Below are 71192 nucleotides of genomic sequence, written 5' to 3'. Positions count from 1 at the left end.
TAAACGTACAGTTTTAGAAAACATTTAAAGGATGTGTTGTCTCTTTGTTAATACACCATAAAAGTATTGTTTGGTTAATAAAAAAGTAGTGTACTCCAGACAGCAATCGCCTAAGTATTTTAATGAAGGAAAAACTAATGCTTTATAGGTCATAACTCTCACGTAAAATCTACCGAGATATTACCCCTTCTCAGCAGGGTTGGCGTTGTTCCAAGGGATCTGTAATACAATGCCGGTACCCTTACCATTGTACGCTACCATCCATCTCATTAGTGGCACGACCGATTCCGACCTCAGGTGGCCCACACAAAAAATGATGTCCGTTCTATAATGACCATCTATTAGGGAATGGCTGCGCTTGGTCACGAAATCATTGGATCCAAAGCCCACACACACACACATTTAATTATAGAATAAAGTCTATATAGTGAGCTCATGACCATTATTCCGCACGTACCATTGCCCATGTCATACGATGCATCTTATCAACTAGTTATTAAAGCAGTTACCAAGTTATTACAAAAAGTAGGCATGCTCATATCATACGCGTAGTCAGTCAACTAACATATCTCACATTTTTAAGAAAGTGTTCGTAAGTGTTTACTTATCTCGTACGCTCGCTTGAATCCTCTGAAATTGTTAAATCCTACTATAACGAAATACATCACGCCATTCTACGCAGTTCTAGAGGACCCTTTACGAGTAAGATACTAAGCCTTATCTAATAAAAGGATTGCTAGACCCCCTAAATACACGAGAATGAGGCTTAAGGGAAGATGCTTGGTTTCCTAGTTATACGTTCGAGCTCGAGGGCGTACGTTCGGTCAGTGAGTTAGGCAATCCAGCAAAAAGCTCCAAACTGTGTTTTAAGGTTTCTATAAAATCTATAGGCTACTAAGTCACCTTCTAACCTCCTGAAGAAACACATGCATAGTATGAAAACTCAACATCATGCAATACAAGGAATCGAAGGGGCTCTTTAAACTCTTTTGAAAATATTTCTTGGTTTTGTAAGAAAGGGTGCAAGAACTTTAACATGGTACCTTTAAAGCTTATAATAGTAGAGAAGCAACAAGAACAACATCAAGGGTATAAAAAGGGGCAAGAGGTTACCTTAGAAAATTGCAAGAACACAAGCTTTCTTCCTCCTCTCTCTTAAATCAAAAAATTCTCAAAGAGCACCCACTTTGGTGGTTACAGAGAGCCTAAGGGCGGAAAATGAGTTCAAACGATGAAGAGGGGGTTGGTATTTATAGGCCAGAAAAGTTGAGGGCGCTACCAACTACTCTGAAAAGCAGCGTACATCCGGTAGTCCCCTGCGTACATCTAGTACTAAAGACTAGGGTGTACATCTGGTGGGCTCCTAGCGTACGTCCGATACTAGAGACAAGAGCGTACGTCCGATGGTCCTCTGGCATACATCCGGTACTAAAGACAAGAGCGTACATGTGGTATTGTTGGACGTACGTACGGTCAGTAAGGGTGGGGTTTGGTTTTGCTTCAAGGCTTTATGGTTATGTGTGAGGGCTTTGGGTTATGTTGAGATAACTTAGGGTTTTCTATTTAGGGCTGATTTAGAAGGCTATTAACTTATTGAATAAGGGTTTAAAACTCCTTTTAAAACGATTTTAAAAGTTGGGATATTACAAGTAGCCCCAACCCCGCCAGAACGACTCGAATCTCTTCGTGTCACTCATCGACAAGATCGCCTCAAACAAATGCACACGCTGGTAAAATTACCGGCAAATCGGATGAAGTTGTATTTTCACAACTATGACTAAAGCCCATGGGCCTAACAAAATGGTTAAGTGAGAACCCGAAATTGTTTAGCACAAAAATTTACTAGTTTGTGTAAAACTTCTAGGCAATCATGTCGGTAGGTGCCACGAAGTGATTCGAATTCATTTGCCTTCATATGTTCACTAATGAACGATAACTTTTTCGAGAAGTTTGGTAGTGTCGATCCCATCGGAACGACTTGAGTCTCTTTGTGTCACCCGTCGACAAGATCGTCTTGAACAACTGCACCCGTTCGTCAAATTGCTGACAAATTGGATGAAGTTCTATTTTCACAGCTTGGACTAAAGCCCTTGGGCCTAACAAAATGGTCAAGTACTCAAGTACGAACCCAAAATTGTTTGGCACGAAAATTTATGACTTTGTGCAAAACTTCGAGGCGATCATGTCAGCGGGTGCCATGAAGTGATTTGAGTTCCTCTAAGACCTCGATGGGGTATAATGCTGGATCAAGCTCTAAATAGGTCTGACCTTCCGCGCTCCACCTTGCTTTGCATCCATTACGCGCTAGAGTGGGCCAAGGATGACATTACGATCAATAAGTTTTGGACCTATGGGGACTGGTTGATTTGAAGTGAGCATCTGGAGGAGTCCCTTAGGTATGAGGGGTTATCCCTCCTTTCTAAAAATGCATGGAAAGTGTAAGCTAACACGGTTGCTGCCAGTCCAGATTCTTTCTTACCAGGTACCATCTCTGGCCATTTGGATAATGGTATGGTCCCTTCTCGTAGGCCAGATTTTCATCGGGAGCAAGTTTGCTCTGTGGTTTAAATTCTTGAAAAGGAGGCTGAGCCTGTCGAAGAAGAAGCGGGCCCTGTAGAAGAGGAAGCGGACCTCACAGTCGGGGAAGAGGCAGAGGTTGAGTCGTTTAGCAACTCTGCTTGCTCTAGAACTGCTGGTGCAGGTGTGCCGAAACTGTCTAGAAAAGCCATTCCAGAAGACCAAGCTAGGGATTTTAAGGATCCATCAGATAGTCTTACAGGTCTGATTTCTTTCGAGGAGTGTTCTTCTGTGAGGCCTGTGAAGCGAAGGCGGTTGCAAAAAAATCCCCAGCATCCTCTGGGTTCAACTCATGAAGATTCATCTTATCCTGCAATTGGTAGTTCTCTTGCTAATAGTTTTGTTGGTTCTTCAGCCGACAGTCCTAGTGGCCAACCTTTTTCTCCAAGGGGCCCTCATTCTCCTCCAAATAGCGCTGGGGTGGTGAAGATTGCTCCTTTGAGGTTGCATCTTGGTGGGCCTAAGATTTGTCTTGTCTTTTTGATGAGCTCATCATCTTCTTCTAAGGCCCGCCACGATCATTCAACAAGCAGAAGAGAAAGTGTTTGTACCCCTGAATTTATCAACATTTCTTTTGAGGAGGAGGACATATTGTCCCATGATTTGGGTGGTTCTAATGAGACCAACCATCCTGGTGGCGCAGTCGATGCGGCCAGGGAAGAGGTACATACTTTTCCCACTTTGTGTGACGTTCCTTAGGACACTATAGTGGGTTCGAAAGGCCTTTCCCCTCTGGGGGTTTCTAGGTGCGAGTCCTAAAGGACATTGGTGGCCTCTTTTGCTACTGGTGAGCAGGAGAGGATAGGAAGTCTTGCCAGGTCCATTCGTACCAAGGTGTTGGAAACTTCTATCTAAGACCCAGATGTTACTGTTGTGCTAAATACTACCTAAATTAATAGATAATATTTAGTACGTTTTAACTCGCAAGTGCACAAGATCAAAACAATAGTATAGTGCAGCAAGTACGAGGTCAAACCCACGGTGATTGTGATTTTATTTAGAATTAATTAAAATATCAAATTGTCACAGATTTGATATTGAGAAAAATAAAAAGATATAAAAATAAAGTAAAGGTAAAGGTAGGGCTTTGATATCCACCACTAATCATGCTTAGATAATATAACAATATGCCAATGATCCAATCATATTATGAGTACTTAATGTTTGTCAACCTAAGGGCATGAGTGTCTACTCCTTAAGCTATTGATCTCCCTACGTAACGAATTAGGCATGGGTGTCTACTCTAATTCTTTTCTTTCTTAAAGAATTTAGCATGGGTGTCTACTAAGTTGTTTTTTAAGAAAGCATCAATCTATGAAAATCGACAAACACATGAGACCTAGGGCATAGGTGTCTACTCCCGGTTCCCCATGTTAATTAACCCAAGAATCCGGTGTGGATATCTTTTGTTACTCTTATTAAACCCATGACTCGATCATCCAAATTGATTTAATTAACTAATCCATACCACATGCATATAATGGCCAATCACATACATATGACGAATTCAAGAAAACAGGAATTAATCAAGTTAAGCAACACAATATGATTATCACAAAGGCGCCAATATTGAAATATTAAATAAACATAACTAGAGCTTCAATCTAGCCCTACTAAGTAAATTAGCTACACATAGAATTTATGTTAAACATCTTTGTAAAATAAAAGCAAGGAAAAGAATAAACCCAAGACTTAAACTTGAGAGCTCCTATCCTTCTCTTCCTCCTAGCCTTCTATTCTAAAGGTTTAAGAGTCTATTTATAGGCTTTAGAAGTCCTTGAAAAAGTAGTAAAACCTAGGATTTTCGCAGGTTTCAATCCTATTACAAGTTGGAGTTCGAAAAACCCTATTATGAAAATAGGTACATTGTAGCTGCCACTTGGAATACCTCCTGCGCATGGGTGCGCTTGATCGCACGTCTGCGATCGATGCCTCTCCTGTCTGCGCTCGATCGCTTCTGGCTTGGCTTGTGCAGCATCTCCTCTGGTATTGTGCTCGATCGTAGATACTCTGAGATTGATCGCAGTACCAGGGAACTCCAATTTTCCTGTGTTCTCTTTTTAAGCCTAAATCACCCAGTTTTACTTCACTTTCTTCCAAAAGCCTGTAAAAACAACAAAAACACAAAAAGGAAGTAAAATGATCTAATTAACTAAAACCAAAGGATTAAAACATGTAAGATAAGGGCTGAAAATATGAATATTTTATCACTTATCAGTTACTGCATCACAACCTATTTCGTGTGATTTAGAAGGTGCTTCTCCTGATTCTCTTGCTGTTGATTAGGAATCTCTTTCTCCAATTGTTGATTCTCCTACTTGTGAAGATCGTGTCTTCCCAATAGGCACTTCTTCTATTGACGGGCGTTCCCCTTTTAAAAATGCTCCTTAAGTGCTTGATGATTCATTTGTTCTAGAAGGAGGTACTGTAGCAACCCAAATAATTAACTAAGCTTAGGTAGCTTAGTCAGAGGGTTAATTTGGGTTTTGGGTCACTAGGAACAGCTGGAAGGGCCCTTTAGGAATTTTGAACTTTCTGACCGGACGTACGCCCATCAGCATCAGATATACGTTCCTATTGTTAGTAGAGAACATACGCGGGGGGATTACCGTATGTACGCCTACAAAAAGTATAAGGACGTACGATGGGGGACCACCGAACATACGCTGCTTTTTGGAAAACTGTTGGATAATACATGGACGTATATTACAGCCTTTGGACTACTGTGTAAATAGTATCGGACGGACGCCCCAATAGTACCGGATGTCCACTACTTTTCAAAATAGTTGGTAGCGCTCTCTGCTTTTTCTCTCCTATAAATACCCCTATACCCTCGCCCTTTTCTCGTTCAAACTCGCCCCCAGGCTCCCAAAAACCCTTGTGAGTGTGTTCTTGTGAGATTGTGTGTTTTATAGAGATGGGGAAGTGATTCCGTGAAGGCTTGGCTTTAAGGAGGTAACCTTTTGAGCCATACTTGTTGTTAGGTCGTTATTACTCTTTTAATGCTTTCTTGAGTAGCTTAATCGTTGGTTTGAAACTTTAGCTAGGTTATGCCTTTGATCTTGTTTAAAGTTGAGTTTAGCATTTCGTTTTGATCAAAAATGTTTTTGTATGCATGGAGACCTTATTTTGAGATAGAAAGCCTTAGAAAGCCTTTTGGTAACCTTAGAAATTGGTTTGGAAGGATAGGAGGACGCATAGACAAAATGAGATAGGATGCATGGACAAAATGCATGGAGACCTCATTTTGAGATAGAAAGTCTTAGAAAGCCTTTTGGTAACCTTAGAAATTGGTTTAAGAGGATAGGATGATGCATGGACAAAATGAGGTTCCACCTGAAAACCTTTTGGACGGATGTATGGCCTCGAGCCCGGACATATGGTCAGAAGTATTCCAAGGAATGCAATTTTGGCTAGCCATCCAGTAGCTCATGTTTTCATGCTCTAGGGTTGTTTTAGTCAGACTTAGGACTAATAGAAAGTTTTCCACAGATTTGGAGAACCCATACCATTTGAAGGAATATTCGGAGACTTTGTTCGACCTAGGTGAGTTTTAACTCACATAATGCTCGCCATTTATTTTTCCACATTGCACGTCTATTTTGTGTACCAAAACATGCATATTTGCAACTCTCACGATATACATTTTTTTGCACATGAACTCTAACTTTTTGTGGGAAAACATTGTGCTGAACATGTTAATGAAAGTGAGACTTGTAAAAAGGGCATGCATGTAAAATACGGACAAGATTAATTGCATCGTATGACATGGTACACCGGTACGTGCGGGATAACGGCCATGGCTTACTATACATGTTAACTTTACAGTCAAATGTGTGTGTTATATGGGCCTTGGATCCAATGGTTGTTTCGTAACCGATGCAACCTTAATGGGTAGTCACTACAAGATGAACATCATTAGTGGTGTGGGCCACCTTAGCTCAGACTCGGTTGTGCCGCTAATGGGATAGACGACAGCGTGCAATATCTGGGGCACCAGTGTTGTATTATAGGTTCTTCGGGACAGCGCCAACTTTACTGAGAATGAGTAATATCTAGGGTAGACCATACTGTTGAACTATCACTGTTACTTTTTATTATATGCATGTATCATATATTTATATCACGCTTATGAAAAACTGTCATGATGGAACTGTTAAATACTTTATAAAATAGAGTTCATTACTAAACTTGCATGGGTATTATCTACGCTAAAATTCACTAAGTCTTTACACTTACCCCCTTTATTTTATGTTTTTTCCCGTCCATTACAAATAATTGCGCTGTTTAGCTAGCATACACGAGGATGCTTACGGACCGGACATGGGTGATTGTATAGGACCTGATTCGAGTCGTTTTTGAGGATATGGACTCAATTTAGTTGAAGTCCATGTGGGATGATGGAGGAACTACCTGGGCAGAGATAATCGAGAGTATGATCTCTTTAGCATTGCTTAAGCTTAGGATTTCATCTGTTGATCTTTTGTGAGACAATTATGTTATGAGATGTAATCTTTTATTTTGATGATGGTCTGATGACCGATACATTTGGCGACGACTTTTATATTATGAAAAATTATGTTTACTCTGGTGTATGAATGTGTGATTGCTTAATTACTATTCTCCATTCCTATAGTTTAGGAAGTCTTCCATTGAGGTCTCTCACTTATGAGAGGTTGTGATCTCTAAGTCTTGTCCTGTGAAGGATAGGGCTGAGAGACGAACCATGGAGTCAATTACTAGTTAATTTATTTGCCCATTAGGTTCGTTACAAGTATTGACATGGAGGGTCCCGTGGGTGCTTTGGCTCGTCTGTTGCCATTAACACCGAGTTTGGCTATGTTGGACCCTGATGCTCGCCATTTGTGTGCATCCTTTGCTCAAGCTGCATTGGAAGCTGTGGCTGTTTGTTGTGGAGTCACTCCTCCTGGTGTGAGGGCACTTGAGGTTCCTAGTACTTCTTAGCGGCCATATGCTTCAGAGTTAGAAGAGAGGCTGGTGGTTGCTCAGAGGGAAAACGCTATGCTTTGTGAGCAAAACAATCAACTGTCCTTGGAGCTTGCCAAGACTCAAGAAATGGAAGTTGATTGCAAGGAGTGCCATTTGCTTCTAGCGAAAAATGTCTGTTTGGCAGAGAAACTTGTTACCTCCTAGCTTTTGGAGGCCGCTTGTAGGGCTGCTTGTACTAAGGCGAAGATCGGGTCAGCAACTAATTTCGAGCGCATGGCTATTGTAGAAAAGTTAGTATCTTTCTTGCATGATAAGCTACAGACTACAAAAGACCTAGCGTAACAAGCCTAGGTTTCCAATTATACATCTCATGTAGCCTAATGAAAGGCAGAAGCTAAGGCCCATGGGGAAGCAACTCGCTACAGGCAAAAAGGTATTGAGCTCCGGTGGGTGCGTGAAGATGTTGAGGAAGAAAGAGATGAATTTTTTGCCCATCTGTGCTTCATGCATAGCGGTATGGTAGCTCTTAAGGAGGAATTGTGCAGAATCCCTGCTACTCGAAATAGGTGTTGGAGGCATGTGTAACATCCCCAGCCCGTTAAGGCTGAGTTTGCCACTTTTCTTCTTTTACAACAAAAGTTTTTGCAAAGATCTATAAGGTCTATCAGAGTACTTGATTTTAGAGGATACGAAAAATGTATAAAACATTATTCAAGAGATTTTATTACAAGCGAAATTAGAAAACATTAAACTTTAGTTGCGGAATATCATATCATTACAATAACTTATATGAAAAGACTTTGAAAATTAATAATTATTCCCACCCCATTCCGGCCTCCTATTCCAGCATCCTTTCTACCTGAAAACAAGAAATAAAACTGAATGAGCCCAAAGGGGGCCCAGCAAGTAAAATCCACAACCATAAATAGTTTTACTCCTTGTTCTCAGTTTTGAAAATCATTTTCGCAAATAAATATAATTCTAGCCATAATAATATCTGTATGTACGGTTGCATCTCCCGTAACATATACATACTATTACATCTAGTAATAGATCATCGTTGTAAATCATCTTTATAAATCATCATCATAATGCATCATTATAAATAATCTCTGTAAATCATCATAGCATATCATCGTTGAAAATATAGTATCATTTTCTCATAATAAGGCCCATGTACACTATTACCCCTGTGCACGAGGGTTGCGGGTCCTGTGACCATGGCACTGAACTGAGGCCTCAGCCATGCCCGACCGTCAATTAACTCTTTCTTGGTGCACTCAACGGTCTAGTTGATGGAATACCACCTTCTGGCATAGCCTCCTTCAGTGGTTTCGCCTCCATCCGAGTATCGGTACCGAACTCTCATCTTATCTTATCTTGGGGCCAAAAATACTCTCCTCCATACATGTGCCCTTATTTCATAAACATTTATCTCATCTCTTGTACTTTTCTTTGTACTTCTTTTGATGCATCTTAGGGCAACATGTAGGAGGGTTTATCATCTTTTTTCTTTCTTATAATCATCATCATTTCTCAACTTTCTTTTCTTAAAATGGAAACTTTTCCAAATATAAACTTGTTGTGCTTAAAAAGCATTTAAAGAAATATAAACTTTCTAAATAATTCTTTTAGAAATCCTTCATGCATGCAACATATCTCCATGACAGGTAAATAAAATAATCATTTACAGTTTGATACAAGAATATATAAATAGCATGACAAGAATATATAAATAGCATGACATGAAGTAATTTTAGAAGGGGTAGTGAATTTACTTACCTCTAGACTGAAGCTAGAAGTGGTATGAAGGAATCTAGTTGCTCCAATATGACTAACACCACTAGTATATCTTTTGAAACTAATTTCTAAAGTCCGCTATCTCTTGTGTTCTTTCTTTCTTGTAGCGCTTGGTCTCGCCCTTTCTCTCTCTGTTCTGAGTAAACACTCTTAGAAAGAAGAAAGACCGAGTAAAAAGCGGAAGAAGGAAGAATATATGCAAGAGATGGGAGAGGAGATGAGTGGTGAAAATTCTGAAGGAGAAGAGCTCTATTTATAGGAGAAAATCAAATACTATTCCACCAACCCTACACTATTCCACCAACCCTTTACTATTTCACCAACCCTATACTATTCCACCAACCCTACACTATTCCACCTTCAATTTACGATTATACCCTCATTCTTTCTTCAATTTACAATTATACCCTCATTTTACTATTTCACCAACCCTATACTATTTCACCAACCCTATACTATTTCACCAACCCTATACTATTCTACCTTCAATTTACGATTATACCCTCATTCTATCTTCAATTTACAATTATACCCTCATTTTACTATTTCACCAACCCTATACTATTTCACCAATTACCATTCTCTAATTACCACTCTCATAAATTTCCCAAGAATTAAAATCCTTAGCTACAATGGATATTAAAATAACATCATTATCAAAATAATCTATTTAAATAGCTTTGAAAATTCTGGGACACTACAGCATGGGTTCAGGAATGGATTTAAGTTGCATCAGAGGCTTTCTCGCGGAGAGTTTCAGCCGGTAGACCTTGATTCGCTAAATTGGTGGGATTACCAGCTTCCAGTCTGATAGCGCCTGGCGAAGGCTCAGAATTCCATCTTTAGGAATGAGTGCCCCACTACTTTTATTGCTCCGCCGCCCGCCGAAGGTGATGGTTAGGCTCCTACTGATTTTGTGGATGTAGACAGTGATGAGGATAATTGAGATCCTCTTTTCATGTTTTTGAGTGTCTCCCCGTATTTCCCTGCAAACTCCTTGTATTGTAAATTTGTTATGTTTGTAATACAAGTAATCCGAAAAGTTTCTTCTTACAAAACTTCAGTATATTTTGTACCGTCGAGAAGTACTACTTTTGGAGATTTAATGAGACAACAACTCTATCCCTCCTTGACTTGCTCTTCTTCTTCAACTTCGTAAAGACGAAGAATTGTTTTTTCATCGTCGGATCGAATATAATCCATGGTTCCCTGTTCCCATAGATATCGAACTCACCCACCTCGTCGTGAGGCAACGCCTCTCCCTTCACCTTCATTTGAAGAAGCATAAAAATCTCTTCAACAGTTGGGTGAAATCAAAATCCTACCGGCATCATTTCAAATCCCATTTCAAACCTTTCAGATCAAAAACAAGGCTCCGCTGGTGGTGACGCTGCAAGACCGGAGGCTGGGGATCACGTTGATGTCAACGTTTATACAAGGGTGGGGATCACTTTCAGATCACGTTGATGTCAAAATAGGCGAGGATAGATGTATTTATACCAGTTTCAAAGGGCATCAGAGTTTCAATCAAACACTAAAAGATAAGCTAGAATCTAATAAAACCTCAATAAATATTGCTTGATTGCATTAAAAAGTCTATGTTTTGGCCATATAAATCTTAGGTCGCTTAGCCCTTATGTCATGCATGTGGATTTTTGCCTTTTTTGTAATTAGGTTACCCGGACACTGTTTTGATTAGTTGCATAGAGGGATACCGTCTCTTGTGGACGGAGTATACCACTACTAACCCAGGTGGGATGTTGGCCTGTTATCTTTCTGTTGTGTAATACGAACGAAGGTGTTTTTTGTTTTTGTGGGCTACCCGGACACCGTTTTAACTAGTTGTGTAAAGGAGTACCGCTTTTGCAAACAGGATATACCTTTACCAACCCGGGTGGGATGTTGGCCTTATCACCTTCATGTACAATGCATGCGGAGAGGTATTTTGTATGCGTACCATCGACGTTAGCGATAGAGTCCTTTAGGGCTGCTTGTAGGTGGAACAACCACTAAGTGACATAATAGAGTTTTTACTGTTCTCAACACATAGTCCCCAGTAATCCTGTGGACACTCCGATGCTTAAGTCAGTATTTGTTTATGTCATAATGGGAAAATAAATAATGAAAATAATTTTGAATAAATCACCTTTAAGAATCCACACAAGATCAAGAAAAAGCTGGTGTCTTGACATTGCAGTAAAATGTGAAACACCTACGAGATTGTTACTTTTGCTAATAAATGTCTTGGACAATTGGGGAGGAATGTGTGTGAATATTTCTCTCAAAGAATCAGGGAAGAAGGGTTTGTCTAAAAGTGATAAACAATTTCCTGCATGTCATTTTGACACTTGAGGTTTGAATTATGTATCCTCTGTTTTTGAAATGATCACTCACTTTACTGTTATGCCTTGATTGGATTGCCTTTCCAAAATTCTTCTTGTGAGAATTACTTATGTGAATGTAGTTATTGCAACTTGTGTGATCAGAGGTTTAATTGACTCTTGAACTTCTTGCTTATTTCTTGGGAAATTGTTTATGAAGGAAGTTGTTCTAAATGTTTTTGAAGGAGATTGAGTTGCCGTCTTAACAGAGATGATCTCGTATTAATGGGTTCTTATATTTTCGTCATAATGAGATCCCTTCTTGTCATGACTTGAAAGATTGTTCTTTCATTCATAACGCAAAAAGAATTGCATTAAGACGAGATTCAAACTGTGTTGGTTTAAAAGTCTTTTTGTATTCTCGTTTTAACGAGAAGTATCCCCGTTCTGACAGGAACTAGATCTAAAACCTCTTCATGCTTTAGTTTGTTTGAATACTCTCTATTTTGTGTAGTTCGTTTCACTCACTTCTTTAAGCTTTCCTTTGTTTCTGTCAAGTCTCTTCATCTTCCCAAACAACACAAGGTATGCATCTTTTGTTTCTGTCTTTTCAATATAATCATGTTTCTCTTGAAAGATTAGAAAAGTTGCTTGGTCATTGTTGGTTTTGTTTTCTTTCTTCGATCTCTTGTGATTAATGGTGTATGTATTGGGGTTATTTCTTTTCAAACTGTTCGCAGTACTTTAGTGGGGCACTTGTTAAACATGTTTTTGGGGTTAAGTTGATTTATCTTGTCTAAGATTGTGTTTTTGAAGGATGTTGCTGCCTAAAAATGTCTTGTTGATCATTATTGTGCAGATATGTCTTTAGAATCAACTCCTGGCAAAGGGAAACATTCAAAAACAAGAGCTGCCAAAATTGATGAATTGGAATCCAGTTTTGCTTCAAGAGTTCGAACTGCTACTAAACGTATACCTTCACAGAATTCTGCCATAATTGCATCTGGAGATATCAGTTTTGAAAAATGTTTCCCATTCATTGTTGAGAAAAATTGCTTTTTCAACATGTGCTTCAACACCAAGACTGTAATTGTTAAACGCCCTATTGCCCTTCTTGATTTCCCTCTAGGGTGTATGCTTTCATTCCTCAAATCTTTGAATCTCGAGGTTATTTATTCTTCACTCAATCCCCACCAACTGTTTATTTGGACCTTGTTTGTGAGTTTTACTCCAATATTTTCTGCTTACTATGCTCTTACCTCTTCTCTCACCACTCATGTTCGAGGAAAAGGTATTTCTTTGACCCCTTAATCGCTTTCTCAGATCCTGGATATCCCTTTTGTGGCTGATAGTCAACTCCCTCATCCCTCATATACTGCTTCCACTAGAGAATTGTTAGGAGAACTCTTTGGAAAAACTCCCTGGCCATTTGGTTTAGCTTCCTTTCCTGTTAACGATATTAAGTTGCCTGAACATATGCTTGCTCTTCTGATTATGAGCAATCTTTTGCCTGTCCTTCGAAAGACTGATTTCACTCTTGATAGGGCTCAATTTCTTCATGCTCTACTTAAAAACCATCGCATCAACTTATCTGCTTGCTTGTCCTTCGAAAGGCTGGTTTCCATCAAGACTTTAAACTCGAAAAAATAGCTCTTCCATATGGTGGTACTATCAGTAAAATCTTTATCTCATTTCTCTGTTGTCCCCTGTTCTTCTGACCACATTGCTCATCAACCTAGTCCCCTTAATCAAACTATGGATCTTAAATTAGAACTACAAAAGAGAAAAAGGTCAAGTGATCCTATGTCTGTTCCATCACCCTCTTCTGCTCCTCAGGTTTCTTCTGAGGATTCTAGTATTCTTGTAAAGATGATTGGGGAAACAAAGAATTTGTTTGAAAGTCAGATAATTGGGTTGCAAAATGAAGTAACTGATCTCAAAGGGGAATTCAAGAAGGAAGTAGCAAATCTCAAAAAGGCCTTCTCAGTGGAAGTCAATAAGTCCTTTTCTAAGGTTGGAATTGCATTATCTTCTCTTTTGAAGAGAACTTGAGATGATTTTGAGGCACAGGTTGGTGATCAATTCTTGGAAGACGAGGGCTATGGTATGGACGAGATAGTTGCGATGGAGAAACCAACCTCCTTTGGGGATTTAGATTTGAATTGTGTGGATCCAGACAATGATTATTACTTCCGTGATCTCTTAAAGGATGGTTAGAACCCCATTTTGGCTCCTCCTGAGGCTACAGCTCCAACTCCCTCATCTAATATGTTAGTTCTTGTGGATGCTGTTATAGTGTCTTCTGGTGCTTCTGTCCCTATTGTCTCTACTACTTCAGTTACTCTAGTGGAGCCTATGAAGCTTGTTGATGAAGAATCTGAAGATTTTGAATAATCTTTTCCTTTGTCCATTTGTGACAAAAATGGGGAAAAAATGGTTTAATTTTTTCAAACAATAGTTGGTGGTTTATGTTTAATTTGTGAACAATTATTTACATTTGCTCTTGTTTCTTTTTTTTTTTTCCTTGGTTTTAATTTATGTTATGATGATTGTTGGTCAGTCTTTGTGTTATCTTTTGAATCTCCTTGAATATGGTGCATTAATGTCTCTTGTGTGACTTGTTTCAAAAAATTTACTTGTTTCTTGCTCTTGCTCTTGAGCTTGTTAAGAGAAAATTGTTGGGTCAGTTTTTGTTTAAAAAGTGGAACAATAGTCTTGGTAAAGTTTTCCATGACTTAGCACTTTGGATTGGTTTTTGGAAGTTATGAGATTATGGCCTCTGCGTAGGTCTTGTATGTTCTTTTGTGGCCTTGTGGCGTGTAAAAGTTTTAAACCTTTGTCTTAGGGTTTTGTCATTCAATGGCCAAAGGGGGAGATTGTTAGGTTTTAGTTTGTCCTAATTCAATGACTGTTCTTGTAATCTTTGAGTTTAAAACTTTGAGAGTGTGTTTTATGGATGTCTTAGTGCTTTTAGGTTTTCTGAGAAGTTCCCTGATTTCCCGTCAGAAGTGCCGTTAGGACGAGGCTCGTAACGGGACTGAATAAAGAGCCCTCTTTTTTTTTTTTCCCATCATATGCCAGTCAGAACGGGACATGTAACGGGAGCAAATTTTGGCCTCCCTGTTTTCTCGTCAGGAAGCTCGTCAAGACGAGGATGTGATGAGAGCATTTTTGGACTTCCTATTTTCCCATCAAGAATGGTGTCAGGACGAGGATGTGACGAGAGCAACAACTGGTCTCCCTAGTTTCCCGTCAAGACATGGATGTAACAAGAGCAAAATTGGACCTCCTGGTTTCTCGTTAGGAACCCCGTCAGGATGGGACATGTAATGGGACAAAAGTTGGATTCCCTAGTTTCTTGTCAGCTGGTTTGTCAAGACGGAACATATGACGAAGTAGAGGCATTTTGCCTCCCCGTCAAAACGGGATTCCTGTCTCGTTAAGACATGGGAATTTCAGATCTGCGAAATCTGTTCTTCCCATCATGATGAGAAAGTATCCCGTTATGACATGACGAAGGAAATATTTTCTCTATAAAATGTTTTCCTTCACTATTAACTCTTAAGACTTTGAGATTTTATTTTGAGAGCTCTCTATTCTCTGAAATCTCCTTTTTTTCTACTAGCATTGGGTCCTGGTGGTATTTATTTTCAAGAAGGGACGTGATATAGCTTGAAGCTGTCCTTTCTCTTGTTTGGCATGTTAGCCTTTGGCGTATTGCCTTGTTTGCTTGATAATGATAAAGCTGGAATCGTTGATGAGTGTTTGTTGAAGAAAGTCTACCGAAGGGTCGGTAAAGGAAGTCGCTTCCTGAAGATGGTCACGATGGAGACAAGTTGGAATGTTTGCCGTTCTTACTAAGTTTAGAAGTACTCAAGGGTGTGGGTATTGTCTATTCTATAACTGTGAATCTTCGTTTAGTGGTTTACTGGATTTGACTGCTCCAGAGTGGTTTTTATCTTGAGGTGCTCAAGGGTTTTCCACTTCGTAAACAAAATCTGTATTGTGGTGTTGTTTGTTTATTTTTTCTGTTGTGCGTGCTTTTGTACTTGATGATATGGCTTAATTGTTACTGTTGAATATTTTGGTTGACTAGAGGTAAACTTTCAGAATCTATGGAGAGAGTAGAGATAATAAAATCAAGATAATTGTGAGCAATAAGATAGAGAATAATATCAGAATGAGACTAGAGAGATTTTACTGTGTGTTTGGTGTTGCAGTGGGCTGCTCCTTTTATAGATGCAGCTGAGTGTGTGAGTCATTGTGGGACTCTTACTTGACTGCCTTGATTTTTGGCCAGTCCAGACGTACCTAGACACTATTTGGTGAGATTGGGTTTGTTGAGCCAAGATTGGGTTTGTTGGGCAATCCTGCCTTTCCCTATCCAGTGGACCTGCATGATCTTGTTCCTAACTGCATGATCCTGAGGTAGATCTGGTATAACCGTCGGGGTCTACTCTCTTAGGTCTTGAGATTATAGGGTCAGACTTTCACAGGCTTTTTTCTGTTTAGTCTCATAAGCCATGGGCTTTCATTCACAGTGGGCCTCTGTTTTGGGCTTTGTAAAAGGATAAATATTTTGCCTCACCAGACACCATGTTAAATTACTACTTATTTCAAAATCTTAAGCTTATAGAAAAAAGTAAATTTAATAATTTAATCAATACTTTTGACATTACATACAACACATTTTTACTATATATTTTATTAATTACTTATAAAAATCTATATAGTGTATTAATTTATCTTCCTATATTAACAAATTAAGAACAAAAACATTTGCTTTCTTTTGTGGTTACAGTATGTGTATACCATTTACGTTTAATTTTACATAGAGTTTATTTTTGTTTTATGTCATATCTACTCACTTTTTTTGTAATGTATGCTTCAATTCACTTGTATGAGAATTTAAATATGCACTTGTGTACAGATTTAGATATATCTTAATTTTATGTTATAAATAATTTGGTATTAAGTTTTAAAGGTTAATATCTGAATTACATTTATCATTATGACACAGGAGAACCAATCACGTGCATTGCAGTTGCGTCCCCTAGCTAGTATAATTTTTATAAGGGAAAACCTTCAATATCCGGTTGTACTGCTAAGAGCATAAAATTAAATAGAAATGAAAACACCTGATCAACCAATGGGTATTTTGTGGTGGTGTGCCAATGGGTATTTTGTCCATAAAGTTTGGTTGGGTTGTTCTTTTATGGGGCTCAGTGGCTTTGTGAGAATTATGGCGGTGGCATTGGGCGAATTCTGGTAGTGGCTTTTGGCGGATTCCGGCAACGGTGTTCAACTGTTTTAAGTGTTGGTTCAGGCTTAGAATGAAATAAGAAATATGTTTGGTTTGGGTGGGATCTGGTGTTTTCAGCTTTGTTTTATTTTGTGTTTTTAGCTGATTTGTCAAATATTTATTGGAGAGAGCAACAAATAATATTATTGGTATATATATATATATATATATATATATATATATATAAAAGCCGTTGATCCTATCAAATTCGAGTCGTACTCGGAATCCCAATGTATGACACTAATTTCCTTCCACCGACCAACTCAATGGATTGAAAGAATTAATAAGCACGTCTTTAGGGGATAGCTCAATTAGCTGAGGATCACACCTTATAAAGTGGAGGTCACTAGTTCTAATCCTTACTCCCCTTCTTGTGTGGACATATAAAAAATAAAAAATAAAAAAAATTTAAACACATACATGCAAAATTCACTATTTAGCCCTTAACGCACGTATCTCCAATTAGCACACGGACACCTTAACCTACTTGCTCTCCACGTAAACCTATATACATACATATATATATGACGTCGCATGTTCTTACAGCCGATCATCGAGGTATTTCCTTGTTTCTTCTTCTTGCTTCAATCAATCTCGCAAGACTCTTTGTTCCTTTTTTCGAGTACGTAGATAGATACGACACGATGTCGTCTGAGCCGAAGAGGAAGCCAAATAGGCTTATAGTGGACGAGGCGACCAACGATGATAACTCCGTCGTTTCACTCCATCCAGCGACTATGGAGAGGCTTGATCTTTTCGATGGAGACTGCATCCGTATGAAGGTACATACATGCATGCATGTCAAGCTTTTCTTCTTCGATTTCATGCATTGCATTAATTTTTGGGCTTGCTTCAGAGTATCGGGCACACGTAATGGTTTTTTTTTTTTAATATATATGTATATATCATGCAAAGGGTTCCCTACGTAATTGATTGCACTCAAAGAAACTTAATACTTGACCCAACCCTTGCGAGTTCACGGTGTTTTGTGAAACTATATTTGATTTCAACGTGTCATAGAATCAGATTAATGATTTGTTATTTGGAAAATTCGTTGGCCTAATTCATCTTATAAAAACCGAACCGGTTTACTAAGAGAGGTTGCCCATTCCTTATAAACATGCTCAAAATCTTGTCCACAAACAATGTGAGATTATTTCTCAACACCCTTTCTCACGTGCATGATCTCTTGTCACAAGGTAAGTGGTGTGGGCCTCATTCGTATATCATGAAGAAATTCGTTAACCGGTTTTATAAGATAAGTTAGACTCATAAATTTTTTCATTATCTTTCATATAGCAGGAAGAGAAGAGAAGAAGAAAAAAAAAAAAAAAAAAAAAGAATTGTTTGCTAATTAATCTATCTGATGGTGATTTATTATAAATTATGAATTTCCAGGGGAAGAAAAGGCGGGATACAGTTGCGATTGTGACTGGGGACGAAAGCTGTGAGGAACCAAAAATCAGGATGAACAAAGTGGTAAGATCAAATCTGAGGATCAAGCTTGGTGACGTCATCTCCATTTACTCCTGCCCTGATATCAAATACGGCATCCGAGTCCATGTTTTGCCTCTTGACGACACAATTGAAGGCATTACTGGGAATATATTCGATGCATACTTGAAACGTACGTACGTGAGTTTTTTTTTTTTTTTGGATTATTTTGGTCTAAATTTGTATTATAGTTTGATAATAGGTAGAAAGATTTTGAATTTGTTTTCATTAATGTCGTGCAGCTTATTTCCTAGACTCGTACCGGCCTGTGAGGAAAGGTGATCTATTCCTTGTGAGAGGGGGCATGAGAAGTATTGAATTCAAGGTGATTGGAAGTGATCCTGGGGAGTACTGTGTAGTTGCACCAGACACTGAGATCTACTGTGAAGGGGAGGCCGTGAGAAGGGAGGATGAGGAGAGGCTTGATGAGGTCGGTTACGACGACATCGGCGGTGTCGGAAAGCAATTGGCGCAGATTCGGGAGTTGGTGGAGCTGCCGCTCCGGCATCCACAGCTTTTCAAGGCCATTGGTGTGAAGCCACCAAAGGGAATTCTGCTATATGGGCCTCCTGGAACTGGAAAGACATTGCTAGCCAGGGCCATTGCTAATGAAACTGGTGCTTTTTTCTTGTGTATAAACGGACCGGAGATTATGTCGGAGATGGCCGGAGAAAGTGAGGGATATCTCAGGAAAGCATTTGAGGAAGCTCAAGAAAATGCTCCTTCAATCATATTTATGGACGAGATTGATTCAATTGCTCCTAAGCGTGATAAAACTGATGGTGAGGTCGCGAGGAGAATTGTCTCCCAACTTTTGACCCTTATGGATGGCCTGGAATCGCGTGCTCATGTCATTGTTATTGGTGCTACAAACCGGCCTAACACCATTGATCCTGCATTGAGAAGGTTTGGCAGGTTTGACAGAGAAATAGATATCGGTGTTCCCGATGGCGTCGGCCGTCTTGAAGTTCTCCGCATCCATTCCAAGAACATGAAACTCACTCAAGATGTATGTTTACTACATATTAATCAGTATTAATGCTTTTTAGTAGACAGCATATATATATATACACGACGACCGTCTCTTGTCTCTTACATGCATGTTTCCCTCCCTTGTTATAATCATCTGATTTCTGATCCAATATATATTAATGCTTCTCTGCACAGGTGGATTTAGAAAAAGTAGCCAATGACACCCATGGGTTTGTAGGAGCAGATCTTGCTTCTCTGTGCACTGAAGCAGCACTACAATGCATCAGAGAAAAAATGGATGTGATTGATTTGGAAGATGATACAATTGATGCCGAGATTCTCAACTCCATGGCTGTCACAAACGAACATTTTCAGACTGCTCTTGGAACCAGCAATCCTTCATCTCTGCGTGAAACAGTAAGTAGGGTTTTTCTTCATGTTCAATAAACATATATTCTGTTTGTATTTTCTAACGGCTCTTTGATGTTTCAGTTTGTTGAGGTACCTAATGTCAACTGGGAAGATATTGGAGGTCTTGAAAATGTTAAGAGAGAGCTTCAAGAGGTAACCCTTCTTTCTGCCTTCAAGGATTAGAAATTTAACATGCCCCGTCATTCACCTCTCATTTTAATAAAACATTTTACATGTTTCCATCGCTTTTATAAGCTTCTGAGATAAATGGTGAACTAATTGTTTATTTGTCTTGTAGACGATTCAATATCCGGTGGAGCATCCCGAGAAGTTTGACAAGTATGGTATGTCACCTTCAAAAGGAGTTCTCTTCTATGGTCCTCCTGGTTGTGGTAAAACCTTGCTGGCTAAGGCTATTGCCAGTGAATGTCAAGCAAACTTCATTAGCATCAAGGGACCTGAGCTACTAACCATGTGGTTCGGTGAGAGTGAAGCCAATGTTAGAGACATTTTCGACAAGGCCCGCCAATCTGCACCCTGTGTGCTATTCTTTGATGAACTTGACTCCATTGCTATTCAGGTAATAATTGGTTTCACAAACAATTAATAGAATTTCTTTAAGGCCTGGCCTTTATATATATCTATTTGGTAAAAAATGTTGCAGAGGGGAAGCAGAATTGGAGACGCTGGCGGTGCTGCAGACAGAGTTTTGAACCAACTATTGATTGAAATGGATGGGTTGTCAGCCAAGAAAACTGTATTCATAATTGGAGCCACCAACAGGCCTGATATAATTGATCCTGCACTTCTGCGCCCAGGACGCCTTGATCAGTTAATATATATTCCTCTTCCAGATGAGAGCTCACGATTACAGATCTTCAAAGCCTGTCTCAGGAAATCCCCTGTCTCAAACAATCTTGACCTTGCCACTCTTGCCAACCGCACACAAGGTTTTAGCGGAGCTGATATCACAGAAATATGCCAGCGGGCTTGCAAGAATGCTATCAGAGAGGACATTGAGAGGGAGAGTAGAAAACGAACGGCTCCAAAAGATAAGGATGAAGACTCTCCAAATGATGATGCAGAAGAAATAAAGGTTGCTCACTTTGAGGAGTCTTTGAAGTTTGCAAGGAGGAGTGTGAGTGATGCTGATATCTTCAAGTACCAGTTATTCGCTCAAACCTTACAGCAATCGAGAGGGTTTGGATCTGACTCCAACTTTCCCGAGGCTGAAGCACCCCATCATCATGTTCTCAACCCCTTTGCAACTTCAGCTGGCGGTGATGGGGATGACGAGCTTTATAATTAGTTGATGAACAAATCTATGTAATGACAGTATACTTGGGAGTAGTATTTCTCTCATCTATTGATAGTAAAGAGTACTATATATATGGCTTTATCTTGTTTACACAATACCCACCACACCAAAATTTAGGAGATATCTTTTATTTTGGTGAAAATTTATATTTAGCCTTTAAGGTTTTGATCTGATTTAAATTTAGTTATTGAGTTTTCAATTTCAAGTATATAGTCTTTAAGTTTTGCCCAAGTTTAAAATAGGTCTCTTTGTCACTTTATTGTCAAAGTTAATAGTTTGTCATCTGCCACATATCTCATTTGACACGTAATAAACACTCCAATGCAATGCAATATCAACACGTGTTAAACCTAAGAACCTTAATCTCGAAATTAAAAACCTAAAGACTAAATATAAATTAGATAAAAACCTAAGAACCTTGATCTTAAAATTGAAAACCCAAAGACTAAATCCAAATTAGATAAAAACCTAAGGACTAAATGTGATCATTATTACCTTTATTTATCTAACAATATAAGAGATGCATTAAGATTTGCTCTAATATTACTGTAGCTAATATATAGAGCCTTCGCACAAACAAAAATAAAATTTTAGAGAAGAAAAAAAAAAAAAAAAAATTATACACAAGATCTCCTAATGCTACTTTCATGAATTCTGTCCTCCAATGCTTCAAATGAAAACAAGCTGATATGATAGCCTACAGAATCATTCATCAAGCTGCAAGGGCTCGAAGTATTTCCCATCTATGAGATAAGTGCCAATGGTAAGACGAACTGCCCACACATCCTTGGGCTTTCTTGACACAATTCTGCACCAATTTTTTCATCAATAAGTACTTAATATGTAGTATAAATAGGAATAATGTTATTTAGTAGACGGCTATTTACGATTGTTATACAATTCAATGATGTGGTAATGAAAATTAACCCGTCAATCAGCACATATAAAGAAAAAATCAATGACTAATTTTGAATGGCATTACTGTATGTATTATATAATATGGAGAGTGATGCATGGAAGGGAGATGGAGAGATAAGATGATTCAGAGTACCTTCCAACATCACCAGGGTTGACTAAGCCAGAATTCACCCGAAGGCATGGAACAGATGCAGCCGTCTTTATCATTTTGGGAGCCTCAGTAACAATAACAGGGGAGCCGATCTCAAGTTTTGAGCTTTTCCCCGGCAGCCGGAGCCCCGTCTCAGGTGGTGGTTCTTTTGATTCACACTTAATGGTGACCACTCTGAATCGATTGAATTGGGAGTTGGAAAATATCGTTGTGGCGGGGGAAGTAGAAGAGATGGATAATGCCATCACAATTTACAATTACACTAAAGGGTGGATATTGCTTCCGTGGTTTGAGAACACCAGTTTTCTTGCTTATAACAGACGGACAAAGTTTGGAACCATCCAAACTTGACCCGGAATCATCATTGGGCTTCTAGTGTCGGGTGGCCCAAAAGAGGATGGACTAGGCCCATGGAATGTGCCCAAGTCAGCCCTTTCAAAACACACAAAAAAGTTAAGAGTTTAATTTGTTTTCATCTTTCATGCATAAAAATATTCACATTATTCTTTCAAGGGTAAAGTCCACTTCATCCCTTCAAACTACCACCCCAATGATAATTTATCCCATAAATTATCAATTGCGACAATTTACCATCCAAACTACCAAAACAATAACAATGTACCCCCAATTTCAACAAAATGACAAAATTACTCTTACTAAAATAAAAACAAAAATACTAAAATTTAATTTTTTTTCAAAATTTTAAGGATATTTTTGTCTTATTGAAAATTATATAAGGGTAATTTCGTCATTTTGCTATCATTGGGTACATTGTCATTGTTTTGGTAGTTTGAGGGGTAAATTGTCGTAATTAATAGTTTGAGAGTAGATTGTCATTAGAGTGGTAGTTTAAGGGGGTTAAGTGAACTTTACCCTTCTTTCAACTTTCCTTATTCGTTTTACCAGGTATCAATTTTCGTTTTACCCAGATTCTACATAATCCAAGCCTAAGCACTCCTTGATGGCAAATTTTACTCACCAAAATAACTAAAAATACATTTTTGTTTATTTTAACAACTCACGTTTTTAGAGCAACCATCGCAGTCTCACTATTTTAACAACTCATTTTTACTATTCCATTTAAATATTATTTTTCGAAGATTTTTTTATTCTTATAAAAAAATAAAAATAAAAAGATAAAGAGAGAGAAACGAAAAGCAAAAAAAAAAAAAAAAAGAGAAATTTTAATATTTTGTGAGTACTGTTCACTTCACTATTTTTTTTTTTTTTTTTAAATTTTTTTTAAAGTAGTGGGTCTAGAAAGTGGAGATTTAAGCTGATTTTGTTAAATTGCCTTACCAAAATCACCAAAAAAATGATTTTAGTGAGGCTGCAATGAGTGCTCTAATGTTGGTTCCGTTTTCTCAGCAATTTCCTTTTTTGCCACAAACTGTATTAAGTAAAGAGTTTTTTTTTTTTTCTTACATGTCCACAAGAAGGGGGAGGGAGAATTCGAACTAGTGACATTTGTTTCATGAGGCGTGGTAATAAGTAAAAAATTTTCATTCAATATATATGTGCAAATATACATATTAAAGAAAATTGATAGAGTAGGAAAAAAAAAAAAAAAAAAAGAGGAAAAAAGGCTAGTTGTGGGCAAGTAGAAGTGCCTTTGTAATAGCTTCGCTCATCCCAACAGCGAGTGGAAATAAGTGTCCAGCACCTGGTAACTCATGGTATTGAATCCATGAAAGCTTTTTGGTAATATAGCGTTGCAGCATAACTGGCACAAGCTTATCTTCATCGCCTTGCCATACATGAACTGAGCCTTCATTATTTGGAAAAGGGTTCTCAAGATCCACCGGACTGAATTTCCAACTCCCAAATCCAACCATCAGGTCACGATGGATGGACTCAAACTCTCCTTGCTGCTTCACTTGTGCCTGCAGGGGGGAAAGGGAAAAGAGAAGGGATCGCATGACTTAATAGTAAGAACAAATCAAGAATGTTGTGAGATTATATCATGCTATTCCATGAGAGTAACACCCAAAACAAGAATTATGTCGAAAATATCTCTCGATGAGGACATGTATGAGTATATATAAAAACATTGAGTCCAATATAGGAAAGATGTCAAAACTGTGACTGCTTAATATAAGCATAATTGAGCTCAAAGACATGGGGCTCAAGGATGTGTCAATCTCCTTAACAAATGGTGGTGTGCATTATGGTGGAGTAGAGTAAGGGCAAACTCAGATAGCACACAAGTGATCCTTATAAGATCAATAAAAGCTTTCGTTTGCGGGAGAGTATAGCAATGTAGTGATGGGCTCCCACGTGAGGGAGAGTATTGAGTATACATGTGAGTGTAAAAAAATTGAGTCCCATATTAAAAAGATGTTATTAGTGTGAGTGGTAAATATAATATAATCGGCCTAAAATCTATAAGCTTAAACTTTTGGGTTGAGCGGTGTTCCAATTATAGTCCCACTGAAAGACTTCCTAGGGTATCAATCTTCCTAACATTAAATATTTTTCTTTGGCTAAGCATGAAAATGGTAGACACTATAATCTATATCATACATCACTTACAGAAAGGTATAGTAATTCCAATTTAGCAAGCTTGTAGGAGAAAAATAAAATAAAATATTGAGAGAAGAACACAATTGTTGATAATGATGTTAAATGAGTATGAAAAAGATGTTATTCTTGATTGTGCTGATTCCAAACATGGATTTGTGAAACCAGCCTCACTGATGAGGTTTAATGAATGTTCGAGGAATGTGTAGCCGACCATATTGGTTTTCATTATACTGCTTATAGGCAGTGAATTTGTTGAGGACAATGACTATTAACCCAGAAAAGAAATTCTTTACCCTTTACCAAAAGAAAATGAAGTACCTGGTGGTGCATCTCTCTCCCAGCAGCCTTGGAAATGATTTGTAGATCTTGGCGAGAGAAGACATGGTCAGGCTTATTGTCTACAACACTGGCTGGAGGAAACCACTTCTGAGTGTTCCACCAGTAGGTTAGCCATGAGACATAGTGAGCAACGCCAAGGCTCCACTGGTCCTGAGGTGGTTGTTTGTAGTAGGCTTCTGAAGACAAGTTTGCAGGCAATCCTTGCCACCAGTAGTTGACAACCGGAGCTATTAATGTTGCTCCTGCTAGCCTATCGCCATTAACAGACAGATGAGCTCATGTTTCTTAAATTTTTCAAAGAGTATAATGAGCTAATGCAGAAAGAGAGAGCTCCTCATACTACTTATTATCAATGCTTAGATATTAGAAATGTATCTTTTGCTCTTTCTTTCCTTCATCCAGATCATTCTTGAAATCGATCTGTCATTTTTATTTACATTATTATACCCTATTCAAATTCCACTGCAAAGGATTCGAAATTTTAACAATGAACAAGTTGAAGGTATGTTTGTCTAGTTACCGATGAGGAATATACTTGAGGCAGCCCCAAACCACCTGACCACCCATAGAATACCCAATTACATAAAATTTGGATCCAAGTCCCAACTGATCAGCTAGCTCTTCTATATCCAAAGCCAAACTTTTGGCTGATCGTTTCGGATCTGGATCACTTTCTCCATAACCTGGTCTGTCAAACGATACAATGTAGAGTCCTAGTTCTTCAACAAGCTCCTGAAAACATTATGCCCACACCATGAAGTCAATCGGTGCAACTTATAGCAAAACAAACAAAGCCAATGACGAAATAAGAAGTTTAATCTTAGAGAATTGAGTACTGGAGTTCGGTTTGCTGTAATCATTGCATCATGTCTACAAGAGCCAAAGCCGTGAATAAAGATAATCTTATAGTTAGCCACTTCTTTAGGCACTCCATGCTCCTTGTAGGCCAGATGCCTTCCATCCCTGAGCTTTACTCTAGGTGCTGTCACAGGCGGACCACCAGGGGAGCCACAAACGCTGGGTGGTGGAGGGCGGGTGGCTTGATATCCCCATGCCAAAACCCCAATTAAAACAATCACTGTAATTCTTATCAACATCCCTGAAAGTGGAAAAAACACACACAGAAATTTGTTTGTGAATGCAGAACAGAAATTTTCTTCATTTAGTTAAATAAGGCCTTTGTTTACATTTTCATTTAGTTAAATAGTAGTATGAGATAAACAACATGGTCATACATATTTACAAAGAGAGAGACTGACTAACTGCTAAGCAAGGGTAGTTAAATAGTAGTATATGAGATAAACAATTGCAACAAAAAATGGCTCAGGAAAGGAATAGAAACTCTCATTCTTGGTATTTGTACATGTGAATTTTGAATCAACATCCATTTTTAGCTCCTCTCTCTTTCTCTCTAATACAAATGAGTCGCATAAGTCTAAGATTCAACCTTCACTGAGTGCAAACAATTTTTTGGAGCCACACCACGAACTTTACCCGACCCATGTGAAGGGGCGGGGAGCTTTGTAAGGTTTCAAAAAAAAACGTGTCCTTTATAAATGGAGTCATTACTAGACAATATTGAATCAGGATAATAGAAAAAGATTAATCACTTATACAAATAATTGGAAGCTATATGGTCAATGTTTCCTGAAAATTATATTCACAGATTACAGACTAAGAAGATTTCAAATGGAAACAGAAACAGAAACAGTGTTTACTTAAATCGTGCTCCATGTCATACAAAAAGGGAAGAGTAGAGAGTGGAGACTGAATATTCACCTTTTAAACCAAAGTTAGGAATGCAGAGGCAAACAAATCAAGCAGCCTGAGAATTTGAAGTGGAGATTTGTGAAGAATAAAGGAAATTAAATGAAGTGATTTCTTGGATCAAGTGTTGAGCAAAAGCAGCTTACTTTGCGTTGACTCCCCCACAGCTTATATAATATGCATTATACATATTAATAATGAGAAAAACAGAGCACCCATATGAGAGAAGTTGTTAAAGCCAACAACCCCGCAGACTGAATGAAGCTGAATTTGGGTTTGCTTTGTTATTCTTATCAGCAGTCGTCAGAAAGATGGTCCGAGTCCTGACAAGGAACCTGTTTTTTCTTGTCCATAGACTTATCCAGTACTTGCTCTTCAACCTTTTTTTTTTTTTTTTTTATTTGAATTGGACTTGTTCTCCTACTTATGACTTCACTAATTTTACCTACTTTTTCACGAAAGAATAACGCTATTCAGTAAATTGTTATACAATTTTTTTTAAATTAATAAAAATTTATAAAAAAAAATTAAGATTGATTAATTTTTATTTTCACGTCATTTTAACTATATAATAGTCGTATAATAGCTTACTGTTCATGCTCAATTTTTCTTACATCAATCACTTAAAAAAGAGCAACAAAAAAAAAAAAAGTCATTTAAAATAAATCATGCCAACCAATTTAACTTAAGTATAATAAATACTTTTTTATGGAGAAAAATAAAATATAGCCCGGTTGATTCCTACCCTCCATGTTTATATATTTTTAGGTGAAGGCTGGAGTGATTGAATGATGAGTCATATATATATATATATATATTCCAATATTGACTAAGCATCATCCATTTGTTGATAATTTTGTAGAGTCTTAAACTCAAAGTGCCGTCGTTTTAAGTTGTAACATATAAATTAATAAAACAGAGTTAGGTGACCCGTACGGTTGGAGTTAGGTGGCGGCGGCGGCCAGCGTAGTGGTTGACTTGTTGGCATCCTCTTAGACTTTCCTTTTCAAGATGACGTTGGCATTGAACAATGTAGACTTCAAACAATTTTTTTATTTTTTATTTTTTAAATAAATAAATAAATAAGCATATTTTATAACCACAAAATCAAATCTACAAATTACCACTTTCCAGCAAAAAACTTGAGAATCAGCAGAACAGGACCTACGTTGATTATATTTCGAGCATCTTTGAAATTGTGTTTGAGAAATAAAATTTTTAAGTCAAAATTTTTTTTTTGGCAAAAGCTTCATTTTTAAAACTTTTGTCAAAAGTGCTCTTTGGCTATTTTTAAACTTTTTAGACCCTTAAAAATGCTTTTAATTCTTTTAACAAACGAATACTTTTTTCTTCAAATAGACTTTTTTAGTGTTAAAAGTATTTTTAAATCTTTCAAGCGCAATCCCAAACAGACCCTTAGTGTTTTGTAATTAAAATATAGAGTTACGTTGTTGGCCCTTTACCTTACCAGCTGGTGTCAGGAACAAGCAAATGCCCAAATACTAATAAAATAGGGAAGGTCAATCGGGGCTTATTAAATCTACACCACTAAATCTTCATTCTAGGCTTTCTCAGACCTCTATTAAATCTAGGAATCACTTGAATGGTCGTCAGGGTTTTGCACTAAAATACAAGCTTGTAGTTTTCAAAACATGTTCCAAACCCCTAACCGACTTAACAATTATCAAATCACTTCTTTTAACCATATTTTACCACATCTTTCATATAGCTCATAATAGTTAAATTGCTATGAGCCACTCTATCCCTCAAGTAAATGCTTCAAAATAGAGTATCTTTGTCCATTTTGCTACATTAAACTTTCACATTGAGATGCTCTATTTCTAGAGGAATAAAGTGGCTACGTAAAAGTTTTTATTATTTCTCCCCCACCCCTCTCACCTTTGAAGAAGAATGGAGTCACCAAAATTAAAACAACAAGACTCATCGTCTCTCGGTTTTGGGTAATTTAGTTTGGGACAACCAAATCCCCCAATGGGTCAAGTAGTGACCGAATCCCCCAAAAACACCCACTAGGCATGGTTCAACAAAACCCTAAAGACTCGTCCGGAAGTGTCCAAACCATCCTCACTCTCTAAAATGAGTGGCTTGACCACCCTTAAATGGCCTTTGAAAATGAGTCAGCCGACCCATAACCACCTTTCTCTTTTTTTTTTTTTTTTTTTTTTTTCTTTGTGCTTTCTTATGTGGCATGCTTTTAAATGATTTGGTGGTGCTGACATAAAAATACATACACATTAAAGAGTGATTTGCTGCATTTAAACCATAAGGAGTGATTTGATAATATTTTTTCCTAATAAAGAAAAGAATAGTCATTATGGAACTATAAGGATTTTTGGTGGCAGGAATGAATTTTCAACTGAATTATACATTCATTTTAGGCATTTGAACTAATAATACAAAATGGTACATTTGATTACACAGATGAACAATAACATGTAAACAAAAAAAGACAGGTGAAACTCCCATTAACCTCCTCATTTCAATCCCTACTGAAGAATCAACCAACTGATTGCAATGTACTTGCACCACCATACCACAATACAATCAGCTAAGAAAAACAAAGCATAAAACACGCTATTCCATTACTTAGTTGACCTTGGCATTGTAGGATACTGGATCTTTCCGAAGCCACAAGTTAACTATAACAGAATCAATAATAATCTACACCACATATATTTATATGTCAGTAATAACAAACATTAAAACTAAACAAAGATAAATACAAAAAAGAGAAATTTCACTTAACCCTCATGAATTGTCGTTATTTTTGCAATTATTTTCCTAAACTTTAAAAACTCTAAATTTGGTGTATCAATCTTTTAATTTCATCCCTCTGTTAGGATTTTCTGTTAAATTCTGTCAAAATTCTCGAAATACTCCAGTTTGTTTTATAAAAAAATAAAAAAAAATAAAAAAAATCAAATACTCAAATGTGATATTTTTGCAAATTCCATTAAATCTTGACCAACGCCTAAATCCTAACAACTTTTTTCTTTTTTCTTTTTTTTTTTAAGAAAAAAAAGAAGGGTATTTTGGGAATTTTGAGGTGAAATTGAAATGAAAGATGAATGTGTAAATTGAGAGTTTTTTAAGTTTATGGGAATAATTGCAAATGTGATGGAAATTCAAGAGGGTTAAGTGAAGTTTCTCGAATACAAATATAGATGAACAAAAAGATGAATAACCTGGTTTATATGTGCCGCAACACAAGGAAGAACCAGCAAACCAGATTCACCAAATGCGCCACCAAGCTGCTCCACAACAGCCACCATCACAGGCAGAGTTTTCTACAACACCATTGCAACGCATCAAGCCTCAACAAATTTTTTATTTATTTATTTTTTATTTTTAATGTTTCTTAAATGAGGAAACCTAGGTACTTGCATGATACATGTTTGTTAAAGAAAGAATTAATAATCACCTGACTGGCAACAAGTACAAGAGCGGTGGCATTTTCTTTCTTGGAAAAATTTGATTTGCTACCACCTGTGACAGCTGAGAGGCTCTGTATAGCAAGAGCATTAAATGCCAACAAGAAGACATGCAGAAGTCTGCAGTAAAAGAAACAAATTCCACTTGTTAGTTTATGCTACTACATTAAAGCCCAAAAAGTTTGCAGTAACTGAAAATGCAGAGTGAGTGATCACTTTTTTTTTTTCTTCTTTTTATTTTGACCTAAATGTTAGCCAGCCTACTATTTCACTCTGGGCAGAAGCCAGTTGTGACAGACAGATCTTAACTCAGATCAAGCTAGGAGGATAAATACACAAATTTATGCATATATAGTTTAAGCACAGTCAACAGAAACTTTTGATTTCTTTATAAGGTAAGACTAATATCAACCAAAACTCCCAATAGCAACATTGGAAACCTAAGAGAAAATTATCAAAATAAAATGAAACTTCAGTGTGTCAAAAGTTTCCAAGTATCCTATATTTTGAACAATCAAAATGCTACAAACTCCCACTCTTTCACTTCCACTCTCACACATCCTAACGTGGCTTTTAAAATCACCATTGGAATTGAGATTTATCATTATTGGATGTTGATCCGATGATAATTTTAAAAGCCATTTCAAAGAGTAGAAGAGTGGGAGTATGTGTAGCATTACTCTTTGAACATTATCTATAAATAGCACCGACAAAGAACTAGATTGAAGCCTATATGGGCCAACTCTAGCCCAACAAGCATGGAATGAGAAGTATGGGCATGCATAATATCACCTACATCCTATACACTGCCACTGGTCAATGATGACAGCAGCGTTATGTGTTGCCCTAAAATTAAAAAATCCAAAAAGTTAACTACATCGGCTAGTAGCCAACGACTGGATGACAGGTTATTTACTTTTCATGGCAAGTTGATAAGCTACAAACTGCTGTCAAGTAGGAAAAAGAATTTAACAAATAATATCATAAAGAAAGTAAAAGATAAATGACACTCAAATAGTACAAGAAAAATATGAGTGAAAAACATACGCCCCCATTCCAATAGCTATGAGAAAAACTGTAGGCTTAACCATCAATAGCAGTGACCTCGACCTACTCACTTGTATCCATGGTACCTGAATAACCATTAATGTTCAGACCATAATCACTACTAAACCCAAAAGACACATGCATGTCCCATGCCAAACAAGTAAAATCTAGATCCCCTAAAAGGAACCATTTTTGACAATTAGACAAATTTCCCAAGACATCTCAAAATATAGTTATGCAAAGGACATGTTCACGTAAGTATTTGCAAGAAAGTTCGGAACAAGTGTAATACCACCAGTTTTCCACGACTCATGAAAATTATAAGTAATTAGAAATCATTACATCATACTTTATGAATTAGGAAAAGAGACATGGATATTGCTTATAAATTATCAATCATTACAATTCTATATAATATGAGCAACAATACTCCACACAACTACAATGTAAAATAAATTACACTACATTCCAAGTTAATCGAAAATAGATATTGAAGTTATTTTGTGAAGAGAATAAGCATGTTTTGCGTAGAAATTGAATACAAAAATACCAGTAGCTGCACTACTTCCATCACAACATTATTCAATTTTTTAAAACATAATAATTTACTGGAAAAATACAAAGGGGTGCAACTCTACTATATCAGAAGTAATACCAAAAAAAATCAGCAGAAAAGCAAAAAAAAGAACCATCATCTACACTGAATATTAAAAATTAATTAATTGACAAAACAAAAAGTATAATGAGTTTTTAAATCAAGCATCTGTGTTTTGCAAAGCATTTAGAGATCTTTGTGAGACCAGAAAGGGAATATGGTTAAGATTGCATAAGGACCATAAGACATATGCCAAGGAAAAAGCCTATAAACCTCAGCATTGCACTAAATGGCTGGATATCCGAACAAAAGCCCCGCACACCCAACCCAATATGTAAATTCCCATAAGAATTATTATTGTGAATGCAGCAACTAAAGTATTTATAATCATGTGATCACAATAAAATGAAGAATAAAAAAGAAAACTAAGCAAGGTATATCACTTACCAGACTAAGAAAGAGTGCACTGAACTTCGAAAAGAGCGTGCGTTTTTTATCAACAAAGTCTGCCAGACCTGCAACTCGCATTTAATGAGGACTACAACAATTAGAAAGGTATTTAAGATCAAATCGAGATAGAAAAGTTGGAGGCAGGAAAGGAATAATCTTTTTCATAAGAGGCATTTGGTAGAAGAAATGGAAAAGCAGAAGGAAAGAGAGAGTTACTTATTTTAGGGACCAAAAGAACAAATATGTAAAATCATTTGCCATCCCTTTCCCATTCTCCACTCCCTGTCCCTCCCATTTTGGGAAGGATATGGGATACAGCTCCTCCCCCTTTTCTGTCATTCAGGGGAAAAAAGCCCTCCCCCCCCAAGACACAAACTTTCCTTACTCTATTCTCCATTCTCTCCTTTCCCTCTCCTGCCAAATTGACCTCAATAGAAATTCAATTAATAGTGTTATTTCATTCTCACTGATCATCTTCTATTATAACATATATATGTATAAGACAGCCTGTGTGCACAATTTCACCCATCATGAAAAGGGCCAACAAATTTCTGAGATAGAACAAATAAGATAAACACTCACCTTTAAAGGATTCTCGAAAGACCTGTAGACCAAAACAGGTGAATTACTACTGGAAACAAGTCAAACACAACAATAAAGGTAAAAGACAATGATGTGATAGTACTTATCTAAAAAACCAGATTCATGGGCAAGAATCTAAGTATGACACCAATTTGTATACCACTAAAAATAAGACTTCCAAAGAAAGGGAAGCATGGTGCATGATTAATGAATACATAAAGGACAAAAAAAAAATGTTGAAACTACTGCATTTGAATGCTTAGAGTGTGCAGTGGACCTTCCTAAAACCCCAATGCTAGATGGAAAAAGTACATCCAAAAACAGCCCCTCAGAGATTCAAAAGCATCCATCTCAGGTAAGACTACACAACCAAGAAGGTTATCCAAAGTCACATAGGACATGGATCATTATAAAAATAGAAAGCAAAAGCATAATATGCCACATTCCAAAATATAACAAGGATGGGCTCATTTGTGGCTCTCGATTTAAGCATCATAAATTGAGAAATTTATTGACAAAGAATATCTTTGAAATGCATAAAGAAACTACAAGAAAGTGACTGCATATGGGAGAGAACAGCAGTAAACTTTCCCAAAAGCCGATAGAAATCATTGTATTTGGTGCTATTCAACAAACTGATGCCCATCCTATGTCTATCCTCAAGGTAGAAAGTCTTAACATTCTATTCTAAAAATGGGACTCTCTCAGTTCCCTTAGTAGTTCCAAATAATGTTAAAATCGCCTATCCACCTTCTACTTCATGGACCAAAACATCGTCAACATGGGAGAGAAATCAAAAACTTTTGTCAAACAGCTATCCAAGACATTATTTACTTGAAGGCAGCTATGTAACACTACACACATGATACAATGTACGCCAACATAACAAAGTTAAAGACTACAAACATAGCAAAAATATAACAATCCAAGCAAACATCTTCCATAAAAAAATTCTATAAGTTTCAAAGTAATTTTCAAAAACAACACAAGTCATTATGCCATACAGAAATACAATATACATTTATAACTGGAAGTTTTATCCAAAAACAATATCGATAACAGCCTATAATGCAATACAATAAAAATTCTTAAGAAAGAACTTGTATTCACTTTCGGCTAATCATGGTAACCTGTATGTGCCAAAAGATTTTTTATTTTAATTTACTCATGGTAAACTAAAAGTGCCCTAATTTCTTTTCATATTTCAACATAATTTCATTTTCACTTTCAGGAAACAAATCGAGAGATTTTCATGATGTGCAAGTATCATACAATAAAAGTCATTTCAGTTTGCATTTTGAAATGCTGATACTACAGGAATTTCCTGTTTTAAGTGTAAGGAAATGGATAAATTACCTTCCCTAAGATTAGTGGGACTAGAAGTGTGAGAACAAGACTCCTAAACAGCTGCTTAGTTGGAACAGATACACCAACTCCATCAGCAATGAATTTTGAGATAGAAAATGGGGCCTAAAAGGCAATATATCATTAGTCCAGACATATATTTTTTTTGATAAGTAATTGATATAAATAAAAGGCGCAAAGGGGCGCAACCCACATACACAGGAAGTATAAATAAAAAGCGCCCAAGAGAGAGAGAAATGAAAGAGAAAATCAGAAAAACTAATCACTAATAACATGGAAACTAAACTTTGATGTTAGCAAGTCATACTGAACCAAATTCACTGTATATAAAGAATAAATTAATGACTACAAATGGAGAGAATATAAAGTCAAGTTGATCATGCTGAAAAAAAAAAAAAAAAAAAAAAAAAAAAAAAAAAAGAAGAAGAAGAAGAAGAAGAAGCATATTTTGCTGCTTTTAACCATATGAATAGTGTTAAGAAACAAAACAAAGATATCACCTCAGCTAAGAGTTCCAACCATGTAGTGATTGCCATAGTACAATAACAAATTATACATACACACCACTTAATTGCAGGACTACAATTATATATCTTTAACAATTTAAATCATTCTTAAAAACATAATGGAAAAGAATATCACGAATTAGCAAGGACTTGATATTTAGTGGAATATTCTCCATGCAAAGTAAAAATGAAGAAAACTAATTCTCTCAGCAAACAAAAAGTTCTCCTATGGAGAGGGAGGGGCATACCAAAACCCTCAGAGAGGACATTTGAGTTTAAGAAGGAGTTTCCAGGCATCTTTTGAAATATTAACTCAGTGAAAGGGGGGGGGGGGGGGGGGGGTGGGGGGGGTGAAAGAGAGAAGGAAAGAATAAAAGAACATCTTTAGTGTGGAATTACTGTTACAACCAACAAGAACAACTTCGAGGACCAATGACAAGTAAATTTTATTGGAGACACCGCAAGGAAAAGAAGAAATAGGCAAAATTGGATTATAAAGCAGAAAAATAGAAACAGTAAAAGAACACAAAAGACGCCTAAAATTGAAGGCAACTTCTTTCAAAGTATAACCAGATTTGAAACTTCTCATTTATCTAATAATGCAGAGGCAACAAAAGGGGCTAGACCGGGTGACAACAGAAAATGGCCATGTCCCAAAACTTCTTTTTTGGCACCCCAAGTCTGGGGGCTTAAGTGCAAACACATAATGTAGACATCAGCTTATATATCATTAATAATACAACACAAAACTACAGTCTTGAGATAACTCTGCATGGCGAGAGCGCCAAATTATAACGTGTTATAATTCTCCGAAGGCTTTAAAATAGTTGTACATGCGGAGATGTACTTTTAGGAATGCTAGAGATTTGACTCCTGTAACTTACGATTAAAATGCCTAACATATTAGATATCACTGTCATTGCAAGAGCAAGGGCGGAATTCCCTCCAGCAAGCTGCATTTGAGGAATGCAACATTCTATTAATCTTCAAACCTAAATATGTAAAAATAAGACAAGAAAGGAGATAGTTGGGAAATTAGCAAACCTGAGTAAGTGCCACTCCACTTGATAATGTAGTTGGCATACAGCTAAATATAGCCAGTCCTGTAGAACCAGAGAAACCACTGCATAGTTTGCAAATAAGGTGGAGACAATAATAAATTACTGCTTCACAACTTTGCCAACTGCAAAGTTACTTAGAAACACAAGAATTTTTGAAATGCATTAACCAGAGCTAAGAACATTAACTGTTGAAGAAGGAAACTTCTGACATGCGTTTATTTCCTAATATTGTAATATGCAATAAGTGTATTTCCATAATAGGTTGTAGGACTTTTCTAGTTAAACTTTTGTAAGCGTACGAAGCAATGCAGTGGCAGATAAGACAATATTCCCTTCTTCTTCTATATCCAAACTTTTCGTCTTTTTCTTTCAACTTGGTATTAGAGCGGTTGTGGTTGGTTTTCGTTTCATGCCTTTGACCTAGATAGGCAAACTCACGTTCAGTCTGTACCGGTCAGTTGTCACCACAAAAGACCCACATTCGAGATTCTTTGGGAAAGCATAAAGTGTTTCAGGTGAGTTTGTGCCACCAGCATCACCGCTACACCTGTGCCGATCGAAACTTCTCATTCTCGATTGGCTTGGTTGCGCAAAGGGGATTGTATGTGGGTGAGGAGGCTCGGTCCAATTTTTCTCCTACAGTGATATCTCTTCATGGGGAGACAAGTGAAGAAGAGAAATGCTCTCTAGATCCTTTACCTATAATGACAAATTCCTTATCTATTGCAAGAGAAGGATGTTCCAAAATATGATAGTCAGCAACCGCAACAAAATGTTGTTGAGCAAAGTCGAGTCACTGGTGGAGGTGTTACAAGTTTATTCCAAACATCCAAGGTATAAGACTATTCTCCAGCCTCTCAACCAAACATCAACTCTTGACTCAGGTAATCCTATGCCCACTTTAGACATGCCAATACCTACTGTTAATAATATTGATCTTCCAATAGCCCAAAGTAAAGGAATCAGATCTTATAACAATCTAATTGTACTTCCATATCTAATTTTGTTTCTTATAACAATCTTTCATTACCCTATTGTACTTCCTTTCCAAAACTATCCTGTGTCTATTCCCCAAAGTGTCTAGGAGGCACTTGAGGACCCAAAGTGGACAGAAGCAATGCAAGAAAAGATGAAAACTCCTTATAAAAATAACACATAAGACCTCGTTGAATTACCTGAAGGAAAGAAGGCAGTAGGATGCAAATGGGTGTTTACAGTGAAACATAAAGCTAATGGTTCAATCGAGAGATACAAGGCTAGATTGGTTGTGAAATGCTTCACACGGACTTATGGGATATATTATGAGAATACATTTGCTCCAGTGGCAAAGACATACTCCATCAAGGTCTTACTTCATTGGCAACAATGGTAGTGTAACACCCCACCCCATTGACACACAATATTGTCCGCTTTTGGTTCTCCCGAACAAGACTTCTCAGGAAGTCACCCATCCTAGTACTACTCTCGCATAAGCTCGCTTAACTGCAGAATTTTGATGGGATCATGACCATCACGACTTTAAAATGCGTTGTTGTCATAAAGAAGTATACATATAAGCATATCTCCATCTCCATACTCGGGTGATGTGGGACGTCACAGGTAAAGTGCATAAACTGAAAAAGGCGCCATCGTTGCCAACGAAAGTAAGACCCATTAGTCTCTGGGAAGCCTAGAGGAAGAAGTATACATGTAAAAAAAGCATTTCTTCATGGAAACCTACAGAAAGAGGGTATACATGGAGATTCGTCTTGGACTTCAAGATTCTTCAGTCAATGGTTAAGTGCGTAAACTGAAAAAGGCATTGTATTGATTAAAACAATCTCGTAGGGCGTGGTTTGAAAGATTTGATTGGGCTATACAAAAGTGTAAATACAAGTAGAGCCAAGCTGATCACACATTGTTCATCAAATGGTCTTTACTAGGGAAGGTAACTTCTTTAAGTGTTTATGTGGATGACAAAATATTGATCGAGAATGATGATGAAGAAATACAAAAGTTAAGGAAAATATCTCGCCCATGAGTTTGAAATAAAAGACTTAGGAAGTTTGAAATATTTTCTTGGCATCAAGGTAGCTGGATTGAGACATGGGATATTCGTCTCTCAACGAAAATATGTACTTGATTGACTCAAGGAAACGGGAATGCTTAGATGCAAAACAGTTGACAACCTAGTAGAAGAAAAGAAATTAAAGGACAATGATGAAAGTTCTCTGGTTGATAAAGGTACGTATCAATGATTAGTTGGAAGATTAATATATTTGTTGCACACTCGTCCAGATATTACCTATGCTGTCAGTGTAGTGAGTAGGTTTATGCACTTACCTCAAGAATCTCATATGGAAGCGTTTTACAAATACTTCTACATTTAAAATCTTCACCAAGTAAAGGGTTTTTGTTTACCAAACATGATCACCTAAAATAAAAGTTTATGTAGATGCTGATTGGGCTGGGTATGTCACAGATCAATGATTTACTTCAGGATATTACACTTTTATGAGAGGAAATCTAGTTATCTGGTGTAGTAAGATACAATTAGTGGGTGCTAGATCTACTACAAAAGCTGAATTCCGAGGCATAGCTCACGAGATATGTTATTATGGTTAAATATTCTACTGAAAGGACTTGGATATGATTATAAGGATTCGATGAGATTATATTTCAAAAAAAAAAAGGCTGCCATTAATATTGCTCATAATTCTGTTAAGCAAGATCAAACTAAACACATTGAAATTGATAAGACATTTTATCAAGGAAACATTGTGAACAGGATTGATTTGTACAGCTTATGTGAAGATGGGAGGAACAACTTGCGAAAATTTTGATAAAGCGAGTGTCCAATAGTGCTCTTCATTCAGCATTGTGCAAGCTAGTCATGCAAGACATCTTTGCCTTAGCTCGAGGAGAAGTGTTGAAGAAGAAAACTCATGATATTTGTTTATTTCCTATTATTACCCGATTTGATTACATCTGATTTTGTTCCTATTATTGTAATACATAATAATTGTATTTCCACAATAGGTTGTAGGACTTTTCTATTTAAACTCTTGTAAGCATATGAAGTAGTGCATTGGAATAAGACAATATTCCCTCCTCCAAATTTTTCGTCTTCTCTTTCAACTTAAAGTTCAAAGATGAAAATTATGAACCTGCTTCAGACTTTAAGGTGCATTAAATGTAATGGAAAAATGCCTTCTAAGGTGCATGCATGCATGCAGGAGCGGAACTACATGAAATGTCGAACCCAAAATTTTTAAATTCCGCAGCCACCCCCCCCCCCCCCCCCCCAACACCAAACCTAAAATAAAAATATTAGTGAATGCAGGAACAAACATGTGCACAAAATGGTGAGCATGTTGTATGCATATGAATCCATCATAGCAGATAAAAACAGTAAATCTTTCAATGAGTCAATTTTGGTAGCTGTATCGTCCATAACATTGAAAATTGGAGTTAAAAAAAATGTGACTTTATTGTCTATAGCAATGACAATAGATCAAATTGATATTTGACATGGCATGTGGAACTGTAGGGAGCATATAATCCAATAGCGGTTTTGGAAAAATATAAATCCTACAAAAGTTGTTGATTGGTGTATACTAACTTAGTTTTACACCAGTGTCAACAGATATATTTGTGTGTGTTTGTGTACATGTGTACGTATCAAATGTACAAATGTGTAAGTTGTGTATGTGAACTTAAGTATTTTATGCATGTACTTTGTACCAATGCTACAAGAAAAATAATTACAATCGTCAAACCTGTAACAAATTCTTGGGGTTTCATCTGCATTTGCAATATTGCTCTTGAAAAGTATGGAGAGATCATCAGAATGGACACCTGCAAAGAGAGGAGAAGCAAGAATTGATAACATATATACCAGTCTAGATTATACAACAGTAAAATAGATACCAATGAATTGTGCATGTATACCAATGCGGATAAGAAACCAATAAAATTGATATCAATAAATTACCAATGTTCAGCAATAATGCTAGAAAAGAGTGGCCATAATGGGCAATAAACTATGTAGCCAGCCACTTAACCATGAGAAGAAAGCAGGTTCCTTGCCAATGGCTGTTGGGCCAAATGGCAGCTCCACCCCCCATGAAGACTGGGATGGTGGATAAGGTTATGGGTTCAAGTCCCATGGGTTGTGCGAGAGGTTACTAATAACGGAAAAACATAATTAAGGAAGTCACATGGGTTCAAGTCCCCAGTTAGGCAATTAGCTTGCTGCTGCAGGAAGCATCTGTTAACCAGTCTAAGCTGTAGCGAGGTTATTTATAGGTAGGCATCACACAGTGCCTTAAAAATGATAGTAATTGATACATAAGATCATCAAACAGGGGACCATGTAGAAACTTAGAAATGTAGGAATCTGCAACATGCAGAGAATTGAATCTTGAATCAACTTAGATTTATAATCCATAAAGTGATTTCTATTACCATTTTTACCTCTATTTAATCTTATCAAATGTAAATAAGTTTCCTCGCCTATTGATGCAACTTCAATAAGCATCTGCACCTTTCTATGGTTTCATATCATTACTAAGCAATATAAATGCATGTGTTAAGCTCCTACCACTCACCTAATCAACAATACCAAATTTCATATTTTATTACAGTTTTTCTTTTAGTTTATCCAAGTGGTTGAATGTGTTTTTAATACTATTTCCCATTTTGAAGCATGTTCAAAAGTTATCTTTATTTGCCAAGAATCCTCATACCTGCATCATAAGAAGAATCCTTATGCTTGCCACATAACCTCAAAATAATGCTAATAGATAATTATAACCAAAATCATCAAAAATGTTGAAACTCTGACCTATTGTTCATAATCATCCTTAGTGCCCCTTACTCAAAATCATAAAGACTAGGGTTTTGTAATAGCAAAGCCCACTCCTACGTGTAAAAGGATATAAAAATGTGGAGCACAAGTTTATATATATGAAGGTAAGCAACAACATTATTCATTGTTAACATTTGTTGTGCTAGTAATTTTACCCACTAATATGATGGCCTGCTTTCCTAATTTTTTGACAATATTGCATTAAGATACCGATCACATATTTAATAGTGCCCATAGTTATTATGATACAAATGTACATGGTTTAAAGAGTAAAATATGATCATAGAATGTAATCCATCACAAGAAGTGTAAGAACTTTAAACAGATAAGATGTGAGCAAAATACCACCCTTGCATAAAATTTTCTTCATTATTTCTTAGTGCCTGAAAGGGAAGGTGCCACTAAAATAGATTCATGCATATGATACAGAAAGGAAGTGTTGGAATAAGACTTTGATCCATTACTATAAGGCAGTGGCATAAAGGTATGGGAAACAATCAAAATTCTGTCTGTGACTTCAGTCCACAACACATTCAATCAAAAAACAAAAACCAAAAAAAAAATAAGGGAAAATGTATAATAAGTCCTTGAATCAACCCTCCAAAATTTAAAACTCCCTGAGTTTTTTTTTTCAAAAATTTACTCCCTGAGTCAATTGAAATGACAATAAAATCCCTGCCGTCAAAATTTTTTAACAGCCGTTAGTGCCACTCAAAACGCACCGTTTTACCTGATTAAAATATTAATTTTTTATTAATTTAATTTAAAAAATTAAATCTAAAATAAAATAAAAAATTTTAAAAAAAATTGAAGGGTGGCCAGGGGTGGCGCACCTAACCCCTATGGGGTGGCCGCAAGCTGCCCCAGGGGTGGTTTGGGGTGGCTCGCGGCCACCCCTAACCGCCCATGGCCACCCCTCCACCCATGAGGTGGCTCGCGGCCACCCCATTGGGGGTTTGGGGTGGCCGCAGGGTTGAGTGGCCCTAACGGCTATTAAAAAATTTTGACGGCAATAATTTTATTGTCATTTTAATTAACTCAGGGAGTAAATTTTCGAAAGAAAAAAAAAAAAAAAAAAACTCAAGGAATTTTAAATTTTGGAGGGTTGACTCGGGGACTTATTATACATTTTCCCAAAAAATAATGTCTAGATAACAGTCACAGAAGATGCAGGAGAGAATAAGTTTAAAAAAATAAAATAAAATAAAAGAAACTCTGGAGGATGAACCTCAAAATGCATGATGGGACATAAGAAATTCAAGGTCATACAAGCCCAAAAACCCCTACAGGCCATGCTTCTGTGGCTGCACCAATGTCTCTGCTACGCAATGTCAATCCTATGAAATCACACAAAAATAAACAAACAAATAAATGAATAGCGAGGTGGCCATCATAAAACTGAATAATAACCAATAAAAAAAAATTAAAAAAAAAAAAGGAAAGAAATGCCAAACACAAACCTGATATAATAAATATCCCAAATGTGCTAAATTTTGAGAGAGAATATCTATCTGCAAGACAACCAAGACTAGGATTTGCAAGTCCTAATGCTACTCCACTGACAAGAGCTGCACGTAATGTTACACATACATATAGAGTACTAATCAATAAATGAGATGATACTCAAACACGTAAAGATTTTGCAAGGGAATTTATTTTTTTTAAATAAAAAGGACTTATTTGATCACAAGGACTGCATATAATCAAATTACCTACGGGAAGGAAGTTATTCGCCACAAAATTCAACAACGGTTTTGCCCAATTTAACCCACTCGCTGAACCCGAGACCTGATTAACTTTATCTCCATTTCCATCTCTCTGATACACAATTGATATTTCTTTAAATAATAAGAGTATAGACCATATAAGCAACTTGTGACACACCAGGTTGAACTTCCAAAAAATCTAGGAAAATGCAAAGGATACTTCAAATTCTAAGTATATTACATCCTACTTTGCTTGCTTTATATTATAACGTACATAATTTATATAATGTAATAGATACACAAATGGGTGTATATATATATATATATATATATATATATATATATATATATATATATATATATCTTATTTTCAAATTTATGATTAACTGTGTGATTTCTGTTATTTTCCTGTATTTTCTCGGTCACCAAACACCGAAGAAGAAGCAAGCAATTGAAACTGATGGAATTAGAGAAGGCCGAACCTGATCGGACCGCTCCAAGGCTGTGATGGGCCTGTAAATTGAGCGATTGTGATTGAAATTGATGGAGGTGCTGTAGAAGAAAGAGTGATTTGGCGGAAAACGTGGGCTCCCGAGGCGGAACGACTGCGTTTGGGTGGATAGAGGAGTGAGAATTAGGGTTTGGAGCGTTCCCGCCATTGGAAAGGTACGGAGTGTACTATACTTTCACAGTGAAGGGTGAGAGAGACTTCAATCAAACTGTTTAGAAATAGCGAAGTGAGATAACGTAGCAGCTTGGGTTGGGGGTCAGAAACGTGTTTGTTTGAAACAAACGGGTGACACGAAAGACTGAAGGAGCGAATTTGAGGTTGGGTTGAAAATTTTGGGATTAATTACCTTTTTTATATATATTTCCACCGAAGTTTCAAATCCTATCACATAGGTTACTTTGACTTATAAAAAAATATCAACTTAGTACATTCGTCACATTCCATCGGCGCAAACCAACGAAATTTTTGACCAACAACACAAGGCACGTCTTATGGCCAAAAGGTTCAATCAATAATATGGCATTGATTATGAGAAGTTTGTGTAAATAACTTGTCTTACCTTTGTTCGATCTCAAATGGAAATCAAAAATATATTTCTTAATGTAGTTCGAATCTTCATCCCCTCTCTTATGCAGACATGCAAAAAATAATAATAATAAATAAATAAATGTATTTCTTAATGGTGACTTTAGTAACGAAGTTTGTATGCAGCATCCTTCGACATTCACTCATCATCCACAAAAAGTTTGTTGTTGCTCAATCTAGTATTGAAGCTGAGTGCCATGCACGAATACCACCTTTGAGCTATTATGGCTAGAGGTGCACAAATGTGGTAGTTATTAACTACTAACCGGATAATTGGATAACCAAATAACCACAACTAGATAACCAAATAACCGCCTAGGTTAGTTGCGGTTACTGGTTATAGGTATTTAGAAATCGGTTGATAACCGGGGTAATCAGTTTTTTTAAAAAAACTTATATAATACATATATAACTATATGTGATGTTTTGGATTTGTAATGTTGTTGTTTGTGTTTGTTTATAAGATGTTTTTAATAATTATAATCATTTTTACGTACTAAATACTAATAGCCTTTATGTTTTTCGCTAGATTCGAGTGAGGAAGAGAGATGAGTGCAGATTGTAAGGGTGGTGACTTGAGAGCCCACAGACAGGTATCCCAATGGTGAAGCAATCAATCTCTTCATTTGATTTGCAAAATAGACATTCTATTAGGAAAATGAATAGTTATTATTGAGAATGAAGGATGTTAGAATAGAATAATTATTCATATTTTGTAGTTTGATAGCAACACATCTTTTATGATTGGAATTGAATTAAAATTACTAAAAAACTCATATGATTTCTGATTTGTTCAAATCTCAAATTTAAAATAAATTAAAATGTTGAACGTGGGTGGCTGGCCACCAACAGAAAACCCTTGGGGTGGCGTCACGGCCGGTCCAATAGTTTTTAGGGCCTTAGGGCGAAACTTGTAAATAAAGCTTTATTTTTTAAAATATTTAAATTTTAATTAAATAATATTTATTTTAATATTATTGTTACGTGGGTGGGTGGCCACCAACAGAAAACCCTTGGGGTGGCGTCAGGGCCGGTCCAATGGTTTTTAGAGCCTTAGGCGAAACTTTTAAATAAAGCTTTATTTTTTAAAATATTTAAATATTAATTAAATAATATTTATTTTAATATTATTGTTATTATATTTTTATTTAAAAATCATTATTCTCCCCAAAATACTCTATCTAAATCTTTTGAATAAACTAGTCATTTTCTATTATGCTTCTCCCCATTTGATAATTTCCGTATATAATATGTACCAAAAAAATGCTTAGAGTTCTCATCTTTAGGAAAATCTATATTACTATCTTATTGGACCCATTTTCTACTAATAAATCCCTTAATTTTGCATCAATATTTTTTTATTGACCTGGGTCATAAATATTTGTAACAATAGAGCTTTTTTTTTTCCTATTCAAATGAGGAAATGGATAGAGTTAGATACTATTCAAATATTTGTACCAATAGACTTAGATATATCAATAGTATTTTCATTATTTTCTAATTCTTTTTTATGAATTTCTTGTTCATTTACAAGTTTTTCACTTAAATTATCCTCTATATTTTGTTTATTGCTAATAACAAATTTATTTAGAGTTTCTCTTTGAGATTCAATCAGCTTTTCAACTCTTTTTTTATTTTTTTTATTTTTTATTTTTATGTTTTTCATATCCAGATGCATATTTTTTGGTAAAAATATTAAAAAATTAAACAAACACGATTTATATATATATAAAAAAATAGAACAATAAAACTGAATTGTGGTTTTATTGTTTTATTTTTTACTGTACAGCAAAGGAAGCATGTTGTAAGCCTTGTGAGTTGTGATTGTTGTGCAGCGAAAGCATGCTGAGGGCCTCAATATTATAAAAAAATAAAATTATTTTTTTAAAGCATATTGAGGGCCTCATTATTATAAACAAATAACAATATATATATTTTTTCAAATATGTTGAGGGCCTTGTGGCCGTTCTGCAAAAAGCATGCTAGGACCTCCATATTATAAAAAAAATATATATATATTATTTTTTAAAGCACGTTGAAGGTCTCAAGAAAGCATGTTGAGAGCCTTGATATTATAAACAAGTAATAATATTTTTTTTTAGGCATGTTGAAGGTCTTAAATTTTTGTGCTTTTTTTTTTTTTTTTTTTTTTTTGGCCTTAGAAATTTTTTTTGGGGGCTTATGAAATCGGGGCTCTAGGTGCCGGCCTAACTCACCTAGCGGTTGGGTTGGCCCTGGGTGGCGTGGCCACCTCCTATGGTAGCGAGGTGGTCACAACCACCTTAGGGGCCCTCCGGGGGTGGTCATTGCCAACCCCAAGTGTCGACAGGGGTGGCCGCAACCGCCTCCCGTGTGAATCGGACTAGCCACCCCGATTCTTACCCGGGGTGGCCACGAGGGTTTTTTGCGATGGCCAGCCATCCACATGTTCAACATTTTTTTTATTTTTTAGGTTGAAAGATTTTTTTTTTTTTTTTTTTAAAAAAAAAAAAGATTATTTGGAAAACCTTGTCCATTCCATCATAAATAGCTAGAGGAAAACCTTCTCATTTTTTAGAGGAATAACTATTCTTATATGTAAGGAATTAGTTATTCCCGTGGTAATAACTATTCATAGAAATCGACCCCTACAAAAAATAAAAGAATGATTATTCTATAGGAATAGTCATTCCATTTCAAAGGTCTGTTCCGCAAACTAAATCTATATAGAATGTGCTATGAATTTATTGATGTTAATATGGATATGTGAGATGAGAATCCAGTGGAAACAAACAATTAGATTGCTAATATATTATGAAATGAAGTGAGAGGAGAATCCAGTGTTAATATTATATAGAATGTGCTATTAATTTATAGATGTTAATACTTTAATAGTTTGAATTAACGATATATTATGAAATATAAACAGTATTTCTTATTTGAATTAACAAATTGAAGTTTTATATTAAAGAGAAAAATGATGAAAGTATTTATGAAAACCGATTAATAACTGGTTTATAACCCATCTTCAATAACCCCAATTGCCATGCCGGTTGCGGTTATTTAAAATTGAATAACTGCCTAAACCAGGTGCAATTACAGTTATGAGAAAATAACCGCAATTACAATCGGTTGTACACCCCTAATTATGGCTACACTTGCTCCTAAGAGATATGGGTGTTCATAAGACATTTGGAGTGCGGTTCAAATTTGCTTATAATGATGTTTTTAACTAGCGTGCCAAACACAAAAAGAAAAGGCAAGGTTTTATTAGAATAAAAACTATCCAGATAGAGTTGTAATTCAAAGTAGAATTCTTCGTTATATATTTATTCTATTAAGGTTGTAATTGTTCCTAGAGAGTAATATCCTTATATTTTACCTAATTTGTTGTGAACTCAAGAGTTAGGCATATTTTTATTGTAATCTCTATTTTATCATTGTAGACTGATCAGATTTTTTCCTCTACAGCTGAAGGATTTTTCATGTAAGTTTGACAGTATTATTATAATATTGCTCTCTTAGTAGTCGATTAATTACTCATGATGTTCTCTTAAAAAAAAAAAAAAAAAAGTTACTCATGATTTTTGTTTTAGATATTACAAGAATTTGTCAAATCTAATTCCCACATAGAAGATGATAGTATGGTGTGGCGCCCAACAGTGAGACAAAGCCGTCATGGTGCTAGGATGTTGCTTGCTCACTGGCTAGAGAGCTGCTAGGGTTGCACACCGGATGCAACCCAATAATGAATCTATAACATAGTTTCATATTGATTAGTCCTTTTGAAGTAATAATGCAAATTAACTAATATTTTTCTAGAATCGTTGCGGTATATACTTCTATTTTTTATTTTTATATTTTTAGGCTTCGTTTGTTTCGGCGTAAAATATTTTTAGGGAAGTCATTTTACAGCAAAATATTTTACGATGAAAACATTTTCGGCGTTTGGCGTGCGCACGGAAAATCACAAATATTTTTTATATATACAACATAAAAATACTAATATACAATAATTTAAAAAATAAAATATAAAAATACCCGCCCGAGACTTGACCGGGAGCCCCCAGGACCTGACTAGGACCCGACTAGTCTTGCTCGGGACCCGCCCCGGACTTGGCTGGGACCTGCCAGAGACTTGACTGGGACCCCCTCGAGACTTGACCGGGCAAGTCCCGAGCGGGTCCCAGGTAAGTTCTAGCAAGGTCCCATGCAGTTCCATGCATGCCCAGTCGTGTCCCGATCAAGTCCTGGGCGGGTCCCAGTCAGGTCCCGGGCAAGTCCCGAGTGGGTCCTGGGCAGGTCCCGATCAGGTCCCGGATAGGTCTCGAGTGGGTCCCGTGCAGGTCTCAAGTGGGTCTCTGGCAAGTCCTGAGTGGGTCCTGGGCGAGTCCCGAGCAGGTCCCGGTCAGTCAAGTCCTAGGCGGGTCCCGATCAAGTCTCAGGCATGTCCTGGCGAGGTCCCGAGCACTTCCTGGGCATGTCCGGTCAAGTTCGAGGCAAGTCCAAGCGGGGTCCCAGAGCGGGTCCCGAGCAAGTTTGGGGTGGTTCCCAAACAGGTCCGGTCGGGTCCTAGGCAAGTCTTGGGCAGGTCCCGGTTAACTCCTGAATGAGTCCCGGTCAAGTCCTAATCAAATTCCGAGCGGGTCCAGGTCAGGTCCCTGGTCAAGTCCCAGGTGGGTCCCGGTTAGGTCCTGGCGGGGTCCCTGGCGGGTCCTGGTCAAGTCTCGAGCGAGTCCCGATTAGTTCTCGGGTGGGTGCTGGCGAGGTCTCGGGCGGGTCCGGGGCGGGTCCTAGGCAAGTCTCGGGCGGGTCCCGATCAAGTCCCGGGCAAGTCCTAAGCGGGTCCTAAGCGGGTCCCAGGCGGATCTCAGGCAAGTCTGATTGAGTCTCGAACAGGTCCCGAGCGAGTCCCAGTCAAGTCCTGGGTAGGTCTCGAGCAGGTCCCGAGCGGGTCCCGGTCATGTTGCGGTGGGTTCTCGGGCGGGTCCCCGGTAGGTCCCAGCCCAGTCCCGAGCAAGTCCAGTCGAGTCTCGACGGGTTTCCGAGCATGTTCGATCAGGTCTTGACGAGGTCACAAGCGGGTCCTGGGCAAGTCCCGAGCATGTCTTGGACAGTTCTCGACAGGGTCCCAAGCAGGTGTCAAGCGGTTCTCGATCAAGTCTCGAGCAGGTTTCGGTCATGTCCCTGCGGGGTTTTGGGCGGGTCTTGGTATGGTCCGTCAATTCTAGAATGAGATGCTCAACCGTAGACCATTTTCCTAAAATTAAAGAAGAATTTTCAATCAAAGAGAAAATATTTTTCATTAACTATTATTTTACGTCACGCTAAACACCCGAAAATATGTAAAACATTTTCTGTAAATCATTTTATGGCGAAACAAACGGAGCTTTAGACTTCTCTCTATTTTCGACAAAAAGAACAAGGAAAAGTTGATGTTCTAATGAGTACACAAATTCGACTAGCTTCTGGATATAAACAGTCACCCTACATGTAAATTGAAATCAATGACCTTTTTCTCTTCCAGGCTTGATCCTTTGCTTTTTAAGACCTATATATATATATATATATATATATATATATCAACGCCGTTGAGAAAATCATTCCAAAATCACAAGTATGGAAGTGCCGTATATTGTAATTATGTATATTTGTAGCCTACTCCTGATCAAGGTCAATTCATGATAAAGGCTTTGCATTTTCCCAAATAAGCTACTCAGAAGCATTATTATCCATAGCCTGCTACCGATGCTTGTCATCAAACTGCAATTAACCATAGACTAGGAAAAATAGCAGCACAGAAGCTAAATAGCCATACACCAGCAGCGTTCATTATTTTTGAACAAGATTCAAGAGAATTCATGCTTCAAAACTACTGAGTGCTTGTCATTAAATTGCAATAATGCATGCATATACTCTGAAACTAAATAGCCACACCACCATTTGGCTCACAAATACAATTCTAGTCTTGCAAAGATCCCCCCCACTCAGGTAATCAACAGGCCCGCAAGGCACACAGGACTTTACTCTCAGTAAAGATCACCTTCCTTATGGGTGTGTATCACAGAGTCTGAAGTCGGGTATGAGACGCAAGTCAGCACATACCCCTTCTCGATCTGCTGGTCATCCAGAAATGATCCATCTGATTGGTCCACCGATCCTGAAGCCATCTGCCCGGCACAAGTAGAGCATGCCCCGGCCCTGCACGAGTAAGGCAACTCCAGTCCGGCATTTTCAGCTGAATCAAGGATGTAACAATCGTCGGGAGCTTCGAATTCATTCTCTTCACCATCGGGTCCGATCAGTTTCACTTTGTACACTGCCATTGCAGATACTTTGAAGGGAGAAGCCTTCAAGCCAAACATTTTGGAGACGCATTTTACAGAACCAAAGGAAGATGGACTCTTAATTAAGGCACAGGATCTGCTCGCAGGGGCACTCTTGAACAAGCATGACATTGGGACTCTAACGGTCGACATATTCACAGTTGCCATACCTACACTTGAACCTAGACAACATAATGAATTCTTGATTAATATACAAATACTACAAGTCAACCAAGTAGTAACTATATATTCAAAATTACGTCTGCGTTTTAAAGGACAAATGTAAAGGGTTCTGCTCTACATCTTTATCATATTTGAACCTATAGATGATAAATATATTGTCTAGGTTCAATTAAGTCAGGGCACAGTTTTAACCTTGAATAGCATTTCTCTACGTGCAAAAGGTAGAAACTTCATCCTGCATGAGAAACTAGAAACACATGCAGCAAGATGCCATTCAACCGGTTACAGCATCTTGTTTGAAAGTTGTTTCTCCATTTTGGTTGTGGTAATTTATAATCCATAAACAGGACCAAATAACTTTGATGCACTGAATTAATTTATGCTTTAATATGGCAAGTGAAGCAAACAAGAAGAAATAATAGAAATGCGAATAATCAGACAAAAAGTACCAAAAACAATATTTCGTTCCCATTACAAGCAAAAATGGAGTCAGAAATACAAGAGGATTTAGCACGAATGATATTACGAACACCTTCCATCATAATAAGAAAATGATGTTTAAACATAACAAATTTAAAATGCCAATATACCATTCACGAAGAATGATTTATTTACAACATACAAGGGCAAAAAATATAATAATTATTATTATTTTGGACTTTTCTATTTCATTTGCTTCTCTTACAGAGGAATTACAACAAAAAGATCATAAAAATGAAGTAAAAAGACAGAGAAGACCAAAGTGACATCATATAATTTCCACACACTTCACAAATTAGATATCCATGTCGATAGATGGGGGATTAAATAACATTACTTTGCCTTGAAAGAAAAAATCTAGGGGGAATTATCGTGGCAAAACAAACCAACCCCCCAAGTAAGTGAAATGGGTCCAGCCAAACAAAACATTAAAACCCAAAAGACGAAAATTAATATGCAGATCTAACAAGATAGACCCACAAAAGTAAAAGGCCGAAATAATCATATTAAGAAAAGAGCAAAAATTCTGAAACAGAAAAGAACAATCCAACTTATAAATAAGCATTAACAACGTTGACTCATCAAACTTGAATCAGATTCAACATCATATTATAAAGTGTAAGACTAAGAAAGAAACACACGGATCACAAAGATTAAACGACACAAAGATGCAAGAATCAAAAGAACAAGACCAATATCAATGAGATAAAGAAAATGAATTGGGACCCAAGAAAGGTCAGCAGGTAATCTTACAGGTGGAGGGGACGATCAGATCAGAATCCCAAAGTACAGCGTGATTTTGATAGCGGAGAGTCCAAAGGATCTGCGACGGAGCGTGCCCTAAGAACTAAAAGTGGTCGATGGTTTATATAATTATATATGGAGAGTGGGAGTCAGGTTGCTTCATGAGTCATGACCTTTTTTGGGTCTCGTGCGGGATTTGTTTTCCTCTTAGATTTGTGGAGTGATGATATAGAGAACATTGTATGTCGTGTTTTTTAATACTTTTTAATATTAAAATAATATATTTTAATATTTTAATTATTAAAAAAAATTAAAAAATATTGGCGTGCAGTATGCCCGTGTTCTCTCTAACATCACTCTAAGGTGGTGTTTGGCAAAAGGCATGGCCAGCCTAGACACTGTTTAAGTTTTTTCCCCTTATGTGAAATTACAGTATTACCCTTTATTTGTTTCTCCAAAAATTTACAACTGTACTCTTTTCCTCCAGCTCCTAGACATTGTTCAGTGTCTTCTTGTTTGGCTTCTTTGAAACAACAGGCCAGGCAACTGCTCTTCTGGATGACCCAATCCGTACAGCATTTGAATTTCCTGAGAAAATCCCACTACTGGGTCTACGGTGAGAGAGAGAAGGAGAGAGACCAGAGTAGACCCACGGCTGGGTCTCGGCCTAAGACCCGCCGTGGGTCACCAGACCCACGCGGGTCACTGGGTCACGGTCGACCCACGGCTGAATCACGTCGGTCACCCACGCTGGGCCGTGACCCGCGACCCAGCGTGGGTCACGGCCTGACCCACGCTGGGTCTGGGCGAAACCCACGCTAGATCCAACTTATTTCTTTCCCGCGCAGAAACAAAACCTTGATCCAAATTGCTGATCGCAAATCTCTGTTAATCGGAATTGTTGTTGCTCATTGTCTGAAAAATATCACAAATTTACAATCACGGGGCAGTGGGTTCTTCGATGGCCATTTCGTCGAAGGCTACGGCATCCAGGTGGGTCATCAAAACCTTTTCGTTTCTTTTATTTCTATTCTTTTAACGGTTTTTTTTTTTAAAAAAAGGTTTTCATTATGGGATTCTTGATTTGCTATAATTCTTGATATAGTTTCTTTGTGAATTCTTGAGTTGTGTCTGTTGGTGGGTTTTTCTGGTTCCGGCGGAAAATGGTTCTCCTCCACCGGTAATTTCTCTCTTTCCGGCCTATACCTCTGCTTGTTTTCTTGTTGGTTGTTATCCGGTGTTTTGGTTTTATTTTCTTAAAGTGTATTAGGTGAGGTGTCAGCATTTTAATAGAAGGCATAAAATATGCCTTTTTTTGTCGCGACCGCATAGAAGTAGCTCTCTACACACAAAGCATGAGATTTATGTCTCTGGAAAATTTTTAGAGAGAGGGGTAATATGGTAAAAAATATGCCAAATATTGAGAGGGAAAGCCGGTCAATGGCCCAGACACTGAACAGTGTCTGGGCCATGGCTTTTTCCAAACGAAGCATAGATTTGTGTCTGTTCTTTTGAGGGTGGGATGGTGGGTCCCTTATTGTTGTGCACATGGGTTTCTTGTAAACAAAAAAATATAAATGTGATTTTCATTTTTTTTTTAATTCTTTATTTCTTTAAAATTGATATGACATTTAAAATTATTATTCTATTAAAATTTAATAGTAATTTATCATAAATTTAATTGTGATTTTAAAGAGAAATAAGTTTTTTTTTTTTTTTATTGAAACCATTCAATCATTTCGTATATGATTCGAGTGAATACAAACTCACATTATACTAGCTGTTACTTTTTTCGTGCACAACTATATTTTGTGTACCAAAACATACATTTTTACAACTCTCATGAAATACATTTTGCTATGTTATGAACTCTACATTTTGTAAAGATGTGTTACTTAATAAGATAATGAGATAATGAGACTTGTAATAGAATGCATGTAAAATACAGACAAGACTAATTGCATCGTATGATATGGTTCACTGTTACGTACGGGATAATAGCCTTGAGCTTATTATACATGTTAATTCTATGGTCAAATGTGCGTGTAGATGTGATATATAGGCCTTGGATCCAATAGTTATTTCGTGACTGGTGCTGCCTTAACAAGCGGGTCACTACAGGATATACATCATTAGTGGCGTGTGCCACCCGTGTGGCGTCCCACATCGCCTGGGTATGGAGATAAAGATGTGCTTATATTTATATTTACATCATTCATGACAATAACGCGTTTTAAAGCCATGATGGTCATGATCCCATTAAAACTTTGTAGTTAAGCGAGTTTATGCGAGAGCAGTACCAGGATGGGTGACCTCTTGGGAAGTTTAGTTCAAGGGAGCCAAAAACGGACAATATTGTGTGTCAATGGGGTGGGGTGTTGAAAATGGTATCAGAGTCATTGTCCAGCCTGAGATGGGGGAAGCGTGTACAAGCCCATGAAGGTCGCTAGCGGGCATTCGCTAGGATGCCAAGAATGGGTTAATCCTATGAGGGTCGCCAGTGGGGATGCTGGGTCCTAAGGGGGGATGATTGTGGTGTCTCACATTGCTTGGGTATGGAGATGTAGATGTGCTTATATGTAACATCTCAGTCCCATAGTGGGAAGATGAGAAGAAGCCCACATAGAGTGAATGGTTTATAAAGATAGTCATGAGTGCTAAGTCCCACATTGCTTAGTTACTAGGTGAAACTGGGTTTTATAATGAATTTTAGGGAAGTTTCAAATTGACTAGTCATTTTGGAGTAATAGCGCAGATGTAACTAGTGTTTTTTCCTGGATTGTTACATTATATGTATACTTACACCCTTCATGACAACAATACATTTTAAAGCCGTGATGGTTATGATCCCATCAGAACTCCGCAATTAAGCTAGAGTAGTACTAAGATGGGTGACCTCCTGGTTTGAGGGAGCAAAAAACTGACAATATTGTGTGTCAATGGAGTGGGGTGTTATAACCCGAGGTCGGACTCGACCAGGCTGCTAGTGTTATGGACGGTAGTGTACAATGGTCGAGGCATCGCGCATTGTATTACATGTCCCTTGAAATAGTGTCAACCCTGCTAAGAAGGGGATAATATCTCTGGTAAATCATACATTTGAACTATGACATGATTCTCATATTACAACATATATTATATCTATACGGCATTCATGAATAACTATCATGTCTGAAATACTGCATACTTTATCAAACAGAGTTCATCACTAAATAACATAAGTACCATGTGCATTTTTACTCATTAAGTTGTTAGACTTACTCTTGTATTTTGTTGTGCAAATATCCACATAAATTAATAGGCAAATAAATATACGTTTTACTCGCAAGTACACAAGATCAAACAATAGTATAGTTAGGCAAATACGAGACCATTCCCACGAGGATTGTTGATTTTGCTTAGAATTAATTTTCTAAATTAAATATCAAGATTTACCACGAAATTGATATAATGAAAAGAGATAAAGATAAATGAAAGTGTTAGGGATTCGACATTCATCACTAATCAGACTAATTAAGATAACAATATGCCAATGCGCTAATCATACCGGCATATTTAATGTTTGCTAACCTAAGGGCATGGGTATATACTCCTTAAGCTACGGATCTCCCAAAGCAACGAATTAAGCATGAGTGTCTACTCTAATTCTTTTCTTTGGATTTAGCATGGGTGTCTACTAAGTTGTTCTTTAAGAAAACATAAATATATGAAAATTGACAAACACATGAAATATAAGGCATGGGTGTTTACTCCCGGTTTTCCATGTTGATTAATTCAAGAACCCCAATAACAAGATTCCTTGTCACTCTATTAAGCCCAGGACTTGGTCATCCAAATTGACTTAAATAACTAATCCATACCACATGCATATATTGATCAGGCACATTCATATGATGAATTCAATAAAGAAGGAAATAATCAATTTAAATATACCAAAATATGATTGTAACAAAGGCGCCAATATTGAAATCCTAAAAAAACATGATTAGGACTTCAATCTAGCCCACAGCTAAAGAGTTAGTTACACATAATTAAAATAAAGGGAAAAGAAAGAACCGAAAACGACTCCTAGAAAGTAGCCTCCAAATTCTCCTCTCTAAAAATTCTCTCTTGAATGGTGATATTGGGCTTTTCACTAATTCCTTAATTAAGCTTACATTCTAGAGCACAAATTGATACATTAATTCCTTAATTAACAGGTGATATTGGGCTTTATAACCGATTTCAAAGAGCTCCAATTGTAAATTTGAAGCAAATGTTGTTAGCATTTTTCCCAAATAATGACATTTACTTTTTCACATCAGTTGGTATGGGGAGGCACTCCTCCTTGTATCATTTCCAGAGATAAAGTTTTGTTTGATGGGCGTTCAAACTTCTAGTGTGCCACGTTTAAATTGGTGTTTGTAGGAGAATCCTCCCTTGTTTAGAGTAGGAAATAAAATTACTTTTAATGAAAATGAAATTAACAACACAATTTGAAAAATAAAATAATAATAATAATAATAATAATAATAATAATTAATGGCCATATTAATTTTTTGTCCAACATTTGCATAATCTTTCACTAGTTGATCTCGAACACTTTGAAGTCAATATAGTGTGGAGATTTTGTTTCTACTTTTGTTTTTGTCATTTGATCATCTTCATTTGACATTTAGGTATAAGTACAAAATCTTATGGAATGACCAAATATCAACTTATTAACAGTATTATTGAAAATACAAATATTGAAGGACACCAGCTCTGGTGATATCATTATTGTTTTGGACATTTTGACCCCTCCAATATGTGATTTATTAGTACTAACGCTACTAAGTTTTCTTCTTTCCTTTCTAATTAAGGACATGCTATTGAAAACCCAGGGCCCCCAAAATAGAAATGGGTTCTATAGGCTCCTTTCTTATTGTTTTCTAAACTTATATTGTAGCACGCAGGTCTTGTTGCAAATGTTCGCAGTCCCTTGTCAGCATCCTCGAATGTGCCATCCCCATTCATGTATTGAAGATTGCGAATATAACTTGCTTTTCCAAAGCCTTCATTCGGAAAACTTCCGCTCCCCATTTGAGCTGATGTGTGACTGCCGTCTTTCGTCTCTGAGCTGTAAACCGTTCCACCCCACATCACTTTTTCACCAACGGCTGCTAAATTTGTGAAGAGGGATCGAGGCCAATATCCAAGTACCTCATTTTGCACTCGTAGATACCAATTTCCATAACTCTAAAGCACATAATAATTAATTAAGTTGAAGAAATATTTACTCATGAACTAGAAATTGAATTTACAAGAAATAGATATATTTACCTTGTATATAGTTATCCCTATCTCAAATTGGCTTCCCATGTACCTTGAAACGGGGCTTAAGGAAGAACCAAGTGCAATTCTACGGCTAGTTTGCACAAAACCAGGACAGTTGAGATTTAAACACCCAACCTTGCCGTTATCACGCTTACAAACAAATACATAGCATGGTAAGGATCAACTCAGATGTAATTAATTGCAAGAATGCAATGTATATGAGTGCATGCTTTGATGGGGATTACTTACAGTCCAGAATATGAAAAGCTCTGGTTCCTTGGAAAGCGTAGTTACCTGGAGCCATGAAATTATTGGTGAGAAATTATTCTACAAGTGCTTGATTTGTATGTTACATGATTTTTGTTTTGAAATATTTCATTATAATTACATCACTTCCTCCCCACATCCGAAATCCAAAAGTTTTTAATGTACTTGTTTCTGTTGAGAATAAGGTTATATATTGAATTAAACTTAATACTTAACAAAGGGGGCCTATATATACGGGTAATAGTAAGGCTAATAGTATAAACACTACATATACATAACCCATGTGGGACAACACTACATATAACATTACATATAATCCAACAATTTCAACATTTAGATTTACTTGCATACACTCAAAATTAATCAAAAGCAAGTGTTAAACCATATTTGATCAAACTTAATTACCTGCCATCCAACTTCAATCATGTTTGTGTCGCTAAGAGTACCTGATAAAATCCATATTTGAGAAGTGCTAAGGTGCCCATCATTTATCACTGGGTTCCATAAGTTAAGATACGCATTTGCTCCATAGAAGTGGCCCTTTTCCATATAAGCTGTAGCGTACTAATTTGAAATATAATTCAAACGTTAAAAAAAAAAAAAGGAAAAAATTGGTCAATAAATCAAAGAAATCTAATTTGAAATTAGTAATTCAATGAATTTTAATTAGTTTTTCATGATAATTTATATGATTTACCTCATAACCAGTAACATAATCTTGTTCACGTGTAACTTGGGGTGTAGTATGGGGTGCATAATATTCATCCGCTCGTGAATTTCTAATTGGGATTGTTCCTTCAGGGCATTCTCCATTCTCATGCCAACCTTGAAACAACTCAGCATTGTATAATTCTCCATTTGTTACATTTGGAATTGAACTAGATTCCATCTGAGTAACCACAAACCAATGCAAATTACTACATATAGTTATGGTCTTAGTCCTCAATTACCGGAATAAAATGCCAAACCCAAAATTTCTAATGCATTTCTTATTAATTTGATCAATTTTATGTTTTTTAAGTAGTTAGCTAGTGTAATTAATTCCTATCACAACTTTCCCAAGATCCATGTTAATGAGCATATTAATTAAAAATTTATATTTTTTATTATCTTAGGACAACTTCAAATTTAATATGGTATCAAAGCAAATGTCTTGAGTTCAAAATTTTAAGGAGAAAACACAGTTTACCCACCGCACTATCAACTCATTTGCACTTTTAACCCAAATATTTAAAAAGTGACATTTTACCCCCCCCCCCACCCCCCCAAACTTCCAAATTGTTGGAATTCAATCATTCTGACCTTTTTTTTCCCCCCAAAATGCCCCTATCCCAAGTTTTTTTTTTTTTGGAAAATACAGTTTACCCTCCTGAAGTTTCAGGGGTTTTTTAATTTTAACCTCAAAATTCAAAAATTGGCAATCTACCCCCCTGAAGTTTCAAAAATTGGCAATTTAAACCTTCCATTTAATTTTTCCGTCAAAATGGACGGAAATCTATGAAATTACATCATTGCCCTCAGGCTTTTTTTAAAAAATTTCCGTCAAATTTAACAGAAAAATTAAACGGAAGGTTTAAATTGCCAATTTTTGAAACTTCAGGGGAGTAGATTGCCAATTTTTAAACTTTGGGGTTAAAATTGAAAAACCTCTTAAACTTCAGGGGGTAAACTGCATTTTTCCCTTTTTTTTAAAAAAAAAAAATTAAAAATTAAAAATTAAAGGGTGGCTGGTCTGGTGTGGCTTCGGGCCCAACTGGGGTTGTTGGCCACCCCTTAATTTTTAATTTTTAACGTGGGATGTGGGCATTTTGGGAAAAAAAAGAAGTCAGAGTGGTCGAATTGCAACAATTTGGAAGTTTGGGGGGGGGGGGGCGGGGGTAAAGTGTTACTTTTTAAACATTGAGGTTAAAAGTGCAAATGAGTGGATAATTCAGGGGGGTAAAATGTATTTTTTCCAAATTTTAATCTATGATAATTAACCCATGATTTCAATTAAATATTTATGGTTAGGAAAAGTTTGAAGCAATTTGAGGTAAACTTTTTTTGCATGGATATATACCATCCTATGAAATAACAACCCACCAAAAAGAAGAAAAACTGTACTTAAAATTATCAACTTTTAAGCTATACATTTTAACTATGTTTTCAATTAAAGCAACTACTTAGTGCGGAAGTAGTTGATTTGGTTTTGGGTGGGCCATGGCAAGGTCCGTCGATTTGAGAATAAGACGCTTAAAGTTGAAAAATGGTTTACGGTAAACCATTTTTCGAAAATTAAAGAAGAATTTTCGGTCGAAAGGAAAATATTTTCCGTTGACCACTATTTTACATCAAAATAAACACCGTAAAATGTGAAAATCATTTTCTGAAAACCATTTTACGTCGAAGTAAACAGAGCCCTAGTGTTAAACATCAATTGGAGTTTGGAAAAACAATAAAGAAACCTGTATTGTATGATTCTTGAGTAATGGATGGTCAAAAGCAGGTTGTTGATAGATATCTACACAGTCTATTACATCACCATCCTTACCCTGCAAAGATTTTAATTTGTAGACCACGGATAAGCAAGCCTGAACACACTCTAAAAATATATAGCTACAAAAAAGAAAAAGAAAAAGGAGAGAGAAAGAGATTGTCTAGAATCAAAATAAAAATTAAAAATGAAGAAAGCTGTAATGTTTAGTCTGACCTGAATGGTTTTGACAGTTCCTTTGTGTAGCTTATCTAGCTCTTTGCTTTCCTTGGTACCAATCCTTCGTCCACCAACAAAATTATCACTCAGCACAAGAGATAGGGCTAGCATGAAAAATATGCATCTTCTAATAAGTTTGGTATTGGCCATTGAAAAACAAAGTTCTTGTGCTAGTGTTGTATGTTGATATTTACAACATATCAAGATTCTATAAATACAAAGGTTGTTTTGTTTTTTTATTTTTTTTATAGAAATTCTTTGTAACTGAATATTCTATAAATAGAAATCATTTAACTAAGTTAAGGTAAGGCAGCATACCATTTAATCTTAATCCAAAACTTTAAACAAAGTGAGGAAGTGATAAAATTTGGAAGTGTTAACCCTAGACTAATGGAAATATTTTCCTATATTAGCTTTGTCGAGAACCATTTACGTAATTAGCATAATTTTAATTTTTGTAAGGATAAACATAAACTAATTTGAAATCTTCATAATTATGAGATTTAATTAAAATGTTTATTCGTATAAAAAAAAAAAGAAGGGAAAAATCCACTTTACCCTCCCGAAGTTTTAGGGGTTTTTCAATTTGAACCCCAAAGTTTAAAAATTAGCAATGTACCCCCCTAATGTTTCAAAAATTTTCAATTTAAACCTTCCGTTACTAATTTCCGTCAAATTGGACGGAAATTTATAAAATTACGTAATTACCCTCAGGTTTTTTTTTTTTTTAATTTCCGTCCAATTTAACAGAAATTAGTAACGGAAGGTTTAAATTGAAAATTTTTGAAACATTAGGGGGATACATTGCTAATTTTTAAACTTTTGGGTTTAAATTGAAAAACCCTTGAAACTTCAGGAGGTAAAGTGGATTTTTCACAAAAAAAAAAAAAGTAGATCGTACCGTGATTTAATTTTTATTTTAGGATAGAACCACATTTGTCTAGTCTTTTAACTTTGGTATTTTCGTATGATATAGGTGTAATTAATCAGTTGTAATGCATAAGTTTTTCTGGCATGTTGGCTAACCCATTTTTCATACTTCGACCTAGCAACTTAATCAAATTGATTCATGTGAATTGGCCACAAAAGACCAAACTGTTTCAATTTTGATAAAATTTCCAATTTATTTCATGTTACCTAAAATCTTTTTTGTAGCACCCCGCCTTTGTTAAGGATAAAATCCCATCATTCAAGGTGATTAACCAGCCATGATTCAAGCTGACTGACAGCCCAACTCACAGCCAGGATATACGCCCAAACAGCTCTCCATGCTTTCTGTGACAAGCAACCCCTCAGTCATATTTTGCTTCTCTCCAGGATTTAAGCAAGCAACAAGAGTACTCTTCCATGACAACCAAAGATAGAAGTCTTCTCATTTTCCATAATTGGTTTTACTTTTGCCTTTAGTATATTAGCCTACATGTGGCTTTCCTTTTGTACTTTGTCGTTTCTACTTCCTTTGTGATTTATCTTGTACTAAGCTTGGAGATATATATATATGAATGAACTACTTTATTGTTGGTAAGTTAACCAAAACAGAGTTTCTCTCAAACTTTTTCATGGTATCAGAGCTTGTTGGCTAATGCCTTGTAGTCTTGGTTTCTCTTCCTTTGGTGGCAGAACCGCCAATGTGGGCTTAGCCCACAGGCCACAGCCCACACTAGCAGTGCCTTGAGGAAGCTCTTCAAGAGCGGTCCTTAGTCTTTACTACTCTTTGAGGCATTTCTTCAAACACCTCACCTTCAAGAGCTCTACAAGAGCTGCTCTTACAGACCTTTCTTCAAACACCTTACCTTCATTTCTTTTTCTCCACATAGAATACCCAACATGGTTCTCTGCCCACTCTTTTACACCCAATACCACATATAGACATTCCTCCAAATATCTCCCAAATCACCCTCTGCTTCCACACACACACCCACACACAAAAAAAAAAACAACGTTGATTATGTTTACCGGTGGTTTCTTCTTGAGTTCATCGGTATCTTTAACAAGCTCGCCGACAACGGCTCCCCCACTCCATAAAGCTTGTGGTAGCTTCCCTAGTGCAGTCTTTCAGTCTCTTCGTCGGTGCCAACTGTTAGTTCTTGTTGGCTAATTCGGTGCTCAAAACCAAAGATCCAAAGAAATTTGAATTTCCTCCATATTGCAGTGGTTGTCGGACAGGGGACTAGGCTGTCCGAACAGCAAAACCAGAGAGTCATTCTCCGGCTCTAAAGCAGAGGCTGTCTGGACAGGTACTTACCCTATCCAGACAGCAAATCCAACAAGCAGTATTTTTCGTTTTCGAAGCTTGCTGTCCGAATAGGTACTAACCCTATCCGGACACCCCGTAAGTTTTATGTCCAAAATGTGTTTTTAAGTGGGCCCAAGTTTAGAGTTTTGTATGTAATATAAGGGTAAAGATATTGACCACGCCTGGCGTGCATCAACAGTGATGCATGCCAGGCACAAAATTTTTTTTTTTTATTATTTTTTTATTATTTTATTATTTTAATTCTTTTGAAAAAAAAAAAAAAAAAAAATTTTGTGCCTGGCGTGCTTCACTGTTGAAGCACGCCAGGCGTGCTCCCAATCACGACTCGTAATATAAATACATCCTTATAGGCTTTGAGAGGTACGGATTTCTACCATAGAGTTCGTTAGAGGCTGAGCTAAGAGCGATCATATGTTGTGAGCTATAAATCATTATTCTTAGAGTATTTATGTTAGTTTGATTTTATGTGTTTCATTGAGAAGTCTATTGGAATGACTCAATAAAGGAGAATTATATTGAAGAAGATTGTAAGTAAGGAGACAAGTTGTAAGATTGTCGATCTTATAAAGCCAGGTCATGCCAAGGGTTGTAAGCCTTTCTAGTGTCTGTAATCTCTGTATAATCGTCTCCAAGAGGTAGCTCAATCGGCTGGGACCACGCCTAATGAAACGAAGGTCACTAGTTCGAATCCCACATCCCCCTCTTATGCGGACATGTCAAAAAAAAAAAAATCTATGGATAATCTTTTGATGGTAATTTCCTGGGTTTGGCTGTTCAGAGAGGTTTTACTTTTAGAACAGTTTCTAAAAGATTTCCTCTTCATTACCAAAATATCTTGTGTCTGATTGTTTTATTGCCTTACATATTTTTGGTGCTTGAATTATTTATTGCCTCTTATTTGTTAATATCGCATCAATTGGAATTTGAAGTCATAGCGTTTTTCACCAACATTTCCACTTCCCAGAGCATTTTTCTTTCCCCACCGTACGCAAATTCACGAACCATACTTTATTGCACATTGCCAACAAGAATAACCTTCACCTAGAGAAGCTCTTCTGCGGCCACAAGATTGAGTTCACTATAGTCCTTCAAGACAAGCCAATCTACACGGCTCATGCGATAAAAAATTTGGAAATGGACCAATAGATAAACATGTATGATTATGAAAACTGAAAGGAAGTTTTGTTATGGAAGAGTATCAACTTATGGAAGAGTATCAACGATAGATTTGACTAAAGATAATTATAAAATTATGTTTCAAATTTAATAATTATAAAATTATGTTTCCATCATATTTTTCTGCATGCAAATGTTTCAGCATATGTTTTGTGTTGACTTACTAAGTTGAAAATTTCACCCATGTTTCTCTTGATTCCACCATTGAAATGGACCAATAGATAAACATCCCAATTGGTCTTTTACATCCCTTGTAGGATCACCAAACAGTTTTCTTTTGTTCTTTTTTTTTCTCGAGTGGAAACTGTTTTGAAATCCATTGTCCAAAAGTTTGATGCATTGTTTTCTGTTTTTAGAAATTATTTGTGGATACAATTTGCCTAACTTGTTTCTAGTTCTCGGAAACTAAAACAAAAACCGGTTTGCCAAACAAAACAGAAAATTGTCTTTAGTTTTGCTGTTTGTTTCCATATTTCGTGTTTCTAGTGGTTTATTTTTATATTTTATGTTTTTTTTTTTCACCAAAACAAACCCTCCAAACATGTATGTTGCAAATGAAATATGTTTTGTTGTCTTAAAAACAGAAAAACAGAAAATTTGTTTTCAAAACAGCAACCAAACATTGAATTTGGAGCAAGCCTGATTTAACACCCTCCCAAAACTCTTTATATAGGAGAGCTCGAAGGAAGCCAACTTTAAGCAGCGAACATAGACATGGCAATTCATCAAGGTCCTTTCCTTTTCTGCCTTCTAGCCTTGGCCTCCTTGTGTATTGGAAGTGCAAAACCAAGTGACAATTTGATACCTTTCAACCGTAGCAGTTTTCCTCCTAATTTTATATTTGGAACAGCTTCGGCTGCTTACATGGTATGTATACATACATGCTCTACTTTTAGGCTTCATTTAGTATTGATGAGGGCATGAGTCGACTCTTGCAATGAGAATCTTCATTCCTAGTTAGTATCAATCACCTTCGGTTTCACCAATGCCTTGCTGAGGCTAGGTCAAACTATGGCTCAATCGAGTTTAAGAGAGCGTTTGAAGTTTCCACCGTCTAGGCTTATCCTGTCCTAATGGGCAGCTATTTCTATAGTCACGCCTAAACAGAATAGCCAATATAGTCACCCCCTCATCCCTGATATTTTTTACCTTCCGTGCCAATAATAAAAAGAAGAAGGAAAAGCAAATATAATCTGAACATTATTTCTTTTTTGGCCAGATTGAAGGAGCAACAAGTATCGATGGAAGAGGACCTAGCACATGGGATAATTTCATCAAGAAACATCCAGGTCTCTCTCTCTCTCTCTTTACAAAAAATGTAATATAGCTTTGACGTATGAATTTGTTGGAAATAGTGAAGAAAATTTGGCTCCTTTCGATTGAATATTTCAAACTCAAGCTTAAATGATAGAGTAATGTTATTTTTAACACTCATTTTGGAGTATGTATATGTGTCCCTTTTTAAACAACTTTTCATTTGTTTTTTTTTTTTTTGATCAAGTAGCTTTGCATAAAACACACAAGATGTTCTATATAAAATGAGTATGATCAATATCTATAAAAAGAAAAAACAGCATTACTGTGATAAAGTGTATAACACAATTTTGGGGTGGAAAAGAAAATACATTTTTTCACTTTCATTTATCCAAGGAAATAAAATGACAAGAGAAATAATAAATGCACCTAATTGGCAAATTATACTTTAAAAAAAAAATGGAAAATTAAATTATAATGATAATTTGGCTCTCTTATGGTGTTTATAAGCTATATATTTTGACGAGTTTGGAATTCTTAACATTTCCTAATTATTATTGTTTTTTTTTTTTTTTTTTGACACATTTACTTGGTGGCTTGGCAGAAAAAATTCATGATGGTAAAAATGCAGATGTAGCCTCTGACTTTTATCATCGTTATAAGGTAGAATGCTTCTCTCTCTCTCTCTCTCTCTCTCTCTCTCTATATATATATATATATATATATATATAATTTATTTATTTTATTTCTTTTGATAATCAAAATATTGAACAGGAGGACGTACAACTATTGAAAACGATTGGATTAGACTCTTTCAAATTTTCTATCTCATGGTCCAGAGTATTACCAAGTAAGATCATAGTTTAATATATGATTAATCATTTAAGATGGGTGCCATTAACATAACAATTCAATGTAATTCTCTAATGGAACCAGTTATGTTTACAGAGGGCAAAGTAAGCGGGGGAGTGAACCTACTTGGTGTCAAATTCTACAATGACCTCATCAACGAGCTCCTATCGAATGGTCAAATTCTTTACTTTTTTTTTTTTCAGCTGTAAATTTTTTATTTCTAATTATATACATGTCAATTATATAAGACTACTTTTCGTAAAAGCTTAAGTTAATAGGAATATGTAAATTTAATCACCTAATCAATATTTACACTCTCCTCATGTGTGAGATTAAACTCCCTTTTAATAGGTGAGGCCGAATACGTGAAATATTTAATTTAAATGAGAGGTGAATTGACAGAGTCAATGTTCAAATTCTGGACTTTGGCTCTAATACTGAAAATATAAACTAGACTCCTAATACACCTAGAGGGGGTTGAATAGGTGTTTATCACGAAATATGTGGAATTAAAAAAAAAAAAAAAATGAAGCATGCAAATATTCACCAAATATAATAAAAAGCAGTCAATCGAAAAAGGTTTTTTAATTATTCAAAAAAATAAAAGTATTTTTAAAATCTTTGCTTTGAACAAACTGTTTTGTAATCTATGCATGCATGTCCTTATGAAATTTGATGTTGTGGGTAGGTATTAAGCCATGTGTGACTCTCATGCACTTTGATCCTCCTCAAGCACTTGAAGATGAATATGATGGACCCTTAAGTCCCAAGTTTGTGTAAGTGAACAATTCAACAAAAAAACATACACTCCAATGCTCAAAAAATTAATGTTACCATATCAATAAATGTGATTGTCCCGTTTTATGAATATATAGGAATGATTTTCAAGATTATGCGGATTTTTGCTTCAAAACTTTTGGTGATCGAGTCAAGTTATGGTTTACAATGACCGAACCAATTGCACTAAGTGTGAGTGGGTACGGTGGTGGTACTTTTCCGCCTGGAAGATGTTCGAATTACGTCCGGAATTGCACCACTGCCGGTAACTCCGCTACTGAGCCTTACATTGTCGGCCATAACTTGCTTCTTGCTCATGGAGCCGCCGTGAAATTATACAAGGACAAGTATCAGGTTTGTATAGAAAAAGATGAAAAAGAAAGCAAACTAAAAGGACGATGATATTACTCCTTGTTAATTATTTCCCTCAACAAAAATTTAAGCACATAGTAATAAATGAATTTAATAATTTAATTTATATCTTAACACTCTCTATTACATGATGGCTCAAACTCTCCCTTAATAAGTAAAATCTAACACATGAAATATTTAATTCAAATGAATGTGAATGATAGAGATAAGTTTTGAACTCAAGATCTTGGCTATGATACTATGCGACAATTTTAAAAAATAAAACAGAAATAGAAAAATAGTAGAAGTAATATGAAAAAAAAAAAAAAAAAAAAAAAAAAAAAAAGATGAGAACTTTGGTGTAATTCGATGTTAGATACCTATGTCCCCCGCAATCTTGGCTCTGATACCATGTGAATGTTTTTTTTTTTTTTTTGTAAAATGAAAGAGGCATGGCCCCTACTAGCCCCTCCTAGGTTCATCACTAATAGTAGGCTTAGGGGCTGAATATTATAATTAATATGAGGATGAGATACAGGACCTCTTGTGATTAAGTTAATATGAATGTGTGCAGCCAAATCAGAAGGGGGAAATTGGGATCACATTCTATACCACTGGGATTGAGCCAAAATACAAGACATCTTCCAGCCGTGAGGCCGCCTCTAGAGCTATGGACTTTTTCTTTGGATGGTAAGTGTTGTAAGATACATTCGTGGAAAAATATCATTTTTTTAATAATTAAAAAAGTATATTAAGTACTACTTTATCCTTGTAGCTAATAATTCACAATATTGGCAGGTTTGCCGATCCGGTTATATATGGTGACTATCCCAAGAGAGTAAAGTCTGTAGTGGGTAATCGATTGCCAAAATTTACTAAAGTTCAATCCAAGTTGGTAAAAGGGTCCTTCGATTTTATTAGTATAAACTATTATTCCACATCTTGGGTAGAAACCGCTCCCTCAGCAAACGGTGTCAACATCACTTTTTGGACTGATATGCAAGCCATTCTCACTAATGTAAACACACACAAACTCTCTCTCCCTTCAGTATCAGTGTCAGGATTTTCTCCATTTCATGTTCAGATTAAATTTTACACCGTCAGATTCAATAAAATAAAATATTAACTATAAAATGGATCATTTCAATTTCACTAGAAATTGAGAAGATTCTATTCTCTCCCTTCGTGGGCATTTCAATATTTTTTTGAGCTATGTTTCATATATATGCCATTTTACTAAACTCATATGGAGTAAATGGTTTTGCAGAAGAAGTTCACCCAACCTATGGGATTCCGAAATCTTCTTTTGTACATAAAAGAAAAATACAACAATCCCGCTATATACATAACGGAGAACGGTATAACAATTTCTCTCTTTATATTTATTTACCTATTTTATTTTTTAGGGGAAACTTAACTCGTTCAATCTACCACTCAATTTATAATGTTTCACCAATCTATCAATTTAGTTCATGTGCCCTACCAATTAGAGAGGGTAAGTGAAATTTTTTTTCTTATTTTTATGTGCATTAGTATTGCTAATACTTTTTTTTTTTTTTGTTTTTTTTTTTAGAAAAGTATTTTTATGTGCATTAGTATTTATTATATTCTTTTTTGTAGGAATTGGTGATCCAGATTCTTCTTTACCATTTAAAGACATCCAAAATGATACTGGGAGGATAAGATACTATGCCTTGCATTTACGATCTCTTTTAAAAGCTATGGAGTGAGTGTTTGTCATCAAGTATTATGGGTTTTTTTTTTCTTTTTTTCTTTTTTCTTTTTTCTTTTTTCTAAAGTATTATGGGCTAAAAAAAATAGATAAAGATATACCATTTTTAACTTCCTTAAGGTTAAAACCATTAGATATTTTTTTTCCACCTTCTGTTAAATTTTTAATGGTACTACCACGTTATACCCAATGTAGAAGATGACAGGTGCCAGATTTTTATTCAATATGACGTGGTATCAATAGAAGGTAGAAAAAAGAATCTATTTCATAATAGTTCTAACCTTAAGAAATAAATTGAAAAACCAATAGAGCATTTTTCCATCTCAATTTTGATTGAGGATATTAACGGTGAAATTTTGTGCAGAGAGGGCACAAATGTGAAGGGATACTATTCATGGTCATTTTTTGACAGCTTTGAATGGGACAGTGGTTACCTCATTCGGAATGGCCTCACTTATGTGGATTATAACGACAATTTAAAAAGACACCCCAAAGACTCTTGCTATTGGTTCAAGAAGTTCCTCCTAAAATAAGCTGTAAAAGGATATTGGTTCAAGAAGTTCATCCTAAAATAAGCTATAAAATAATAAATAAGATGTAACTCTTAGAATGAGAGATTTCTTTATTTTATATGTTCTACTTTTGTAAACTTTCTCTATTTCTCCTTAAATAATAAATAAGATTTAACTCTCAAAAAGAGAGATTTCTTATCTTATATATTCTACTTGTGTAAACTTTCTCCAATTCAGTCCATAAATTGTCATGGGTCTCTTAACTGTGTGTGAAACACATGCTTCTTCGAATAGCATAAAAATAGTTTGGAGAAATTCTATTAAAAATGCATGTGCTCATCACTCGTGGTTAAAAGAAGCATGTATATATTTCTCACATGCTAAGGCATACATGACAATTTTGACTCTTAACCTAATAAAAAAAAGGTATATTAATCATATTATCATAGAGCTTCTTTCTCTCCTGACATATATAAGGATTGAGTAGAAATTTGCAATTTTTAGATAACCGAATTTATGATTTTATGGCTATTTTTTTCAAGTCTAAATAACATTTTGTAGTGACCAAAATAATTAACTAAGCTTGGGTAGCTTAGTTAGAAGGTTAAATTGGGTTTTAGGTCACTAGGTACAGCTGTAGGGGCATTTTGAGAATTTCAAACTTTTTGACCGGACATACGCAAGGGGATTACCGTACGTATGTCTACAAATAGTACAAGGACGTACGTAGGGGGACCACCATACGTACGCCTGTAAATAGTATAAGGACGTACGCATGGGGACCACCCAGATATATGCTGACTTTTGGATAACCCCTAGTTAATGCCCGAATGTACGATGCAGCTTGTGGTCCGCTTGGTAAACAATACCATACGTACGCCCCTATAGTATCATACGTACGTTGCTTTCAGAATAGTCTGCAGCGCTCTCAGCTTTTTTTCGCCTATAGATACCCCATTCCCTTCGACCATTAAGCTCTATTCTCACCCCCAGGCTTTCTGAAACCCTTTGTATGAGTGTCTTTGTGAGTTTGTGAGTCTTGGTAAGAAGGAGATGTGATTCTTGGAGGTTTTTGGCTTCAAGGAGGTAACCTTCTAAGCCCTACTTGTTCCGTAAGTTGTTATGCTCTTTTAATGCTTTTCTAGACTAGCTTAGTTGCTGGTTTGAGTTTCTAGCAAGGTTGTGCCTTTAATCCTTGTTTAAGTTGGGTTAGCGTTTCATTTTGGTCAAACATGTTTTCTTGTGCATGGGGTCTTTATTTTGAGATAAGAAGTCTTAGAAATCATTTTGGTAGCTTTAGAATCCACTTCGGAGGATAGAAGGACATTTAGAACAAATGAGGTTCTACCTGAACCTTCTGGGCGGACGTACGGCCACGAGCTTGGACGGACGTACGACTAGAAGCGTTCCAGTGAACGCCATTTTTACCAGTCGTCCGATAGCCTCTATTTTCACGTTTTAGGTTTGTTTTAGTTGGACTTAGGACTAATGGTAGGTTTTCCATAGGTTTGGAGAACCCGGACCGTTCGAAGGATTACTCAAAGAATCTTTACGACCCAGGTGAGTTTAACTCACATAACGTTCGTCATTTATTTTCCTGCATTGCACGACTATTTTGTGTACTGAAACATGCATATTTACAACTCTCACAGTATATTCCTTGCTGCACATGAACTCTAGCTTTTTTGTAAAAAATGTGCTACTTAACAAAGATAATGACATTGAGACTTGTAAAAGCATGCATGTAAAATATAGACAAGATTAATTGCATCGTATGACATGGTACACCGGTATTGTATTATAGGTTACTCATATTATACTGTTGAACTATCATTGTTACTCATGATTATATATAAGTATGTACTATATCTATATCGCATCCTTGGATAACTGTCACGATTAAACTACTACATTCTTTACCAAACAGAGTTCATCATAAATATGGAATGGGTATTATGTGCATTAATTTTCACTAAGTCCTTGGACTTACCCTTTTTATGTTTTCTCCCTCCATTATGTATGATTGTGTAGTTTAGCTAGCATAGAGGAGGATGCTAATTAGGGACCGAACTTGGGTGATTGCTCAGGACTTGATTAGAGTAATTTTTTAGGGCATGGATCCGGTGTGGTTGAAGACTATATGGGATGATGGAGGAACCACACAGACATGATTGAGATTTTTATCTCCTTGGCATTATTTAAGATTAGGCGTTAATCTATTTTGTTGTTTTATTTCCAAACAATGATTATGGTATGTAACCTTTATCTGATGATGGTCTGTTGACCGATACATTTGGTGACTTATTTATATTATGAGGTATTGTAATTAGTCTAGTGTATGAAGTTGTGGTTGTTTTAGTTATTGCTTTCCTTTTCCCTAGAGTAACAAAGTTTTCCACTAAATTCTCTCATTTAGGAGAGGTTAAGATACCTGAGTAATGTCCCACGAGGGATAGGATTGGGAGATGAACCATGGAGTCATTTATCAGTTAATTGATCTTCACACATTTCTTATAAACTTAATTAAAAGCCTTAATGTTTCTCAAAATTTCTTTTGTTTTGTAACTGTTATAAGATTATATCTTAACCAATGGTGAACACCAACTAGACCAAATTGATTTATCCTTGTTAGAGCTTAAATGGCATATATGTTTTTATTGGTTTTTGTGGGTTTTATAATTTCTAGGCAGTAATCTTAAAAGAAAAATGTTATTTAGTAAACTGTCATATGATTGCTATACTACTAGGATGATATGGCAGTGA

General features: G+C 36.4%; 6 protein-coding genes and 1 pseudogene across 8 annotated transcripts; 2 read left to right on the top strand and 5 right to left on the bottom strand.

Moving 5' to 3' along the window:
* The first annotated feature begins 17594 nt into the window (after positions 1 to 17594).
* LOC132171069 (cell division cycle protein 48 homolog) lies at positions 17595 to 21136 on the top strand. The gene is made up of 7 exons (XM_088513429.1): positions 17595 to 17732; positions 18349 to 18577; positions 18687 to 19453; positions 19612 to 19833; positions 19909 to 19980; positions 20126 to 20407; positions 20492 to 21136. Exons 1-7 carry the CDS (start codon positions 17595 to 17597, stop codon positions 21134 to 21136), a joined length of 2355 nt encoding a protein of 784 aa, XP_088369555.1.
* A 525-nt stretch (positions 21137 to 21661) lies between these two features.
* On the bottom strand, positions 21662 to 22488 carry CRR42 (DUF3148 family protein). The gene is made up of 2 exons (XM_059578573.2): positions 22197 to 22488; positions 21662 to 21953 (listed from the first exon to the last, which is right to left on the bottom strand). Exons 1-2 carry the CDS (start codon positions 22457 to 22459, stop codon positions 21851 to 21853), a joined length of 366 nt encoding a protein of 121 aa, XP_059434556.2. The 5' UTR covers positions 22460 to 22488; the 3' UTR covers positions 21662 to 21850.
* Positions 22489 to 23775: 1287 nt separating this feature from the next.
* On the bottom strand, positions 23776 to 27186 carry LOC132187121 (uncharacterized). 2 transcript variants are annotated; one of them, XM_088513193.1, is made up of 6 exons: positions 26990 to 27186; positions 26856 to 26901; positions 25913 to 26175; positions 25597 to 25808; positions 25056 to 25326; positions 23776 to 24097 (listed from the first exon to the last, which is right to left on the bottom strand). In XM_088513193.1, the coding sequence occupies exons 3-6, from the start codon at positions 26171 to 26173 to the stop codon at positions 23801 to 23803; spliced, it is 1041 nt and encodes a 346-aa protein (XP_088369319.1). In that variant the 5' UTR covers positions 26174 to 26175; positions 26856 to 26901; positions 26990 to 27186; the 3' UTR covers positions 23776 to 23800. The 2 variants fall into 2 exon arrangements, with proteins under 2 accessions (XP_088369319.1, XP_059457298.2); XM_059601315.2 differs by having other exon boundaries at positions 26856 to 27186.
* Positions 27187 to 29211: 2025 nt separating this feature from the next.
* LOC132191004 (Sodium Bile acid symporter family) lies at positions 29212 to 43273 on the bottom strand. The gene is made up of 14 exons (XM_059606027.2): positions 42939 to 43273; positions 42463 to 42568; positions 42211 to 42318; positions 42020 to 42087; positions 39660 to 39738; positions 35885 to 35943; positions 35725 to 35793; positions 34326 to 34439; positions 32970 to 32991; positions 32385 to 32452; positions 31343 to 31428; positions 30286 to 30415; positions 30050 to 30151; positions 29212 to 29525 (listed from the first exon to the last, which is right to left on the bottom strand). The coding sequence occupies exons 1-14, from the start codon at positions 43113 to 43115 to the stop codon at positions 29451 to 29453; spliced, it is 1263 nt and encodes a 420-aa protein (XP_059462010.2). The 5' UTR covers positions 43116 to 43273; the 3' UTR covers positions 29212 to 29450.
* A 6058-nt stretch (positions 43274 to 49331) lies between these two features.
* On the bottom strand, positions 49332 to 51456 carry LOC132187033 (ferredoxin, root R-B1). The gene is made up of 2 exons (XM_059601189.2): positions 51274 to 51456; positions 49332 to 50039 (listed from the first exon to the last, which is right to left on the bottom strand). Exon 2 carries the CDS (start codon positions 50023 to 50025, stop codon positions 49561 to 49563), a length of 465 nt encoding a protein of 154 aa, XP_059457172.2. The 5' UTR covers positions 50026 to 50039; positions 51274 to 51456; the 3' UTR covers positions 49332 to 49560.
* Positions 51457 to 55938: 4482 nt separating this feature from the next.
* LOC132191350 (protein neprosin) lies at positions 55939 to 61581 on the bottom strand. Of its 2 annotated transcripts, XM_059606325.2 has the most exons (8): positions 61475 to 61581; positions 59516 to 59579; positions 59271 to 59357; positions 57524 to 57715; positions 57232 to 57390; positions 56809 to 56853; positions 56566 to 56709; positions 55939 to 56481 (listed from the first exon to the last, which is right to left on the bottom strand). In XM_059606325.2, the coding sequence occupies exons 1-8, from the start codon at positions 61495 to 61497 to the stop codon at positions 56101 to 56103; spliced, it is 1095 nt and encodes a 364-aa protein (XP_059462308.2). In that variant the 5' UTR covers positions 61498 to 61581; the 3' UTR covers positions 55939 to 56100. The 2 variants fall into 2 exon arrangements, with proteins under 2 accessions (XP_059462308.2, XP_059462300.2); XM_059606317.2 differs by lacking the exon at positions 61475 to 61581 and having other exon boundaries at positions 59516 to 59745.
* A 2084-nt stretch (positions 61582 to 63665) lies between these two features.
* On the top strand, positions 63666 to 68450 carry LOC132171079 (vicianin hydrolase-like; annotated as a pseudogene).
* Positions 68451 to 71192: the final 2742 nt, after the last annotated feature.

Source organism: Corylus avellana, chromosome 2 (assembly GCF_965113065.1).
Source record: "Corylus avellana chromosome 2, dhCorAvel1.hap1.2, whole genome shotgun sequence".
Lineage (NCBI taxonomy): Eukaryota > Viridiplantae > Streptophyta > Magnoliopsida > Fagales > Betulaceae > Corylus > Corylus avellana.
Note: the sequence above shows the minus strand (reverse complement) of the source record. Positions and strands in the feature narration are given on the sequence as shown.

Bases quoted from the DNA above. Each gene is read 5' to 3' on its own strand.
- LOC132171069 (XM_088513429.1), top strand. From the start codon at position 17,595: ATGTCGTCTGAGCCGAAGAGGAAGCCAAATAGGCTTATAGTGGACGAG. The intron at 18,578-18,686 runs GTACGTACGTGA...AATGTCGTGCAG, and splicing joins ATTCGATGCATACTTGAAAC to CTTATTTCCTAGACTCGTAC. The intron at 19,834-19,908 runs GTAAGTAGGGTT...TTGATGTTTCAG, and splicing joins CTTCATCTCTGCGTGAAACA to TTTGTTGAGGTACCTAATGT.
- LOC132187121 (XM_059601315.2), bottom strand. From the start codon at position 26,173: ATGTTGATAAGAATTACAGTGATTGTTTTAATTGGGGTTTTGGCATGG. The intron at 25,327-25,596 runs GTAACTAGACAA...TAATGGCGATAG, and splicing joins CTCAAGTATATTCCTCATCG to GCTAGCAGGAGCAACATTAA. The intron at 24,098-25,055 runs GTACTTCATTTT...TCCCCCCTGCAG, and splicing joins GGAGAGAGATGCACCACCAG to GCACAAGTGAAGCAGCAAGG.
- LOC132191004 (XM_059606027.2), bottom strand. From the start codon at position 43,115: ATGGCGGGAACGCTCCAAACCCTAATTCTCACTCCTCTATCCACCCAA. The intron at 39,739-42,019 runs GTATGACCTTGA...CTCTCTTTGCAG, and splicing joins CTGTAGGGGTTTTTGGGCTT to GTGTCCATTCTGATGATCTC. The intron at 34,440-35,724 runs GTAAGTTACAGG...ATTGCCTTTTAG, and splicing joins ATATGTTAGGCATTTTAATC to GCCCCATTTTCTATCTCAAA.
- CRR42 (XM_059578573.2), bottom strand. From the start codon at position 22,459: ATGGCATTATCCATCTCTTCTACTTCCCCCGCCACAACGATATTTTCC. The intron at 21,954-22,196 runs GTACTCTGAATC...AAATTGGTGCAG, and splicing joins AACCCTGGTGATGTTGGAAG to AATTGTGTCAAGAAAGCCCA.
- LOC132187033 (XM_059601189.2), bottom strand. From the start codon at position 50,025: ATGGCAACTGTGAATATGTCGACCGTTAGAGTCCCAATGTCATGCTTG.
- LOC132191350 (XM_059606317.2), bottom strand. From the start codon at position 59,668: ATGGCCAATACCAAACTTATTAGAAGATGCATATTTTTCATGCTAGCC. The intron at 57,391-57,523 runs GTAAATCATATA...ATTTCAAATTAG, and splicing joins ATTATGTTACTGGTTATGAG to TACGCTACAGCTTATATGGA. The intron at 56,482-56,565 runs GTAAATATATCT...TATGTGCTTTAG, and splicing joins TAGGGATAACTATATACAAG to AGTTATGGAAATTGGTATCT.